The 60,948-nt window shown below is 45.1% G+C and overlaps 2 protein-coding genes across 3 annotated transcripts; both read left to right on the top strand.

Moving 5' to 3' along the window:
* Positions 1 to 354: 354 nt before the first annotated feature.
* Umod (uromodulin) lies at positions 355 to 13,865 on the top strand. Of its 2 annotated transcripts, none has more exons than XM_036168357.1 (11): positions 355 to 464; positions 2,016 to 2,142; positions 3,249 to 4,031; positions 4,116 to 4,223; positions 5,601 to 5,809; positions 6,662 to 6,810; positions 8,356 to 8,601; positions 9,854 to 10,016; positions 10,558 to 10,639; positions 11,343 to 11,384; positions 13,288 to 13,865. In XM_036168357.1, the coding sequence occupies exons 1-11, from the start codon at positions 432 to 434 to the stop codon at positions 13,347 to 13,349; spliced, it is 2,004 nt and encodes a 667-aa protein (XP_036024250.1). In that variant the 5' UTR covers positions 355 to 431; the 3' UTR covers positions 13,350 to 13,865. The 2 variants fall into 2 exon arrangements, with proteins under 2 accessions (XP_036024250.1, XP_036024259.1); XM_036168366.1 differs by having other exon boundaries at positions 1,966 to 2,142.
* A 4,730-nt stretch (positions 13,866 to 18,595) lies between these two features.
* Gp2 (glycoprotein 2) lies at positions 18,596 to 32,439 on the top strand. Its single transcript, XM_036175924.1, has 10 exons — positions 18,596 to 18,683; positions 20,560 to 21,009; positions 22,081 to 22,203; positions 22,729 to 22,940; positions 23,406 to 23,554; positions 24,835 to 25,080; positions 26,001 to 26,163; positions 27,665 to 27,749; positions 29,544 to 29,588; positions 32,381 to 32,439. Exons 1-10 carry the CDS (start codon positions 18,596 to 18,598, stop codon positions 32,437 to 32,439), a joined length of 1,620 nt encoding a protein of 539 aa, XP_036031817.1.
* The last annotated feature ends 28,509 nt before the right edge of the window (positions 32,440 to 60,948 follow it).

The raw sequence follows: 60,948 nt of genomic DNA, 5'->3' as shown, positions 1-60,948 counted from the left end.
ACAGAGGATGTCCAGATGGTCTTGTGGCCTGCTGTCATTCTCAGTGACTCTCTTGCTCCTATCTGGACTCTAGAGGACAGAGCTGATCTGAGGTGTGTCCTTGCCCAAGACCAAGAAAAAGCCCAGCACCTTGGCACCACTTTGCCAGTTAATGTCTAACTGAGGAATGTCTTCCTGCCAAAAGGTGAAAAACAGAGACCTTGTATTTCCAAGCAGAGGTGTGACCCCCAATGTCAATCATTTTGTGTCTCTAACTATTAGGGAAAAAATAACAACAGTCTCATGGCTTGGAAAAGGTGAACACTATGCTAAAAGGAAAGAAAAATTCTACCCCCACAGAAACAATCTCAAGGAGCAGAGGCAGAGAATAATTGGAGGAGAGAGTGCCAGCCAAGGGCAGATGTCTATATATTGATCAGAAGCACTTACTTATGAATGGAGCAGTCCTGTCCTCCTGGGTTCAGGTAAGGCTAACTGGAGTCGTGATCTCCTGTATCCACTAATCACTTCTCCTCTATCTATTCCCATTCTCCTTCAGGGAGGTGGGAGAGGAATTTAGCATCTGGACATTGGGGTCAGAGCAGCAAGATTCATTACTCCACTGATTTTGTGATCTGTGACATGTCAACTCCCTTCTCTGTGAGGCAAAGTTTTTGAAATAGCATGCTGGCCATTTTTCCTTCTTTCAGTGGTATTCCTGAAGCATACACTCTGTGCTAGATACTGGGGTTATGGCAGTGAACAAAAGCATCTGCTATGTGTGGGGTCTTTGCTTATGCCATTTTAGTTAGCCACAGGAATGCTACAGTGCTTTTCAAACTACACCAGTGGGTTGTGAGATCATGTATGTGATTTCTATTAGAATTTTCATCATAAAATAGCAACATACACTGTAAGAATAAGTGTTAGCTTATAAAACTTTACGTGTGTGTGTGTGTGTGTCTTATATCTCAGACTCAGAAGTCTAGAAAACATTTGTTTTTAAAAATATTTACTATTTTTATTTATATTATTGTGTGTAACTACATGAATTTATATGCAACATGTATGTGTGGGTACCCTCAGAGCTAGAGGGTGTTGGATCTCCTAAAACTGGAGTTACAGACAGGAGCTGCTTAATGTGGGTGCTGGGCACCTGACCCAGGACCTCTGCAAGAGCAGTGAGCACTCTTAACTACTGAGCCATATCCCAACCCCGAGAACATTTGTTATTGCACACAGCTTCTTTGAGCACAGAACAAGGCCTGACATTTCCAACATAGCAGCTGATGGTAGAGGTGGTCCTCACTGTACAGGCGATAGGTAACACCGGGACTGGGCTCTGTTTCAGCTCAGTTCCCAGGTGTTTACCTCTAATGCCATCCTAGTCTGTTGCTATAAAACTTAGGGTAACACTTACATCCACCTGGAATTATTTTACCTCTTGCAATCACAACCATTTTGAAAGTTGTAATATGTACTATTGTTAAGTTCTCTAAAGTTCCTTATCTTGTGTCATTTCTTCACATGACTTGTGTGAAGATGTAGACTGTATTCATGATTCTCCTTGGTATTTAGCTCCCTGTTTGGCACAGAGTAAGCTGATCAATAAATGTTTGTTGAATGAATAAGTAGGTGTGAGCAAACTGTAAGTTCAGATAATAAAGAACTGCCTATAAAAACCCAAAGCTGTCTCTAATAAGGTTGTGAGTACAGAGCATCACCTCATCTTGTGACTTTTTGCTCCAAACAAAAGATTCAGTTCTTCAGAATGTGCAGTGCATGGAGCTTGGGTAAATGGGTATGGGGCATGGGTAAGGTATATGGGTGTGTCCACAGAGGCTTCAGAAGCCCACCAAAGCTTGAGCTTAGCACTGAAGTTTCCTGAGCCACATAAATGGTGCACAACCAAACACTCTTTCTGTCTGTGGGGATGGGAGCTAGACTACACGTATACCTCACTCATCTCTGTTCCTAGGATTTCAGGCATCAGAAACACAGGGGAAAGCACCTAACCCAATATTGCCTTTGGGCAGGTGTTTCCAGGACCAGAGGGAAGAGCAGGAAAGATGAGGCCGATGTTCTTTTTGATCTGGATGTTAGTGGTGATGGTGGTAACCCCTTGGTTCACTGTAGCTGGAGCCAGTAACTCATCAGAAACAAGTAAGTGTGCATGGGTACACGCATACGTGTGTGTGTGTGTGTGTGTGTGTGTGTGTGTGTGTGTGTGTACATGTGTATGTAGCACTGTTTCCTGTGCTTATTTAAATCCTTAATTAAGTAAATCTTTAGTTAAGATTAAGCATTGTTAACCTTAACCCCTGTTTTAGCATACTTGACATGATCTTTACTCATGGGTTGTAATGTGTTCAGGACTCACTTAGAAGTTTTGCTAAGATGCAAGTTCTGCTTCAGTATTTCTAACAAGGGGCCCAAGACTCTCAATTAATAATGAAGTTTGGGTGATGCTGATGTTGGGGCAAAGGGCTAGAACTTCTCTGAACCTTTCCTGCACTTCACTGTAAAGTCACAAACATGTCCAGCTCCATAGTAGATTTGAACAGCTCTAGGTGGCTCACAGGCACCTTTCCTTTAAGTGGGAGGTCCTTCCATGGGGCTTCCATCCTGGAGTACTCTCTAAATATAATTGTGGTGTCATGGTTAAAAGCACATGTTCTGTAGTCATGCTGTGTGTGTATCATGTTTGCCAATTTGTGAGGGACTTACTCCTTCTGAATCTCAACGTTCATATCTGCAAATAAAAATAAATTAAAATGGGGCCACTGGGAAGAATTCAGAAAGCTCCAGAATACAAAAGTGCACATGCTTTTGACAGACATGCAGTAAGTGATGGTCAACAACAGCGTTTTTCTTCTCATGGTTGAAAGCACTGCATGAGTATCCTGTCAAACGGGCTGGGAGCAGGCTTCAGAGAGAAGGGACACTGGGCAGGGTCTTAGTGAAGGCTACACAGGCAAAGAAGAGGACCTGGGCAGAAGGGACAAAGTGTTGAAAAGGCAGGGAAGCGGTGGCAGCTTAACCACTTATTCTCCCTCCACAAATATCAGAAATACTGTGTATTAAGCTCTTGGATGTGAGATAATGTGGACATTTTAAAAGAAGGCAAAAACAGGAAGGCCATGCTTAGCTAGGTGAATAGAAGAATCTACTCAAGGGAAGTTGGATGGGTGTCGGTAAGACTACACGTCCTTTGAGAGGCAAGGAAGAATATGTGCTGGGCTTCTGAGGCTGGGTTCTTCTGTTCACAGGGAGGTGTTCTGAATGCCACAGCAATGCCACCTGTATGGTGGATGGAGTGGTCACAACATGCTCCTGCAAGACGGGCTTCATTGGTGATGGACTGGTGTGTGAGGACATGAATGAGTGTGCCACCCCGGGAGCTCACAATTGCTCTGACAACAGCATCTGCTTGAACACATTGGGTTCCTATGAGTGCACCTGCCAGAATGGCTTCCGTCTGACACCTGAGCTGGGCTGCACTGATGTGGATGAGTGCACAGAGCTGGGACTCAGTGACTGCCATGCCCTGGCCACCTGTGTCAACACGGAGGGCAACTACTCATGCGTGTGTCCCAAGGGCTATGAAGGGGATGGTTGGCACTGTGAGTGCTCCCCAGGCTCCTGTGGGCCGGGTCTGGCCTGCTTGCCCCAGGGTCCAGGTGAAGCACTGGTGTGTGAGGACCCTTGCAATGTGTATGAGACCCTGTCCGAATACTGGCGCAGTTCTGAGTACGGTGCTGGCTACTCCTGTGACTCAGATCTGCATGGCTGGTACCGGTTCACAGGCCAGGGGGGCGTGCGCATGGCTGAGACCTGTGTGCCGGTCCTGCGATGCAACACGGCTGCGCCCATGTGGCTCAATGGCTCGCATCCTTCGAGCAGTGAGGGCATCGTTAGCCGCATGGCCTGTGCGCACTGGAGCGGCCACTGCTGTCTGTGGTCCACAGAGGTCCAAGTGAAGGCCTGCAGAGGAGGCTACTATGTTTACAACCTGACTGCGCCCCCTGAATGCAATCTGGCTTACTGCACAGGTGAGCTGAGCAACGCCCTACATCCTTAGTCTGCAGGAGTCTTGCGGCACAAGCTGTTGATTGTATGTCTTGATAATGTTGCAGATCCTAGCTCCGTGGAGGGGACTTGTGAAGAGTGTAGGGTAGACGAAGATTGTGTATCGGATAACGGCAGATGGCGCTGCCGGTGTAAACAGGACTTTAACATCACAGGTAAGCCCAACAGTGAGATTTGTGGAGAAAACGATCCGTGGTTAGGGGCGAGGCTCGTGCTTGTGAGGGCCTGTGACCAGAGGACACACATCCACTCAGTGAGAAAGAAAGGTCACTCAGAGCCTGGGCTCTTCACGCTTCCTTCTCAATTGGCTCCCAAGGTCCCAGAGACCAAGGGGCTGGAGGACCTCTTCCCTACCCAGTTCCTTCTTTCTGAAGCCCCCACACCATGGCAGGCACACCGGGTAACCAGAAGTAACCAGAAGCTACCGAGCCACCTGCCACATGAGAAACTGACTGCAGTAGTCCTGTGGCCAGTGTGAGATGCTGAGTGTGGCATTGGTCCTCTCTCAGCCTGTTTCCTCAGGGTGTCCTTGAAGATGGCTAAGACTTTTCCAGACTTGAGTCACCTGCTGTGCTGACAGTCTGATTCTGCTTGTATCCGAGTACTATCTGTGTGGTGAATGTTATAACGAACGCATTCCTCTCCAGTCTGGGGAGATTGCTTCCTTGAGCTTGATTCAGGGTGTGGGTGGTCACACTGCATTTGCAAGTGACACCTCACAAAGTTAACTGTAAAACGGAACACAATGGAAAGGAAGTCACTACACTTCTACAGATGTGTGGTACTTCAGTAAAATACTTGAAAACACTAAAAATGAAAAATTTAGAAAAACTGCAAAATTTTTAAGTGTGTGTGTGTGTGTGTGTGTGTGTGTGTGTGTGTGTGTGTGATGTATATGTAAGGAGGGGCTCAAGAGCCATGGCACATCTGCAGAGACTGGGAGACAGTCTTGTGGGAGTTGGTTTTGTTTTTCTACCATATAGGTCCTAGGAACTGAACTCAGGTAGTAAGGCTTGTCTACAAACACCTTTACCCACTCAGCTATCACATCTGCTCCCAAATACTCGGAAAATATGGAAAAATTCTAGCTATTCATCATTGCCTACTCCAAACTCCAAGCCTTCTCTTTGCCTAAGAGGGAAACTAGCCAACGTATAGCGTCAGAGTCATGCCAGTCACCTGCATGTAGCCAGGGTACCAAAGAAAGGCATTTAATGTTTTCTTTTTTTTCTCTTTTTTCTTTCATCTGAGTTTGATGTTGTTTAATGCTGGGCCAGTGAAAGACCCTCACACTACCTTAAATTTTGTATACAATCCACTCTTAAGGGAACACAGAACTGGATGGTTGGTGGTTGGACCCACACACTGATGTTAATAATTTAGTTTTGTCTGAGAGGGGACTGTGATTGACCCAAGGCATCTCAAGCAGTGGTGCCATCTGGTGACCAGCCCAGCAAGCATGCTGGGTTCCTGGGAACATGCCTTGCCCTGGAGGAACAGGCTCCTAATCCTGTTGTCCTTGGCCTTTTCAGATGTCTCCCTCCTGGAGCACAGGCTGGAGTGTGGGGCCAATGACATCAAGATGTCCCTCAGCAAATGCCAGCTGCAGAGTCTGGGCTTTATGAAGGTCTTCATGTACCTGAGTGACAGCCAGTGCTCGGGCTTTAGTGAGAGTGGAGAACGAGACTGGGTGTCCGTGGTGACCCCTGCCCGGGATGGCCCCTGTGGGACAGTGTTGAGAGTAAGTTCTTGCCTGTGGTGACATCAGGGTTGGAGTGGTTGGTTCCTATTTAAGCCCCAAGTCCACACCTTGTATGATCTTTGCGTGAGCTGTTTGACTCTGGCTAAATAACTTCAATGTGGAGGGATTGTTACTTCTCTGTAGGGATGTTATGTGTGAGCTTGATCTATAAGGATGACTCTCATTCTACAGATAGGAAAGGAAGGACTAGGCTGCCAGTGATGGCTTCTAACCAGAAGGTTAACTCTGGAACCAAAAGCAAGCCTGTGTGTGTCCAGGGATCCCGAGAAGAGCCCCAGAGGCCTCTGCCGAGATCAGCCATTAACTGTTCGTGTGGCTGACACCTAGCGTCCTCCTGCTCCTTCATCCCTGGAAAGAAAATGAGGAGGAGCAAAAAGAAGGGAGGAAAGGAAGAAATTGCCACTGTCAAGGACAGCATGAAATGAAATTAGTGATAGCTTGCATATGATTTTCAGTTTTGAGGAGGAAACCTGCAGTTTTGAAACTAGCCCAGGTTTTATGGAGAATCTATAGCCCCATTCAGGTTTTGTAGATCCCATGCTCTGTATGGACATACTCAGTTCTTAGGGAACCATGAACCTCCATCCCTCCATCCATGAAGCAGGGATTCAGCAGCCATCCCACTGTAGGTCATTGGAAGCATTGGCAGAATGATTCAGGAGAAGAATGCAGCTCAGCATCTGGAACATGACATCTGATCCTGAAGTTACTGCTATTGGGGCACACAGACTGGGAGGGCAGCTTTCAGGAGTCCACAGACAAAACTCATTGGCTGTAAACCCTGCATAAGGTCTCATGTCCCTTTCTCCTACTCCTTTTCACCCAACACAGACGAATGAAACCCATGCCACCTACAGCAACACCCTCTACCTGGCAAATGAGATCATCATTCGTGACATCAACATCAGAATCAACTTTGAATGCTCCTACCCCCTGGACATGAAAGTCAGCCTGAAGACATCCCTACAGCCCATGGTCAGGTGTGGTCATCAGTACTCCTGGGAGGCTTCCAGTACTCCTGGGAGGCTTCAGTCCTCAGCCCCTCAGCCCCTCAGCCCCTCAGCTCCTCAGCCCCTCAGCCCTTTAATCTCTCAGCCATGAGATCCTCAGCTGTCTTGACAAGTGGGAGCTGGCTTTGGAGTCTGGGGGGCAGGACTACTTAGTACGGACACCTAGTGAGAAATCCCAGAACCTAGATTCCAAGCCAAGCTTTGCTGTATATTACCTGGATAGCTTTGGGAACCCATAGCAACCGTCTAACTATTGCTCTCATTTGCCAAGGGGCCTTAACAATACTTGCATTGCTTTTCTTAGGCAATGATGTTTGGCAAAGGGGATCAAATACCAGTCTCTGCCTTTTCAGAAGGATTGGGTGGCCCTGCCTCTGGAGGGGACTCTCTGGACAATCATGTCTCATATTTAGACCTCAGCTTCCATCCTTCTCTGAATTGAATATCTCTGATTAAAGAGGCTTTGTTTGGGTGGGAAGGTAGCTGGAGAGGTAAATCAGGGAAGCTCCATCCATTTTGGTGAAAAGTAGAATCCCATTACTAAATGAAATTGAAAGTCTTTGAGTGTGATGAGTCACAGGCCATTGATACTCATGATGGGAAGGATAACAGTTGCAATCACTAGTATTTATGGATCATTTGCTTGTATGCCAGACATCATGTTAAGTGCTTTATACGAGACATCTTGTAAGAGCCTTACAGTGGTCCCAGAAGATGCAGATTCAGGGAAGAGTGCTGGGCTGAGGTGTCGGTGGCTTGCTTATTTCAGGCAATTGGATGGAGTACTACTTGGCTAGGAAGTGCCCTGGAATAATGTGACCATGTCCTAGGCCTACCTTCTGGTGCCAGAGAGCAACAGGTACATGAGGAAACCTCTCTGGGGCTCAAGGAAGTCTCAGCCTGTTCTCTATTATGATGTGGACCCCTGTATTGCTGGGTATTTCTCATATGCCTTATTTTGTGTGAGACCACTCTCTCTGTATCCTGTGAGAGATCATACAGTGAAATTCACACCAGGGTGATTAGATTAAAAACAACCCATAAGACCCAATCTGATATAGGTATTGGAAGGAACACTTTTGCAGATCCTTAGAACTTAAGTCTGTAGGGCTCCTGACAGCTCATCTCTTTTTACCTGTTGAAGGTTGAGACTCAAGAAGTCTAGGTAGGTCCCTCAAGAGTTTATCCTATTTTGAAGGATGGTAGGAAGGGGGCACCAGCAGTGCCCTGGACCTGTGACTCAAGATATGGCCTATGGATCTGTAACATCAGTATCAACAGGAGCTTGTTAGAAATACAGATTCCTGAGTCCCACCACAGAACTATTCAATCAGAGAGGGCTTCTTCCCAACACCCCTCACCTCCAAGTACTCATGGAAATTTGCCAAGCAGTGGCACAGGGTCCAGTCCTGCTACTGAATGAACCAGACAGATACCTGCAAGGAACTGTCCAAGAATGCTGATTGGAAAGGGTGTTCTCAATCTGGTTCTCTAGCAGCTCTTCTTCCTCTGCAGTGCCCTGAACATCAGCTTGGGTGGAACAGGCATGTTCATCGTGCGGATGGCGCTGTTCCAGAGCCCTGCCTACACACAGCCCTACCAAGGTCCTTCTGTGATGCTGTCCACAGAGGCTTTTCTGTATGTGGGCACCATGCTGGATGGGGGTGACTTGTCCCGGTTTGTACTGCTAATGACCAACTGCTACGCCACACCCAGTAGCAACTCCACAGACCCTGTGAAATACTTCATTATCCAGGACAGGTAAAACAGTGGCTCCTATCTGGGGGCTCACAAATAGGGTTTGGGGATATGTCTTTAGAATTAATTGGGGAAAATACATCTTTATGTTCATGGTCCTTTAGCTTAAATTTAGCATTCTTGCCTACAGAGATCTATCTATGCTATCAAGTAGTTTTTAGGTACCACTTCATTAGGATTCTCCCTAGATCTTATTATGTAAATACATCATTAAATGCATTTTAGCAAGTATATAAAGCACATACCAAATGTTTTAACATTTTAAGAGGTGTACTTTGACTTAACTGATTCTCTTGAAATATCTTATTTTTATACAATAGCATTATATTTGAAGAGGGTTGCGTATGTTCACTGGAGGGCCAAGTGGGCAACCTGACTCAGAACATATAAGAAATCTGATGGAAAGGCAGGCTCAGATCAACAGGCAGCCAGGGCCTGGCTAAGAAGAGCAGGAGATGGGCACCATTAGCCAAGGAGCAGTAGAAATTGTGAGGGTGCAGACTCTTCCTTAAGAGATCGTAGAGAATTAAACAGATATTTTGAAAGTTTGCTCTTACCAGACTCTGTGGGTGCCATGGTGAATAGAAGAGATGAAACCCTTTGCCCTCATGCAACTTAAATTCTGAAGGCAAGACAGACAATTAAATGAGACTGAAATACGCAGTGAGGAAAAGCCTCTTGGACAAATGCAGCAGGGGAGGGAGAGGTCTTGCAGCTTGTGGTGCAGGAGCTGTCCAGAATGCCCAGTACTTGTGAGCTTCTTCTGCATGTCAGTTTGTTTTTCCTAGCAGATATGTTTGGATGCCACTGTGTGCAATGCAGATGGGTACACACACTGTGCTTGGCTCAGTGGCTGCCTGGGCTCCCTGGTTTCTGCTATTATAGGCACATATTTGATAGCATAAAATAGTTAATGACTCTTGAATATATTTTCTTGGCAATGAAATGGACTTCTGGATTGTTCCAATTCTGTGGCTGAAGAATTTTATCATTTTTCTTTAGCCCCAGACACAGTCGGCACCTACTGTGTGCCTCACTCTGCTCTAAGCACTTTGAAAAAATAAGTTAATCCTCACAATTACCATTTGACATTACTCCCATATGCTTATGGAGAAATTGAGGCACAGAGAGGTTTAATGAGCTGCCCAAAGTCACACAACTAACAGATGGTGATGTGCTATTTAAGCCCAGGAAATGGGGCTCCAGAGTCTTGGCTTAACCAACAGCATTGTATGTCTTAATGTTCTCCATTCAGATGTCCGCACACAGAGGATACAACCATCCAGGTGATGGAGAATGGCGAGTCCCCTCAGGGCCGATTTTCTGTTCAGATGTTTCGGTTTGCAGGAAATTACGACCTGGTCTACCTGCACTGCGAGGTGTACCTGTGTGACTCTGTGAATGAACAGTGCAAACCTGTGAGTCATGCCCTCACCACAACAGCCTGCTGGAATGCTCATCTCTATCACTAAGACATTTGGCCAAAGACATAGAGGAAGACATACATCTGTGACATTTTCCTATTTTAACACAAAGGCACAGAGCTGCAAGACAGAGCAGTAGGGCCAGTCAGGACACCGGGGCTACCTGGCAGTCAGGAAGCGGTGGTGATCTCAGGGGGCTTGGCTGATAAATTAACCTTATTTGCAAGTTGCAAGCTTATCTCCCAAAACAAGAACATAACCCTTCAGTGTTGTGTGCAACTCAGGGGTTTTAACATATTCAAGTTTCACAAAAACTCACTGGTGGAGGTACTAGCTTATTTTCTCAACTGGAAAAGCTCAGAGAGCTTACTTGTCCACAATCACAATAACAGGTAGGGCAGGGATGTGATCTCCTATCTCCTGTATAAGGCAGGAAGATGCTCTTCTGAGTTGGCTGCCTACTTCTCATGCCAGGATCACATTCCACCTTCCTCTCCATATGTGAGTGATTTTCTGTGTCACCCTTCCTCTGCAGACCTGCTCTGGTACTAAACTTAGAAGTGGGAACTCCCTAGATCAGACCCGTGTCTTGAACTTGGGTCCCATCACACGGCAAGGTGAGAGATCTGTTCTGTCGTGTCACTGAATGGGGAAGAGGCAAGGTGGCAGAGACTGGCTTCTTAGGTCTTACTGGGAACTGGAGAGTGAGGAACAATGGATTCTTTGGGCTATCTTCCTCTTTTACCAGTTCTAGTGCAATCATTCACTCACTCATTCATTCATTCACTCATTCATCCATTGCAGAGATATACCTTGGTGCTTACTATGGTTTAGTATATTGTGATAAGCAGAACATATCCCACTGCCTTGGATCTTATGGATAAGTAGGGGAAACACCATCCAAATAGCATCATTTAGATGTATAGAACTGCAGGTGCCTTAAGTGCGGAAGAAAATGTACACAGAGTTTGAAGATGTTCTGACAAAGGAAGCTGACCCAGTCTTGGTAATGGGGGAAGACTAAGGAGAAGCTAGGGTGTCAGGAGAACTGAGGGGAGCTGGGCCAGTGGTAGTGGATAAACTGGTACAGGTGAGGCTAGCCCTGTGGAGCTTTATAGATCCCGATAGGTTTTAAGACTTTCTTCTGAAAGCAATGTGGGTGAGGCTTTATAAAGATCAGATGCAGGGGAGTGGTATGCCCAGATCTGGGCTTCAGGAAGATGACCCTGACTGCAAGAGGAGAGGATTGAGAGAGTTTGTCTCAGCCTTCTTGCAAGCTGTGTGCCTCAGTACTCATGGATCTTTCTGTTTCTCCCAAAGGTGTCCAGGCCTCTGTGTCCAAGGCTGCTTCCAGCAACCTGAGTAAGTCTAGGTCCTTTCTGTATAGTTACCTGCTCCATGACACTCCCCTAGGGCTTCTATCTGGAGGTCTTAGTGGGCTGGAGGGCCTAGCCTTCAGAGCCTGAGCTGCCAAAAGGCTATTCATCTGGGAAATGCCTGGACCTTGGCTGTACTCATGCACTCACTTGTGCTGTCTCATAGTAGAGTGTGGGAACACAAGTGTGACCCAACAACCTGAGAGAATGCCGTATCCAGGTTATGTTTGCACAGTTCATATCTTTATACAGATACCACACACATTTATATCTGTATGTATACTTGTACATATCTGCCTACACACAGATCACACACATACCTAACTGCATACACACACATACACACTCATATATGCATGCACATACTACATATGCTCATAACTGTACATAGATCACACACATGCCTACACACAAACCATGGATACTCATATACACACATCACACACATTCACATCTGCACATACATTCATGGGCATACAGACCATACATACTCACATCTGCACATAGATCACCCACTTCAGTCTACACACAGATCATACACATTCATATCTGTGAACAAGCCATACATATTCATATCTGTGCACAGACTATACACACTCATAGCTGCATACAGATATGGATGGGTGAATCTCTTCTGCCCACCTGTTCCCAAATAATCAGTCAGAGGCTTAATATTAATTACAAACTGTTGGGCCTATGGCTCAGACTTATAATTAGCTAGCTCTTACATCTTAAATTAATCAATTTCTATTAATTAACCCATTTCCATTAATCTATGTATTTCTATATGGCCAGTGGCTTAACGGTACTTTCACATCTTGCTTCTTGGGCAGCTTACTGACTCTACTCTCTTTTCCTTGTATCTTTGCTTGGTTTTCCCATCTGGCTCTATTCTGCCTTGCCCTGGGCCAAAGCAGTTTTATTTATTAACCAGTGGGAGCAACACATATTCAGAGTACAGAAAGACAACCCATAGCATACAAACCATACACACTCATATTTGCATTCACACCACAACACTCATATATGTACATACAGATCATAAATGTTCATGTATGCACATGCCAATCACACATTTGGATCTGCACACACAGATCACACATGTTCATGTTATGTATATACACAGATGTACACACAGCTGCAGTTGCATGCTTGCGTGTTAGCTGCTCAGATATCCATATATATGTATTACAAAACTGTTCCCCAAGGACATGCACACCTGCCTCTCTTTGGCACTTCCAGAAGCTGAGGCTCATCTCTAGCACCTTCAGGAGCTGCTCCACAGGTTATAAATATTTGTTGAGGCCATTATTTGCCAAGAACAAAGCTTAGTAGTGCATTGAGCACATCAGACAAACAAGAAATTCCATTTTTTGCTTCTTCAAGCCTCAGACCACAAAAGCCAGGAACCGGTGACATTTTTGTGGCCCCTTTCTTATGCCTCCTGCCTTATTTGACACTCCAGATGAAAACTGAATCCACACAGCCATTGCTTTTCTTGGCTTGTGGGACCTGGGCCTGAGAGGACTGCTATGATGTTTGGCATGAATTCTGTACCCCTGAGCTCAGAGCTGGAAAGTCACAGTTCTCCCATGACATAGGTGTATCCTCTGTGACTAGCCTCCAGGTTGCTAGGATGTTTGGTTCTGTTAGGTATTGCATGACATTGCACTCCAAGCACTTCAGGAGACATTACTGTCTTTTTCAGACTAGTCCACATGGAATGGAGCCTTTATCCACTTCCCCACTCAGTGTAGACACCTTTTTTGAACTTCCTCATCCAGAGACGGTGCCCTCATTCTTGGTTAGTCTGTAGGAAAGCGTCTTACATTACTTTGCACAAAAGCACAGCAGCACTTGCCCTATCCCTATAATTGTTTATTTTTTAGGACTCCTGAGCATCTGGATGCCTCTGTTTCTCTCAGCCACTTTGACCCTGATGTTTCACTGATGGACAGAAGGAAACCTACTGTGGCTCCCAGCTCACTTCCTGCTGGCCAGGAGGGGAGATGCAGGCTGGTTTCCAGCCATGGCAGAGGGAGCTCACACTGCCTCCAGCTCACGCTTACTCTTCTTCCTTTAAGTCTCACTATCAAGACCAAGTTGTTTTCTTTCCATGCTGCTCTCTCTCCACACGGGACTTGTGATGCATCTGTATATGAAGCCCCTGTCTCCTTAAAGGCTACTAATAATCATAGGTTTCAAACATCAGCTTTTGGAGTCATTAATTCAAATCTTTACTGAGCACACAGTCACTGTGGGCACTGTCTGCCATACTGAGCATCACATGGTGGAAATGAAACAGACCCTTTCCCTATCTTTATGGACTTCATAGTCACTCCAAGAAACTGGGCTCTTAAAACAAATGCTCTGCTGTGCTACCTTAGATAAGACACACAATGTGTCTGAATGGCACCTGACTATCCATTCATAGAAACAGCCATCCTTTCATTCAGTAAATATTTGCTGAGCTGCTACTGTGCCAGTTACTAAGCCATGCTGGGGATATAACAGTGAGTACAGACAATGAGCAAGACAGGCACAAGCCATGCCTCAGAGCTTGAATATGCCATTCCAGGGGATGCCAGGGACTCCAGAAATGGAGAGTTTAACACTCAACAGGAGGTGGCTGATTCTTCACAAGGGGGGCAACCATGATGCCCTCATAGGGCACATTTGGTTTCCCACAAGTGGACTTTGAGGACTTCACATGTTCTAGGCCTACACTTGGATGCTAAGAAACATTGGCAGATGGGACAGAGCCAATCCCTGCATTCAGGGATCTCAGATCTTAGAGAAGAGCTGTAGAAGCAATGGCCGGTGTCTTGTCTCCTCAGGTCTCCTGTTCACTGGGCTTTTACTTGCCAATCCCTAAAGCTGTAGATCTTTTCTCAGGCCTCAGCAGTAGAAGAAAGCACACCCACCCTCTTTCCATTGGTGGAGAGTTTTTGTGGGGCTTCATACATGGACAGGAACCAGATCCATTCTATGTTCAGACACCCAGAGACTCCAAAGGTCACTAGAAAAAATGTCACCAGTGCTGATGAGAACTCTTTTCTCTGATGCACCTGGTTCCCTGGCCTCCCACTTGGACTTTCCAGGGGAGGCCAAGGCCTCACATCAGGGAAAGCCACATGTGTGGCTTCGAAGCAAGGGCTGCTGGGACAGTGTGTCTTATGTTAAGAACTCTTATCACACATAAGCACATACAGAACGTGCAGGCCTCTTGCTGTTACATAGGAACTGTCTGTGGTCAGCTTAGGCTGAGTGACTCCGTACAGAATGGTCTGTGTTGTGACTCAGGAGCCGCAGAACCTGAAGAGAAGGAACCAGGGAACCCAGGGAACCAAGAGCAGAACCTGACAAAGGCTGGGTGAGGGGCAGAGGAGAGATGCCGCAGTGACAGCTTTGCCCCTCTTACATCCTTCCCTTTCTTGCTTTCTGTCTGCTTAATGGACCCCCTAGCTATTAATTAATGAATATTAATTAGATATCAGATTAAACGCCAGACACTTTTATGGTAATGAGGAAACAGCAAATTACCAAACAGAGCCATTTTGGTAAGGGCGATACCTTGAAATAATAACCATGAGATGTGACAAGCGGTGACAACCCCTGGGGTGGGGGAAAGGCAAGAACAGCCCGATTGTGTGACAGGGGTGTTGGTTCACAGAGAATGAGAGGGTGTGCGCTCTCTGACAGGCAGAGGCTGAGAGAGTAAAGGAGTGAAACCGCCTGCTGGGGACAGCTGGAGAATGTCATAGGTGGCTGGAACAGTAAGTGCAAAGGTCCTGAGGCAGAAACTTGTATCTTTCTATCCAGGCTGACTGACACCTGGGCATTGAACACATTACTCATTAGAGAGGGCCTAGAATATACGTACGTTTATTTATTAAAGATCAAAATCCATGTCCTCAAAGCGCCTACAGACTTGACAGACTAGTTACCAGGCAAGTGAATGGGATTAGAGTTGTTCTGGAGGGACCTGGGGACAGAGCAGAGGACCAGACAGGATGTGCAGAGACAGTAAACAGGAAGAGGCTGAACATGGAGTAATCTAGGCGGGGAAGGATTGTGCAATCATCTGGGGATGAGAAAGAGTTCAGAGAATCTGGCATTGGCTGTAGCAGAGCTGGTACAGTGAAGTCTGAGCAGAAGTAGGAAGCATAAACAGAGTCGGATCCCTGGGGCCTGGAGTGCTGGGAGCAGAGGGTAACACAGGCTACAGAAACAAAAACAAAAACAAAAACAAAAACAAACAAAAACCCAGCCGAAACAAAGGAGGCAAGACTGAAAGCACAGAGAACAATCTGTAACCAGTGCTAAAATCACCATCTCACATGATGGCAACCCAAGTTTGGATTGGTGAAGTGAGAACGAAGAAGAGTGGGTAGAGTCAAGAGGCGTTTGAAATGCAGAAAGATGAGATGTGGAGCTTCCTGGAATTGAGGCCCAAGGAGGAAAAGTGAGAGCCGCATCTCATCTCCAGCTTGGAAGACTGGTGAGCAGGGCTGCCATTGATCAAGATAGAAGGTAGACATAGGGAGAGGAGAGGAGTCAGGGGAGGTGATGAGCTCAGCCTGGAAGCTACTGTTTGAATTCTACCAAGAGGAGAAGCTCAGAAGCATCTGAGGACCAGAAATGAGGCTCAGGAGAGTCATCTAAGCTGGGACTCAGCCTTCGAGTGAGTTTGAAATTGTGCTATAGTTTGAATCTGAGATGGTTTTCATGGTCTCTTCTTTCCAGCATTAGCCCCCCAGCTGAGGGTGCTATCTGGGATGCTGTGGATCCTCAAAGAAGTGGGGTACAGTTGGCAGAAGTCCAGCACTGGGGGCAGACCATTCAAGGTTAGACCTGAGCTCACTTCCTGTCTTGCTGTCCACTTCCTGGTCTTTCAAGATGTGAACAGCCTCTGCCACACATTCCCACTGCCATGGACTGAAGTATACTGTGGTCTCAGCTATCATGGACTGAAGCCCTCCATTCTGGCTGGTTTTCTGGCAACTTGATACAGGCTACTGTTAAAGAAGAACCTCAAATGAAAAAATGTCTGGGAGAGGGAGAGTCCATCATGTTTAAGAGCATAGGCCCTGGCAAGTCAATTACACCTCAGGGGCATCCACACATCCAAGTACAAATTGGTCTCAGGGGAAAAAGAAGACATTGGGTAAGAGACAATGGGGTTAGATCTTGGAAAACTTGGGGAAGGGGCTAGATATGACCTAACTTTTAAAGCCCTTTCACAGGTCTGTGCTTTCCAATACCTAGGTTAGCCCACTTATTTTAAGGCCTTGGAGGCGAGGCTGTACCAATGCTGACGTTGTCCAAAAGCCTTTGGACATCTCTTTCCATTCAACAATTCACCATTTCTAAATAATTGGAAATTGGGTAAACTCCGTGGGTTAGGAATGGTAAGTTCTCAAACACCATTCCTTCGTTCTCTCACGCTCCCTGGCACCAAGTGAACCAAGAGGAAGTGCTCTAATGCAATTAGCTAGGAACAGGCATTATACTGGACACCTACTAAGCAAACAAGACTATTTGGTTTCTGTCTACTTTCCTTGGGGCATTTTTGCTTCCTTCTCGTTAGTGTTTGCTCTGTGGGAATGAACATGGCATTGACTTTGTGAGTTTATTAGAGGATTAGATGGGAGGAATAATGATTGCAAGATATTGGCAATGTCTGGGGTAGCCAACCTTAAGTACATATTGCGATTGCTTGCAGAGAAACATTTGTGTGGAATAGCACCTTCTGGAAGAGTTTCCGTGCAGGTGGCACAAAAGCTCTTCTTTCCCTACCCTTTACGGTAAATGGCTTATCTTACCTTCATCCAACAGGCACCAGTGCCTGGGAACATAGTGCCTGTCCTACCTCAGCACCAATCACGAAAAGCCACATGAGTGGGGAGTGTCAGTATAAATGGAGCAGACAGCAGGTTATGTTCCCACGCTGGGCGGAGGAGGAAGGAGGCTCTGGATTCTTCCCTTAAGGTAAGTCCTGTTCCAAGGCCCAGCGAGCTTTATCCTCACCTGCAGGTGAGTTTCACCCTCTTTACCTAATGGACTTGCCTCAGGCATCTGTAAACTCCCTGAACCCAGAAGTGACTCTGGACCATTGTCAAAGGTTCCCCAAATCACTCAGCTCATGGTCCCAGTCACCTGCTGGCTCTGGCCAGCTTATATATGATATCCTTTTCCTTCCCACAAAGAAGACACAGGTGCCCACTTGGGTTGGCATCTCTCAAAATCACAGTCTTGGGTGCTCCTCTGTCTCTGCTCTCTCTTAGTGGACTCATGATACCCTATCAGAAACAGGGTTCTAGCTCTGACTTATATCTTTCATAAGCTGCAAGAAATCATCTAGAGGTCCCCTTTCAGGGCACAGGAGGGTAAATGTCACCTGAAGTTGACAGACACTTGCCTATCTATTATTTACTTGCTTCTTTGCTTTGCTTATTCATTTATTAATTATTCCATCATGTAATTGTTTTACTGGGAGCCAGTGTGAGAACATGGCACTATGCTTGTGAAATTCCAGAGGGTCTTTGCAGGACCCAGTGCATGTAATCAAGACAGACAGCATGTTGTCCATAGGTACCAACAGGCACTAGAATCTTTGCCTTCAATTTCTAGAGAGTGTCTACTTCCACCTGTGCAGGGACTTTCCAAACACCACTCTAGGACATTCTGCAGCACTCACCCCCTGTTGACTTGCTTGTTACGGACTTCATCTTGGAAAGCCCCTAATCCTATCCCTCTCCATTTCTGTGCATCATACCAGCGGTTTGGGTTCTGAAAACCTGGAGCTACTGTCAGGTCCATGTAATGTCCACAATTGCACAGAGAAACAGCTATAGAGACATGATTTGGATTAACATACTCTTGAAACTAAACTTTGCCCACAAAATGGGAACCATAACAGTACCTTCCTGTGGAGTTAGTACTCTTGAAACTAAACTTCTTCACCTCAAAATGGGAACCATGGCAGCACCTTTCTGTGGAGTGGTTCAGAGACTTAAGTGAGGCAAACCATGCAAAGGACTTCAAGCAACCTTAGTCACATGATAGGTGTTGAACTGACTTTCAACTTTACTCACAGCCACAGAGATCTGCTGGCCTGACCTGATGTGAGCCTTTCCTTTTCCATAGCTGCATGGAGACTCTGTAGGTGGCAGTGTGACCTGCAAGGCTCACTTTATGGAAAGGATGGTGGGCTGCGACTTGCTGTGGGTGGCTGTGGCTTCCTGCATTCTGACACTGGCATTTCCATCTACAATACAGCAAGGTGAGTGTCTGCTTACCAGGGATCACAGATGCTCAGCAACACCTAGGGAGTGAGCAGAGGGAGGGAGCAGAAAAGGCCACTCAGGTTTGTTCCAGGAACAGGGGGTTGGAAGGAAAAACTCAGAGCTAGAGAGAGCAAGGGAAGCATCAATCTCTCAGAGCCTGAAAGGGCAGGGGAGCCAGTAACCTTAGCTTCTGCAACCCCTTTCTGGGGGTGATCAGAGAGCACAGCCTGGAAGATAAGAAAGATCATCCTATTTCCTCCTTTCTCCTCCTCTATCAAGTTGTTCCTCCTCTACCTGTAAAAATGAAGGTACTAGATTTAATGATATTTCTGTCTTCCAAAGATCTAAGTGTGTGTGTGTGTGTGTGTGTGTCCGCGCGCGCGTGTGTGCGTGAGCATAAGCATGCGCATGCACATGTGGAATCCAGAGAATAACCTTAGATGCCACTCCTCCCATGCCATCCACTTTATTTTTTAAGACAGGGTTTCTCATTTCCACCATAGCTTAGGTCGTCTGGTTGGTGAGCCCCAAGGATCAGCCTATTCCCACTCCCCCAGCCCTGGGATTAAAAGCTCATGCCACTGTGCCCAGCTTCTTAAAGTGGGTTCTCTGTGATGGAACTCACATCTTCATGCTTACAAGTTGCTGTACTAACTGAGCTATCTCTTCAGTCCCCATGGAATTCATGTTTAACGAGAATCACTGAAAAAGATCTCTGTAAGTCAAGTACAGGAATTGTAATTGTCACAGGTGAACAAATGACAGGACCTGGGACGTGGGACGAGAGTTTGGGACCCTTGAAATCTTGGGGTGGTTTTGCATGAGTCTCAGGAGAGCTTAATTGATTTTCAAGGTCACCAGCCAGCAGGTCAGAGCTGCATTTAAGTCCCCCTCTTCCAGCCTCTGCTCATCCCCCCCTTCATCACTTCTCTGCCTCCTCACACATCATAGCTCACCCTCACCCCGAACCCCTAAAAGAAGAATCAGCAACAGAAATGGTCCTGTTAGATGCTTGGTTTTCAGTGGAGGTGGTTTCTGCTTTCTGGGACCACTGGAGATGCAGCTCCAGGCATTGGGCAGGTAGAGGCCAAGGACTCTCTGATTCTGTTTTGAAGGCAGTTGCACAATAATGAATAATGCAGTCAATAATATACCAATAACACTAAGCTTGGGTATGATTGACATGATTGATCTGTGGATGCTGGCCTGTGCTATTACCTACTGATAGGAAACAGTGTTGATTTTATAATAAGTTAAAGGTTGCAACCAATGTTTTAAATCTCTCTCTCTCTCTCTCTCTCTCTCTCTCTTTCTCTCTCTCTCTCTCTCTGTGTGTGTGTGTGTGTGTGTGTGTGTGTGTGTGTGTGTGTTTTCACACATACATGGGAGAATTCATGTATGGGCTATATACAACAAATTTGTGCTTACTTCTAGAGATGGGTACGACTTAGGACAAGCTTCATTTTAAGACATATTTTGCCAAATCAAGCAATGTGACAATATTTATTTCTGCTTAATTCACTTTACTACTGTCTGAGGATTTTCTCAGGAGCCTGTATTACACTTATGAGAAAAACAAACATTGATTGAGTGGGACACACACAGTGTCCTGCTGTTGGCCCACAGAGAGACTCTTTGAAACCCTGGGTGGGGCAGTGGGGGGGGATTAGACAAGGTGGTGGTCCTGATGTCCTTGTTGCATGTAAAATACCATGGAAAGTCTTCACTGACCATTCTGGTGTTAACAACTGTCACGTGTACCTGTCGGCCTCATTGAGATCCTTAGGACATTCAAAGCAGAATGAGAGAGGATAAAAACCCTGAAGGCTGTGGAGTTGCTCAATAAACCCACATGCTCTCTGTTCTTCCCAGGTTATGGAAGCCCTAGAAACAGCAGCTCTGAAGGGCTGGACCTAGACTGTGGATCCCCTGGCACTCCAGAGGCTGGTGTCTGTTTGGACCCCTGCCAGAATTACACTGTCCTGGACGACCCCTCCAGAAGCACAGAGAACACTGAGCAAGCAGAGGGGTGTGACGATAATTTGCAAGGCTGGTACCGCTTTGAGGGTGAAGGAGGGGTGAAGATGCCAGAGGCCTGTGTGCCGATCTACCGGTGCCATGCCTCTGCTCCCATGTGGTTGGATGGGCCTCACCCCGTCCTGGGAGATGGAATTGTCAGCCGTACAGCCTGTGCTAACTGGAATGAAAATTGCTGCTTCTGGAATACCGAGGTCCAGGTGAAGGCCTGCTTGGAAGAATCAGAAAGTTATTATGTGTACAGGTTACAGGGTACCCCTGAATGCAGCCTGAGATACTGCACAGGTAAGCAGCAGGACAGGGTTACCTTTAGTGCCCAGGACTCAGTGGAGCCAGCAGAGGTGGTCAAGAGGAGACTGAGCAAAGCAGCCACCACTGGGTCCTTTGAGAAATACACATGGAAACATAATTTGGGAGCTACCAGGCACAAGCCAGAAATTCATATTTGAATGTGAGATAGCCTGAATTATAAATGCATGTGCATAGTATCAGGCTAGTCAGAAGAGTCAGTGAATAAAAAGTGTTTGCTGTGTGAGTGTGACGACTGTGGGGACAATCACCAGCACCCATGTAAAAATCTGAATGCAACCAAGCATGCTTGTTACCCCAAGACCATGGGAATCAGACACAGAAGGCTGGGGCTTACTATCTGCCAGTCTAGACCCAGGTTCAGGAAAGACCCTGTCTTAAGGGAATAAGGTGAAGAGTGGCTGAGCAGAGATACCTGATGTCCTCTTCAAGCCTCTATGTATACATGAGTGCTTATACCCACACATGCATGTATAGCACACACACACACACACACACACACACACACACACACACACACACACAAAACAAACAATATCAAGAACCCTGGCTCATTTGAATTTTACTTTTGTCAAATTTTACTCCTCTGAGAACCTATTTTCTGATCTGAAACAAAAGGGCAGAATAACGGCTCGCACTGCTCACATTGTACCTGTTCCCAGTCTGCTTTAAACATATTGATGCGCTGGATCTCCCTATTTAGTCCATGAAATGGGGTCTATGTCATCGTTCATATTAAGATCTGGAGCATAGAAAGGTCCAATAGCTCTTCCTGCATCACAGAGCTGCAACGCAGAAGAGCCAGGATTTAAATCCAGGCCCTGTAACCCTGGCAACTGTGGACTTAAAATCACTGGCCTGGCAGCTTCAGGGATGTTACTCACTCTGCTGGATTTGGGAATCAGGAAATATGAATTGGAGGGATGGCTTTTCTGGCAAGCATCTCATATGCTTAGAAAGACTGAAGGAATGAGACAGTTGGCTTGGGAGGACTCAGACCCACCCTGCTCTGCATCCTGATCCTCTTCCTCTGTCCCTTCTCTCTAGAACCCTCCCCTCCAACCCCCCCTCCACAAATGCCATGTGAGACCACTTGTCGTTCTGTGGAGGAGTGTGTGCTGGAAGATGGCAACTGGACCTGTGTCTGCAATCAGGGCCTCAATGTTTCTGGTGAGCAGCTCCTAGGTCTGAGTAGTCAGGGCAAAACGAATGAAACTTAAGAGGGTCATGATAAGGCAGGGACGAGAGTCAGGGGCCATGGAAGTGACACTGGGGAAATCTTGAGGTTTATTTGGGCCCCTTGTTATGAAGTCAGTAGGTTTGCAAGGGTGAGAGAGGGTAGGCCCAGACCAAACTTCCAGGTGGAGCCAGACCAAACTTCCAGGTCAGCTGCTGGAACACTGTATCAACAGGTGGCTCTGGCACCGGCATCTGGCTTTGGTTTAGTGTAGAATACAGGATCACTTTGGTTCCCAGGAGTAAATAAGCCAAGCCTGTACTAGAGACACTTGGAAGTCTTCAATCAGAGACCTCTTCATCAGTCTGAATGTGACTTCTGTTGGGGTCTCAGACCCCGTCTAGTCTATTCTGCAACTTGATGGGCATGGTGGATTTGCTGCAAGGCAGAGAATGTAGCTGTTCCTCATTACTTCCAGTACCCTGTCCACTCCACTGACCTCACTTTTGGCCTCCTAGATACTCAGAGTTTGCAGCCCCAGCTGGACTGTGGACCTGATGAGATCAAGGTGAAGCTGGACAAGTGTTTATTGGGAGGTCTGGGTTTTGAGGAGAACATTGTTGCCTACCTGAATGACCGGAATTGCAGCAGAATCATGCAAAACGAGCCCAACAACTGGGTGTCCACAACCAGCCCTGTTGTTGCTAGTGACTGTGGGAACATTCTGGAGGTAAGTGGTATTCACACCACTGCTAGTCTTGGGTGGGATTTGAGCTAATGGGAGCATCTTCAGAGCTGTGAGATTGCAGGCAAATTTCTTATTCTCTTTGGGCCTCCAGAGTTATGTGAATTTACACATTGGTCCATGTTAAAGAGCTTAGGCTGGGCTTAACACATGAGCTACATAAGATCAGCTCTGATCATGATGATCTTAATTAGAGGTGATATGGGAAGAGCAAGCATGTCAGCCCCTGACTCTTCTCCTGGGTCAATCACTCATTTTTCTAGTGGTTTTTCTTGGCTTCCCATAAGTGCTAGCACTGCAGGAAAAAAGAGGACCCCTTATTCCCTGGGGGTCATAATTCAGGGGGGCTGCATAGCTGGAAATGCTGGCTATGGAATCAGACAGATCTGAGTTTGAGATGCACCTACACATATCTGTATGAACACATGTGTTTTCATTTTTATGACAAAGAACAATGGGACCCATGCCATCTACAGAAACACCCTCTCCTTGGCCACTGATTTCATTATCAGGGACTTCATCGTCAATGTCAACTTCCAGTGCACCTACCCACTGGACATGAAGATCAGCCTCCAAACTGCACTCCAGCCTATTGTAAGGTATGATCACACACACAATCTATGATGTCCACACAGTGCTACCACCCCGCTTCAGGATCTTCCACTCACTACATTTCTATGTTGTAGCTAGGAACATTCAGCATGATCAAAGCACTTGTAAAGAGTAAAATCTTTTACTATGAAGCAATGCTGTACCATGGGTCAGTGCTTAAAACTCAGGAAACAAAAACTTCAGACACGTTCATTCACCTTGAGGAGAAAGGCAGCAAACAACTAATCATCTCAGTAGTCATAATTGGTAATCATTTACCAACCAGACAATGCAATGTAGGAGATATGTGGGGTGCTTCGGGTCAGTGGACATGGGTCCCAGACCTAATCTTTGTGGGATAGAGATTGGAAGGGATCAGGGAGGTTTTCCTGCAGGCTGGAGATTTAAGCCAAGTCTACCTTTGAATAAACAGCAACTATACTCAGAGGAATAGAATGAAACAACAGTTTGGGTGTGATTGGATCTACGCAAGGTTTTTGTTTACATTTTGTTTATCATGGCACCTTTGTGCCCGGAATGAGGCTCATTAAACTAGGTTTTATACAACTCTAGAATTGCCAAGGGATTTTTCTAAACTGTCAGCTAGAAATCCAGGGTGCCTGTCCCATGCCCTGATTGCCTCCTGGGTTTAAGAATTACAGATGAGAAGAATTAAGAATGTCAAAGTTCAAAGGTTTTCAGGCTGTATCATGGAGCCCATGTTCATAAATAAAAAAATGAAAGTTATTTATCTTGTTCAAACTGGATTCAGTTGAAGATTGTAGAGGTGGAGGGAGAGTATATATAAGGCTAAAAATTGCGAGCCTGTAAGAGCTGATCCCAAGCTCTGTTGCCCATGTGACAAGATGGTGTTGTGTACTAACCCGTGTTCCTTGAGTAAGAGCTTGATATAGCTACCACACAGGGGGAATGGGTGCAAATCTCAGAGACAGGCTTGCAAGCCTGTCATGTTCAGAGCTTAAATGCCAATAAGTGCTCTGTTTCAATGGATTATCAGCTAGTTTATTTAAAGTTCAGAGATGATTCTTTTTCTCCATAACATTATAATAGTGTAGGGCTTTATTTTTTTTTATTTATTTATTTATTTATTTATTTATTTATTTATTTATTTATTCATCCATCCATTCATTTATTATTTATTTATTCATCCATCCATTCATTTATTATTTATTTATTCATTCATTCATTCATTTATTATTTATTTATTTATTTATTTATTTCTGATCAAAGCCTGATGTTTCCACTCTTGTGTTTTTTCTTGTCTCAGTTCCTTGAACATTGATGTGGGTGGGGCAGGAGAGTTCACTGTCAGAATGGCCCTCTTCCAAGACCAGAGCTACACACACCCTTATGAAGGGGCCAAAGTGGTGCTTCCAGTAGAGTCTATGCTCTATGTGGGTGCCATCTTGGAGACAGGAGATACCTCCAAGTTTAAGCTGTTGCTGAGGAACTGCTATGCCACACCCACAGAAGACAAGGATGACCCCTTAAAGTACTTCATCATCAGAGACAGGTATCAGGAGACCTGTTTTTGTTTATTGTTTTTATAGCTAAGTTTTGGTTAAAATCTCCTTGATAGCTGGCAGAGGTGTAAATTGATTCATTTCATTTAGAAATAATTTGCCATTACACATTATAAGCATCTTGTTTGATCTTGGAATGTTACTCCTGATATTTTAGGCTAAAGTATTAAACAAACTGGATGAGTCAGGTAAAGAAATGTAAATCATTTTCCATTTCAGTATTCTTGATAACTTTTCCATTAAGTTTACTGTTAAAATATAGCTCAACTGAGTAACAATGGGCCATTATATAGATGTTTACATTGATTAAAGTGAACATGATATTACAAATATTATAGGACAAGCTATTATTGTATGTCATTTAATGATAAAACAAATGCCTACCTAGGGGTCACAATGCAAATATTAATGGTACTTGGTAATATTCATCTTTGAGCTCAGCTGTGTGCCAAACTCTATAATGAGAAAATGTACACAGTGACCTCACTAAGTGCTTGTATCAATTATATGAAATGGACATGACTATCCCTTCTTTATAGCCAAGGGATACATGGGGGGATTGGAGGAAAATGGAGGGCATGATCACATTTCATTGTATACATGTATATAATTCTCAAGAATACAGAAAAATAAAATATGTGTGTGTGGGGGGGAACAAATAAACTGGTATGTGGAGGCACAATAAGAATGATTAACCAGGCCTGAAACACTTACCTAGAAATTGGGACTGGAATCTTCTGGCTCACCCCAGAAACTGTGCACCTCAAAACTTAAATCATACAAGCTTATTGAGGAAAGACTGACCAGAAAATGTCATGAAAGTATGATGGGCAAAGCCTGGAGCAGAGAGCTCTTTAAAGTTCTGCAGTGTTGGTTAGAAGTTACATCTTTGACCTTTTCATTCTCCCAGCTGCCCAAATCAACGTGACTCCACCATCCATGTGGAGGAGAATGGGGTGTCCTTGCAAAGCCGATTCTCAGTACAGATGTTCATGTTTGCTGGAAATTATGACCTAGTGTTCCTGCATTGTGAGGTTCACCTGTGTGACCCCACTAAAGAACAGTGCGAAAAAGTGAGTGTCTCTTTGGACTGGTACCCTGTTGGCTCTCCACATACATTTATTGGGTTCATAGATGGAGGCATGGATGGAAAGAAGGATGGATGGATGGATAGACATAAGGAAGGAAGGGAGGAAGAGGGGCAGAAGTAGGCATGGCAGAGGGGAGGGGAGGAAGGAAGAAAGTTGATTGAATGGATGGATCGTTGCTTAAAGAGGTGGAGAGACAGATGGGTGAGTGGCTAGATACAAGGAAGATAAGAAGATAAAGAAGAAACATGGACAGAGAGACTCTGAGCATCCCCAAAGCCTATTTATGAGCAATTATTGTCTCTTCACAAGGCAAGTCAGCTTTCCTTCACATAACATCTATTATGAATGATTATGATATTACAGGTTGAGCATCATTGATTCAAAAATTTCAAACCCAAAGTGTTCCAAAGTCTTAAAGTTTTTAAGGGACAAGATAAAGCTCAAAAAGTTTCAGATTTTGGGAAATGTTGGGTTACAGATTCTCAGATTATAAATGACTAATATGTAAAGACTGTGAATGTTCCAAAATCTGAGAAACTACAAAATGCTGAATACTTCTGGACGCCAGGCTTTCAATGAGGCACGAATGTGATCCTGTGGTAAGGCTGTTTCCATTCCTTCTCTGTTTCAGGCTCTGCACTAAAGCTCCCACATCTTTATCTACTTGAGCTCTCACAATGACTATTTAATCAAGCCTCACTGTGCAGATAAAGAAATTGAGGCTCAGAGAACCAGACACACAGCCCCATTCAGGGCTAGAGTATCAAAACTGGGATGTTCTGAGATATGACTCAGATGACCATACTTTTACCCCTGATGGGCACTGTCTGAGCGGCTGGTATTCCTCGGGTGCTTACAATGTGTCTATATGTTGCTGTTATACTTCATTTTAATGTTTAAAACCAGGGTGCAGGGCTGGGGAGATCTGGATGGTAAAATGCTTGCTAGAAAAGCCTAGGTACCTGAGTTTGGATCCCCAGAACCCATGTGAAAACCCGTGTGTCTGTAACTCAAGTCCTGGGGGGTAGAGAGAGGAGGATTCTGGGGTCTTACTAGATCACCAACCTAACCAAAGGACAAGTTCTAGGTTCACTGAGAGACCTTGTATCAAAAAGTAAGGTGACAGCAACCTACAATGACACTTGCCAATCCTTGGCCTCCTCACATGCTTGCCTGCATAAATGAATGAATGAATCAATGTATGAATAACCAGCTAAATAAAACCAGATACAAACTATTTGATCATAGACAGATAAAGACGTTTGTCTCAATTATACGGGAGGATAGAGATGAGAGTCAAACCCAGGTATGTTATGGCTGTATTCTCATGTTTGAAAGAAACCACAGCATCAAAAAGAAGGCTATTTGGTGAGATATCCAAGTACTTAGGCCACAGGTCCACAGATGTCCATACCCATGGTAATCTACACATAGGAGCCAGGTATTTAAATTTTGTTATAACAAGAGTTCTATGTCTTCACAGTCTTGTTCTACAAGCCAACTCCGCAGCAATGGGCCAGGCATCAACCTAGCTCAGGTTCTAGATTTAGGACCCATCACTAAGAGAGGTAAGTGGGTGAGTCCTGGTGCAAGGACAGTTGGCCAAGTGCCAATAATTAACTATTGATGCTTGGGGACACCAGTGCCAGCTACATGAGTTTTTCTGCCCTCTCACTCCACCTATCACTGATGAATGTGTCTATGAGGTGGAACTGTCTTGGCATTTATGGTGATGCCTATATATTAGAAACCAAGTGTAACTCTCACATTCATCAGTATACTTAATCCTCCCATGACTGTGTCCATCTAGTTGGTTAGAATCCAAGGCTCAGAGACATTAATAGATTCACCCATGATCACTTGCTTATGAATGGCACAAGTTAGAATGGACACAGATGAGTCTGATTTCACTGCTTTTCCCCAAAGCTTACACAGGGTCCTGTAATTCAGCCCCATTAGGGTGAATGTGCTTTCTAAAATTTAGCCATGGTCCTCTGGAGACAGGACACATGGGAAGCTATACAACCACTCTGTAACTCTTCATTCATCCTACACAAGTGTGTAACAGTACTGTTGTGGTTTTTATTTATACCACAAGAACTCTTCCTACCAAAAAAGAAAAAGCTTTCTGCCTTGCAAAGATTAAGATGCAATGATGTTAATTCTCCTCAAATAACAATGTTTTTTTTACCTACACTATGCGCTGAACCGCTTTACATGTATCGTCAGCTTGGCTGCTCAGGGAAGCCTCAGGAGGGCAGCCCTGCTCCCTCTTCTGTCTCTGAGATGACCAAGCTAAGCTGTCTCATGAAGAAGGTCTGCCTTGAGTGGTCCTGTCCCCTTACTGAACTGTTAACTTAAAGCCTGTGCAGTGTCACAGAACAACCTGAGAAGGGGAGATTATGGGCATCCACAGTGGAGACATACACACAGGTTTTGTTAGCTATTCATTGCCATGACTAGATTGCTAAGGAAATGACTTAAAGAGGGAAGATCTATTTGGGCTCATAATTTCAGAGGTTTTGGTCCATGGTGGCTTGCCTCCATGTTACTGGGCCTCTAGCCAGGTAGAATGTTACAGAGGAAGAATGAGAGGTAGAATAAAGCTGTTCAATTAATTGCAACCAGGAAGGGGAAAGGGGGGGCAGGGAGAAGGGAGGGGGAGGGGGAAGTCCATGGAGCTTTCCCCTTCCTTCTTTAACCCACCAAAGCTCCCAGGTTATAGAACAGTATACACACATTTAGGGAAGTCTTTTGCTCATTTAGTTGATCTCCGGAAAAATCCCTCCCAGACACGCCCAGAACTGAGAACTGTACTTTGCCATCTCCTACACACCTCTCAACTCTTTTTTTTTTTTTTTTTTTTTCGAGACAGGGTTTCTCTGTGTAACTTTGTGCCTTTTGCTGGAACTCACTTGGTAGTCCAGGCTGGCCTTGAACTCACAGAGATCCACCTGGCTCTGCCTCCTGAGTGCTGGGATTAAAGGCGTGTGCCACCACCGCCCGGCTCAACTCTTTCTAGTTGACAATGGAAAGCAACCATCACACTGCAGATAGAATCCCAGCTCTCATAGGGTCTGAAATATCAACTTAGCAAGTTCCTTGACATCGCTGAGCCTCTGTCTTCCCACCAGCCAAATGGGAGATGAAGATACTTTCTTCACAAATCCACTAGGAAAATTAGGTGGAAGCTGCATGGGATGTACTTAGATACATGCCTGGCAGACAGTAGAGCCCCCCCATGGTGAGGATTGCCGGTGGGAGTGGTGATCAGGTCCAGGAGGACTTGGAGCAATTATGGCTCCAGGACCGCAGTCATCAGAGCATGACCAAGCAGCCTCACCTTCTGCTCTTGCCCACAGGTGCTCAGACTCTTGATACCTCCAGTGGGACTCCCAGCACTGCAGGTACATGGCTTCCTTATGCTTCTCACAGCACTGCAAGTCTCTTTGCTTCCATCCTCCAACCCTGTGAACATCTACACACCCCCTTTGCTGTGCTGGGCCCTCTTCTGGGGAGCATGACTAGTGAGATGATGCTAACCAAGAGGGGTTCTATCATCTAGCAGAGGAGACAGTGGCTTAACAGCAAGTGCTTACCAAGTGCTACTCTGTGCTGGGAACTCATAATATGTTGCTGATTAAAGACAGGCCAGGTACGTGCCCTTCCTAGAGCTTATGTTCCAGGGTGAGAAATAGACAATAAAAAGCAAAAAATCATTCAATTAGAAATAAAAGGTGGGTGGCATGATAGGAAGCTACAGGCATAAGTAATACAGTCTTAAATCAGAGAGAAGTTTATTTCTTTAACATATAAGTGAAATCCTTGTGTAAGAAAATCTATGATAGGTGAGCAATCAAAGATTCAAGCTTCTTCCAGCTTGCTTTTTCATGGGTAGCCATCATTTTTATGGTCCAAGAAAACAGCAAGACTTCAAGATGGAAGAACGTGAAGGAATTCAAAGAGTGTTATGGAACATTCTGGCAGCTGGCATCTCCCACCTCCATTTATATCTCATTGTTTATTTTCTAGCTATGTGGCTATACCTGGCTGCAAAAGAACCTGGGAAATGGTATCTTTGTTTTGGATGGCCATGTGCCTAAACAATGTTTGATTGTTTAATGATCAAAATAGGAAGAAAGAGTGGGTCAGAACTGTTAGAGAAAATGATATTTGACCAAGAGCTAAAATGTCTCTAGATCAGGAAGTATTAGGTGAATGAAACTCTACAGCAGTCAATAATAGCTGACTAAATAAATGAGACAGGGCATAAGCTGTTCAGTGACAAGCAGGTGGACAGAGCAGGGGTGCATAAAGACCTAATTAACCATACCAGAGACAGTCAAAAGAGTTTCACAAGGCACAGAGTGGGGTTTTGATGAATGACCTAGAATTTAAGACCAGAGACATTGAAGAATATGTTTTGGACAAGATGGAAAATTTACTTTTCTATCCTCTGAAAGACAAATATTAGTGAACACAGACAGGAAAATGTTCTTTTCCATTCAAACCCTCAACTTTGTGGCAATCTAAATATTTCCCAAATAAGTACAGTTCAGCAGTAACCTCAGACGGTATTCAGACAAGACAGTCTCATTGTGTGAAATGCAGGAAGCACAGAGTAAAAGTGTCTTGAAGTCAGGGACCTCAAGTCTCCTTCATTTCCATCTTTAGGTTACCACAGTGGTCAGAACTTCCCAGTGTTGTCTGCAGACTTTGGGGCCTTCTAAGGCTAGGGTGGGGTGGGGTATGGAGCTGATGAGAGGGAACAAGCTACCATAGAGGGCCCTGTGGCTCTCATAGTTTTCAGTCACTTGGGATCACTTTTGATGCTTCAGGATTAACTGATCAACCGTTGAAGTCTCACTGTCAAAACTCTGCCATACATTTGTGTTTCTGAAAATCACACTTTCCCTTCCCCACTCTCTAGGGCATCATCAAGTGACTTTGAATTGTTGGGGATGAGGAGATGCTGTAATTTGGTAGTGGTCTCAAAGGGAATGACATGCTTATACAAGATGACTGTCATCCAATATTTTTCCCCTCAACACTGAACATTAAATAGTGTGCAGAAAAGACACACACACACACATGCACGCACGCACGTGCACACACACACACACACACACACACACAAATCCCAGCTATCAAAGTCTAATTTTTTATTTTTTTTTATTTTATTTTATTTTATTTTATTTTATTTTATTTTATTTTATTTTATTTTATTTTATTTTATTTTATAGACGGGGTTTCTCTGTGTAGTTTTGGAACCTGTCCTGGAACTCGCTCGGTAAACCAGGTTGGCCTTGAACCCATAGAGATCCGCCTGGCTCTGCCTCCTGAGTGTTGGGATCAAAAGCATGTGCCACCACCACCCAGCCAAAGTCTAATTTTCAAAAGTAACACTCAAAAAAGACTTACCACATTCTAGGCCCACATATTTTATATTTTATCTTATTGCAGCATTAGAGATTGAACCTCAAACCACACATTTGCCATACAACCATGTTGCCACTATGCTACACTTAATGATTGATATGAATTGATTCATTTAAATCTTATGAAACCTGATAAATAAGTGCCATTAATAGTTACATTTTATACACAAGGAAATTTGGACCCATGGCAGTGTAATGTCTTGTTCAGGTCTACCTAGGTAGTTGCAGAGCTACAATTTCTAGCTAGCTAAACAGTCAAGCCTCAGAGATAGTACATTCTAATCCTTCCTGCCTCTTCATTATTAGTCACTCTAAGTAATGCTAGAAGCTATAAGCAATAACCCAAAATTCTCTATGCCATTGTGCTAGGGGATACAGCTCTGATCTAGGAAGCCTTTGGAAAGATAGGTTCCTCCTACCCTCTGGTTATTCCTGGTAACACCACTATGTTATGTGAGTCTGATCTTGGACACTTGGCAAAATGAAAGATCGTGCTGGAGGCTTTCATGACTAGTCCTACAAATGGAATTCATAATTGCCATCCTTATTTCATTGACAAGATCTAGTCATACAATACCAAGAAAGGCTGAGAAAACTGCCTCTGTGTGCCCAGAAGAAAATGGAAAAAGCAGTTGTTGTCCCAACCAAATCTAGGGCTATGTTGCCTTCCCCTTCTTCTACAGCAAGTGACAAGGAGGCCAGCTGGCATTGGCCGCTAAGCTCCAAAGCTCAACATTTGACTCATGTCTCTTGTGTTTCAGGGTTCTTGATGGTCTGGCTCACGCTCTTCCTGCCTGTCTTCCTGACTTGGCTGTTCTGAGAGGCCAGCTGGGCATCTGGCCTAGAAGCTCACGTTCTTCCCTCTGGTCATGGCTTTTATCCACCCTTCAGTAGAGCTGGATTCCTATGTGTATCATGTGAATAGCCCTGGTTCAAGGCTAGACGGGGTTTGGAGAAAGGGAAGAACATTCTCCTTTATGTTCCTCTTTTCCTCATGCTGAGGCCCTACCAGCTTGTCCTGTGCCAACTTCCTCACTCACTAGTGAGGCTTAGAAAGAGAACCTAAACCCACTTGGTGCCTCTTTGGTACTACTCATGAGTGGAAGTGCAATGCATATTGATAACTCCTGGATAGAGGTGTTCTGTTAGTAAGTGGGAAATCCATGATTCTTCCTAAATGTCTCCTGTCCTGACAGCTGGTGAATTGAAGCACATTGACTTTTGCATCCATTCTCTCTGCTGTGTTTCTCTTCTTGTCTAAACAGGGAACATGTAATTGTGGGGTGAGGGTTGAGGACTCTCAAAGGGGAGACTGGTACCCCTGCTCCTTTATGCCCTCCACCACTACAATGGTACCTAGAACTACACACATCTCTGCACTTGGGGCCTGGATGCTGGAGGAACTGCTTTATTTTGATGTAGCACTGCCATCACTTTGGGGAACATCACCTGCTGTCATCATTGTGTGTGCTTGCTCTGGAGGACTAAGTGGGAGAAGCCAGGCTGAAAATGATGCATCAACCCTGGTGTGGGACTCTAGTGAGAAAACCTGCAAGATAGGTAATGTCCCTTCCTGAAGATTCTTAATCACAAAGCACTTAACAAAGACTTGACTAATGAGGAATGCTTCCTTTCCTCACAGCTACATAGGAGACCTCTCCATGATGGCCTCTGGGAGAACAATAGTAACCAGAGTGAGAGCCTAGGTGCTAAACACTCCTGTCTGCTGAGAGTTTCCAGTGCATGGCCTTGTTCAGACAGGATGTGGTTCCAAAACATAGAGACTCACTCCAACTAACTCAGGCAAAAGGGGAATAATTATAGGTATATCAGATTCTAGCCTTACTAATTTATGATTTCTGAAGATTATATTAAATAATGTGATGACATTGGAACAAGACAACCAGGGACAGAGAGTAGATCCTAGTTGCATACACACCAGGAGTCAGATTGGAGAAGCCAGGAGATGGGACAGTTTGTCCATCTTACCATCTGTCAGTCTTCCTGCAGCTACATCACTGGTACACCTGCTTATCTTTGTGTGTCTCCTGCATCTCTATTACATGTAACTTCCTAGTTCAGAGAGCAGCAGCAATGGTCTAGCATCTTGCTGTCCCAACTCACACTGCCTTAGGACAATCCAACTTGCTGTTTGAGTCAAGATGTTTCCTAGATCCTCCTTCCCCCCCACACCCCCACTGAGACTCGGTAAGTGAGATCACCCAACACTAAGCAGCCTATGAGACTAACTTCGTGGGTGGGTCTCAACATCCCACAGGCCACAATGAGATCATCTTCTAATTCTCTGTAACCTTTAAGAACCATGTCTACTGCATTCCAAGGGAGGTGGTATGGTAGGAACTGGCCTACAGCAGAGGTCTGGACATTGTAAACATCTCCCCCTCTCTATGGCTCAGTTTCTGTATTCAGTAGAATGAAAGGTTTGGGCCCAGAACTGTATAGTTTTGGTGCATGTCCTGGATCTTATTCTGTAGAACTCACAAAGATCTACCTGGCTCTGCCTCCCAAATGCTGGGATTAAAGATGTGTACCACCACTGCCTGGCCTAGAACAAGGTTCTTAAATCTTTAAATGGTATAATTCTTCTTTTAAATATAATTTTACATGAACCCCAATAGAGGCAAAAACAAACAGACTCTTGTTGCTGTGAGGTAGGAGAGTTACCTTCTCTATCTGTGACCCCCTTTGCATCAGGCCCTCACAGTAAGTCCAAGATAACACATAAAGCTACCAGGAACAAAACACCAGGGCTTTCTGGGAAATGTGGACTCGAGTGGTCTCCTCCAGAATAAGTCGACAGAATTTTACCCAACTAGGGCCAAACTTGGATGTACAAATACTGCTGTCTATATGTCTGTTGGTATTTATATATATCATCTATCTTGCCCTCCCTCTCACTTACTTATCAACTTATTTATCCACCTATATGTCATATAGCTAGCTAGGTAACTACTTGTACCTGCTTTTTACTTTTCCAACAAATGAGCATGCTATTTGAGCAGCAGTCTCTGATTAGTTCATCCACTTTGTTCATTTGGTCAATATAAATGTATCAAATATCTGCTAAAACTCAAGCCTGGGTTCTAGCTGAGATAATACATGAGGCACAGTTCTTTCCCTCAGTTGGGTTCTGCTAGAACATCCTTAAGTGTACCACACTCAAGTACATATATACCTGTCCTGTGCACCTCAGTGCTTCTGTCTGTACTAACACACAACGTCTAATGGAGAGTCATACTAAGATTGTTAAAGTCATGTGCCCAAGAAAGACCGTATCTTCACATATGGAAAGTTGCACTTCAGTCCTCCAGATCAGCCACTTACATATTTAGTACTAGCATGAATAATTTTATAATGGTATATATATATTGGTTTTTCGAGACAGGGTTTCTTTGTGTAGTTTTAGTGCCTGTCCTGGATCTCTTTCTGTAGACCAGGCTGGCCTCGAACTCACAGAGATCCACCTAGCTCTACCTCCCGAGTACTGGGATTAAAGGTGTGTGCCACCATCACTGGGCTAATGATCAATATTTTTAACATACACCATGGGCATCCTGCCTTCACATTAAATACCAAAGGTAGGTGCAACTATTCTGTCTAATTTAAAGATGAGTAAACCATTTTTGTGGTGGGGATATTATAGATTTTAAATGCTGAGGTCAGGGCTTATGCCCAGATAGGCAAACTTTGGAGCACAGGCTCTTAGTTAAACTCTATGTTCTACTTCCATTAACACAGTACACACAGAATAGCACAGCTTCATATGGCATATATATATATATGTGTATTATATATATATATATATATATATATATATATATATATATATATATATATATTCTATCATAGATGTATGTACTGATAGAAAATGTGTGTATGTGTTGACTGACATGTGTGAACAGATATATTAATTAGCAAACAGAAGCAAGCATACAGGTGTTGGTATTCAATGCTAACATGTATATTGTCATAATACTTAAATCATGCATTGCTCTTTAAGTACAAACACATACACAGACATATACTATACAGAGAGACTCACAGCTGATCCTCATGCATGAATGTGTATTTACAGACACACACATACACATACATACACGCACACACACACACACACACACACACACACACCTCACACACCACACACACCACACACACCACACACCTACAAGACACAGGACCAAATTCTTGATTCAGATTCATGAGACAGACAGACTGTAGTCACATGCTCTTTGCCATCAACTTTCTTCTTTCTCCTGAACTCCAAGTGCTTCCTAGTGAGGCACTGAGTAAGAAAATGTCCAGTCCAGGATGGCACAGTTGATAATGTACTCTGTGTCCAGCATCTGGCAGCTCTGTAGGAGAAGGATGATGGGGATAACAAGAGAAAAACTGACTCACATTCATGAATACTGACAGTCCAGAAGGAACCTCTACTGCTGGTGGAAGATACCAGGATACAGGCACCAGGCACAGGGCACTGGGCACAGGGCACTGGACACAGGGCACCGGACACAGGGCAGTTTTACTCTCTGAGGGTTCAGAGTCCTTAGCAAAACAAGGCATGCAGATTATAGACAGCCAAAACTAAGCAAAACTGAGGAGAATTTGTTTATCTTGGGGAGGGGAAAGGTCCCAGTGAGCCTAGTCCTTTCATTCTGTAGATGGAAATGGAGGTTCAGAAGAGAAGTGGTGTGTTCATTCTTTATCCCTTAGAAAATGTGCACGACACAGTGGCCATAAAAGAAGCATGGACAGAGATACAGTTAGTGCCCTGGAGGAGATGTGCAATGAGGGCCTCAGAGCATCAGCTGCACTCAACCTACCCCATGTTGTAGTCTCCCTCATTCTTCTCTCTCCCCAGCCTCTTCTACCTTCTACGGAATGAGTGGGAAGACTTTCACTTACTTCAAGCGAAAGCCTGCCGCCCGCTGAGCCCTTGCCCAACCCTCCTGACTCACCTCTTACGCTCATCCCTTCATAAACCACATTCTAACTACAGGCATTTTCCAGAGCTATCCTGTCTCGGTTCATCTTACTTTGCTAATGTTGTTCTTACTCCCTTCCCCATGCTAGAAGAGCCAACTTCATGATTTGACTTTGGGGTCCTTTGCCCTGTGTGATTTAGAGCTGGCACCTTGCTGTGTTTGTGACTCTATTTTCACATGTGTCATCTGCCCCACACACTCCACTCTCTATCCTAGATTACTAGTTTCTTGAGGGCAGGGACTTTACCTATTCAAACACACTGAACAAATGAAGAAGCGGGCAGCCTTCTTCCCTTCTTCATGGACCTTGGAAATGATCATGCTGTCCTCTTCCGTAAGGAGGAGAAACAGCTGCACAGCTTAATTTTAGAAATAAAGGAGACCTGCTCAATTAGAGAATTATTGCCAAGAGCCAATTCAGAATTCTGGACTCTTTCAAAGACATTCATTCCATGTCTGCCTTATAGAAGGTGAATTTCTTTTCCCTTTATCTCCCATCCACTGTGGCTTTGGGATGGCAGTTTGAGAGCGCTCTTAAAAAACATTTTACTTCTTCTTTGACAATTTCCTACATGTATATAACACATTCCGGCCATACTTAGTTCCATCCTCTTTTAGTCTCTTCTCACCCCCTGTCCCTCCTTCCTCTCATCAAGTCCCTGCTCTACTTTCATGCCTCCTTTTCTGTTTCTGTTTTGTGACCCACTGGGTTTAAACTGGGCATGGGTATGAAGCTACCCATTGGCGCACAAGTAACTCACTAGTAGCTACATCACTAAAGATAATGACTTCCTCTCCCCCAGTAGCTCTCCACTCACCATTACCTCCCCCAGGCAGGGCAAGCCTCAGGAGTCCTCCTCATCAGGGACTGAATCAGAGAAGAGTGGGTGGATAAGGAGGAAGGCTGTGCTGCTTTCTTATAATTGAATTGAAGGGCACTTGAGGTTCAGACCAAATAATAGTTACCGGTAGAGGGCCAGTCAAGAGAAACACAAGGGTGGTTATTATTTATTTGCAAAGTGGGGGACGGGGTGGGGGAAGACTTAGTAAGAGTCTGGAAAACTTAATTTTGGTCCAGAACTTAATGCATACAGCAGACAAGCAGCAATCAAATCTGGGAAGTATATAGTGATGCTTATAGGTACACAAGTATTAGAAAAACATGTGGAAGCTTGTAGCTCAGTGGTGGAGCACTTGTCTAGAATGCACAAGGCCATATATTCAATTAAAAAAATTTGTTGTGGACCAAGTGACATACCAGATTCATGGAGGTTCTGTCTAAAAGCAAAACTAGCCTTGTTTCCATAAAATGTCTTATGAGTTGGCCATGTTTTGAATATATTTTATTCCAATTTTTAAATTGGCTCTTAGGTTGATTGAGAAAAGCTGATTTTAAGGGACTGAACCCTTGTCCTCTGGTCTCCAGGCTATCCATGCAAGTACTCCCTTTCTTATATGTGAGAGGGAACTAGCTACAGCTAGAAGGTTGCCAGAGACAAAGGAGACAAGCTGTGGTCACTTGGCAATGAATCATGTGGAGAATAATGGCAGCATAACCACCATCAATCATCATGACCGTTGTAATTCTCATCAGAATGACTGATAGTAGCTTCTCACAACTCATTATTTACCCTCTTACCCTCTATATATGGCCAAAAGGCCATCCTTGAAAATCAGGTTTTCTAGGTCAGAAAGGAATCAAAGTTAACACATCACAGAGCAGCACTGTCTGCATGCCTGTGTTTGAGGCTGCACTATACACACTAGCCAAGCTGTAGAGAATCAGCCTATGCGTCTATCAGCAGTTGACTAGATGGAGGCTATGTGGTGTGTGTATACACAAGGGAGTTGTTTTGAGCCATAAAGATAAAGTTGTGCTGTTTTCATGAAAATGGATGGCACTGGATACCATCATGTAAACAAAATAATTCAGGGCCAGCAAGACAAATACCAATTATTTTCTCTCACATGTGGACCTGTGAATCATTTATACATGTAATATAAAATGGAAGTGAAGCTTGTGGGTAAAGACGAGGGGCTATCAAGAGGGGAACTCAAGTGAAGAAGCCGTGATGAACCCATCATCATGTACATTGAATACCCTTTATGAAACCATCATTATGTTCATTGTGGTTTTATTTCTGTTGCTGTGATAACATACTCTGACAGAAGCATCTTTAAGAGAGTATTTATTTGGCTGCAGTTCCAGGTCACACCCCATCACTGTGAAGAAGTCAAGGCAGGAACTTCAAGCTGCTGGTCACATCACGTTTGTAGTCAAGCACAGAAAGAAGTGAATATGTACACACTTGCTAGTGCTCAGCTCACTCTCTCCCACTCTTGACATTCACACAGTTCAGGACTCCTTGCCTAGGGACTAGTAACATCCAAAGTGGGCTGGGTTTTCTCACAATGACTACTATAATTGAGACAACCCACCACCCTGCAGACATGACCACAGGCCAACCTGATGCAGACAATCCTTCATAGCAACTCACTTCCCATTTGATTCCAGATTTTTTTGGCATCATATATGTCTATTAAACTCCCTCTTCCTCCCAAATTTGGTTTAGAACCAGAAAGCTGCAGGTTCTACATTGGACCTGTTTATAGAGGACAAAAGGTGAGCTAATCACTGGCTCAGACATGCTCTTCAAGTGGCGCTTCACTTCCTAGGGTGGGCACCTCTTACCTCTTATAAGATGTGGTGTTATACAACAAAGAAAGTTCTGGGTGTGAGGGGGCAGAGCTTACAGTCCACACTGACACCCTGCTCAGGGTGATTTTCCTCTTAATGAAAGTCATTACTGTTTCCTCCCTCCCCCAAAAGAATTTTAGTCTTTTCATCAGTAGATGGATGCGTCTTAGACAAGCATTGCATTTGACGATTATATTTTGAATTTTAAAAATCACATTTGTCACCATTTAACACATGCAACATAGTTTGTGAATGCTTAGTATGTAAAAACAAGCCTGTGAAACATCATATATTGTTTGATCGAGGCTTTGACTCAATCCTCACAACAGTCCTTTGACATGGGCTATTATTCCATTTTATACAGGAAGAAATTGGGCAACAGAGAAAGTTAAGGGATAACGGCAATGTCATACAAATATCGCATGCCTGCCACTTATTTGGTGCCTCTATGTGGGACAGTACAGCAAAGGTCACACTCTGCAGCTGAGACACGGGTTCAAGAGCATTGTGTCACTTGCCCAAGGCAGGATAGTTCATAGGAGACCAACTATAAAGATGTAACTCGGTTGATCTTCCATGATACATTACCTCCCTGCATAACCCTTGATGGTCTATGATAGAAAAACCTTGCCTCAGAATTTTGCCAAGTTGTCTGTGTACATACACACGTGCAGATACATGCACATACATCTTTGCATATGTATACACGTGTGCCCATGTGCATGTGTGTGGTGACAATCACCAGTTCTGTCAAGGCTGAAGAATATTAAAACCACTCTTCCTAAGGCAGCACTAAAAATCCCTTCACTCTCAGCAGGAACTCAGAAGAGGCATTGGACCTCAGAGACCCAGAAGAACATCACTGATGATCTAATCCAACCTCCTCTCTGTCCCCAAGGACACTGACACCCTGAGTGCAATGGGACTGGGATATAGCAACTCATGCTCAGTTTGACTTCCAGTAATGTAAAAGTTCAAACACACCCCTTGCCTTCCCTGGAGTTGACTGTAAAATGAAGCTGCTTGATAATCTGACTCTGCCATCGACAAGCTGTGCATTTGAAACCTTCCTCCTCCAGCACAACTCTCTTTAACCAGGTTCAGGGCTATCCCAAGGCCAAGTACACTCCCCATAACCTTGACCTCAGAACCCTCCAGTTAGATCAGAGCCTGAAAGGACACTTCTATAATCTTGAAAAGCCCAGGCAGAAAGAAGGTCAGAGAAGAACAGAAAGAGGACTTGATTCTTCCTTGATTCTTCCAGGCCTTAATCGAGGAACCCAGTGAGGCAGCTCATTGGTGAGCGGTCTCTCACTCTGCAGGTGTACAGGTCAATTGACGTGCCCTGTCATGCTCTCCCATCCAGCTGAGGCTCATGAGGCAGGAGATAAGCACTTAGGATCTCATCTTTAAACCTGCCATGTCTGTGTTATTCCTGCTGGTGGAGAAGCAGGCATGGCTGTGACGAACAAAGCAAGGTCAGTCTACAGCCATGGGATACCTTTTCTATGTTTTACTGGCATAAAATACACTTCTCATGCCCATGCCTCTCTGTGCAGCGAAGACTCCTGTCACTGATACCTGCTTTCTGAAATAAACCAGATGCAGTGATCCACGTTTGCAACCCTAGCCCAGCTGAACAGGAGGATCTCAAATTCAAAGCCAGTCTGGGTGACATAGCAAAGCCCCATCTCACAGAAAGGAAACTAGAACAGTAGATGCTCCCTCAGAGTCACCCTTTACTCCTCTTTACACCTCCCCAGGCTAACCATTTTATCCTACTATAGTTTGGCCTATTTTTTAAAATTTCCACAAAAGGAATCACACAATAGAGATCTTTAAGCCAGCTTTTTATGTTCAAAGTTACCTCTCTGTAAGTTTTGTACTCTTTGTTGTGTTTAATTACACTTTGATCACTCTAACTGCTGACATCTTTGTATTGGAAGAATAGAGCTCATTTTAGTGATGTTTATTGATCTGTTCTATTGTTGATGGGAATGTATGTTGTTTCCGGTTTTCAGCTAGAAGGACTTATCAGACTCATTTATGTTGTGGTGTGTATATTCAACTTGAAATCTGTTGCCAAGCCATTCCCAAAAATGTTTGCTAGACATGATGACCTAGCACCCAGTCATAACAGCAGATGCTACGCCCTTTGTTTCTTTGGGTCCTCACAAGAACAAGTCTTCATTCTGTAGCCTCACAGAGACACAACTTCTCTCAAGCAGTCCCTGGGATCTTTATACACACCACTTTATAGACAATAGCTAGTCTGGGAGTTCTTTGTCCCTAAGCAAATGTTAGCTTACACTGCTTTGATGCAATGGTCCTAAGTCTCTTTTCCTAAACTCCTGTGATTCTGGGAAGCCATTTTTCCCAACTCTGATCTGGGGTTCTAAACTTCCCCACAGGATGGGGGGCAGCTGACAAGCTGATTTTCCACAGACCCCCAACAGACAACTTCTGAGATCTGTGTTGTCCCTGCTCTCTACTGAACGGTCGATAGAGGGCACTGTGAGAACACATCCACAGGAGGAGCACAGCCTTGGTACCAGTTCCATAATCACTATCGCCAGAAGGTATTTGCAAAATCTATCTAGTTTCAAACTGTCATTTTACAGATGAGCAAACAGATACCCAGACAGGAGATATGACTTGCCCAAGGTCATATGACTACTGTGTGAGGAGGCAATGACTCTTAGCTCCAGGGCATTCCCCACTCTGAGGAGGAGTTGCCAAGCACCTAGTGAGACAGCTGCCCTGGAGCTGCAGCCTTGTGCCTGCCACAGCCTCTGTTTCCAAGCCCCCAATGCCAAAGTGTTCACCTTCTTCCTAGTCCCTTCCTAGCAGGGAGAGGCACTAGATGCTGCAGGCAGGACAGAGCAGACACTGCCTCTTTGATTGCATGATTTTTGAGAAAGGGTTTTATTTTATTGATTATGGGGACATTTGAGGTCCCAGTACTGTGCTGTGTAGAATGATTTTTGAGACTTGATTACTTTTTCCAGATTCACATACTTCTGTCATTTCTTGTCCACCACCCCACCCATTTTACAGTCTCCTCAGCTCTGAACTTAGTTTTATAATCACTGTGTTTATTCACTTGTTTACCTTTAGGTGACCTGCTCCCAATGCTTGTCTTTCAAGTCAGTTCCAAATTCTATAGAATAAGGATCTGAATTAGACATGCCTGAGTTCAAACTCCAGCTCACCATGTGCTTACCAGCAACATGGCTTCCAATCATTCCCAGAAGCCATTCTCCTGCCCTTTGTAAAGTGAGGATCTCCACTTAGCCTTAGGTATCTCTTGATTGCTTTGGTCTCTGGCTAATAAACCCCAAAGAGAAGGATACATTTCATCTGTTGGAAGAAGAGTCAAGATGCTCTGAGGAGAGCTTCAGATGTGACACTGTGATGTAGTCTATACTTAGCATGAGTAAGGCTAAGTATAGGTTTAATTCCCAGCATCCCTTGGCCAAATGATCTGAAATATTGAGAGGGGGCAAGGAGAATATATTGACATCACCTCTACTGTGAAGTTGTGGTTTTCTAGACATAAATGGAATCAAGAAAAAGAGAAAAATGGAAGACTCGATTCTAGGAGATGAGTTCCAGCATCCACGTTGTTAACCATTACATTACCTCTTTTTTACTTTAATTGCATATGCTCCCCCAAGATCTCTGGTCTGGTGCATAGACGAGTCATTGAACTTGGACTTTAGCTGTCTTAATTTTAGGATACCTCAAGCTCAGCATTACTCATTGTGTTAGAGTTGAAGCAGCCAAGCCTCAAAGAGGGTGCACAATTTTCTCACAGCTAGATACAGTTTGAAGAAAGCCTGGCTCTAAATCTCTAGCTGTTTTACTATGGTTTGTTTTCACACCTGGAACAGCCAACGCTGCTCTCATGACAGTCCCTGGAATCTGGATGAAAAATTACCAATGTGCTGCCAAGGGGTCTTCAAACTCATGCAGAGGGACCCTGGAGGACAGACTCCGGAGAGCTCCATCTACTTTGAATGTGTCTATGTGTCTACTTCCTGGTATCTTCTGGGGAGATAAATCCCAAGGCTGTCACTTCCCCTTGTCTTGCTTTTCCTTGCAAACATGATCCCTGTGGCCCAGAAGTCCTTGGCCTCGGCAGCCAGGGCCATAAATGGCTCATTGGCTTTTCACTTCCTATCAGCACTCAGCAAACAGATCACCATGGGTGAGTCCTTCTTCTCCATACCTCTTAAAATTCACGGCTATGTTCTGCACTGAACCGAAATTATGTCCATGTGTCTTGCTAACTTTGTAAGTTGTAAACTCTTAAAACTATCTGATTCCCTTCAAGCATCGAGTATAGAATCTGACACTTAGAGATACTATATAAATCTTTCCTGAGAGGATAGGAAGACCAATGGGTGGGTGGATGTGTGGGAAGGTAGATGGTTAAACAGATAGATGAACATACGTGGGTAGGCAGATAAGGGATGTGTGGCATTCTAGTTACTTTTCTGTTGATATGGTAAACACCATGACCAAATCAACTTGAGTAGGAAAGGGTCTCATCTTACATCCAAGGCAGGAACTAAAGGTGGGCGCTTAAAGCACAAACTATGAGGGAATGTTGCTTATTGGCTTGTTACTTCTGGGTTTCTTAGCTTGCTTTCTTATGCAGCCCAGACCCACCTGCTTAGAACAGAGCCCTCCCACATCAATCATCAATCAAGATAATTTCCCACAGACGTGTCTACAGGTTAATAATGGATACACTTCAATTGAGGTTCCCTTCTTGGGTGATTCTATTTTGTGTTAAGATAATAAAAATATAACAAGTGTACTTTGATAGATAGATTGGTGGATAATTAAATGAATATATGGATGAGATGGGTAAATGCTATATATATATATAGCTGGATAAAGAACAAATAGGTAGGTGGGAGGGTAGGTGGTTATATAGATGGATGGGCAAATGGGTAGATCTATGAATAAATGGGTGGGGAATGGATGGACAGAGAGGTAGATATATGGATAGGTGAATTAGGGGTGCATTGACAAATAGGTGAATGCACGGATAAGTGGATGATTGGATAATAGGGTAAGTGGATAAGGAATGTGTGGGTGGATAGCTGAAAGGATATGTGGTTGGATGAATAAGTGGATAGATGGTAGATAGGTATATGGATGGATTCATGAGAAGATGAATGGATAGGTAAGTGATTATGCCAGATAACTATCCAAAGATTCATATCTCACCATGTCAGCTATGCCCCATCTCTGCTAATAGCTTCCCATCACTTTTAGAACAAAATTCAAGTCCCTTCCCAAAACTTCTATGGCCCAGCAAGGTGTGGTATCTTTTGAGTATTTCAGCCTTAGTCCATGCCAGCTTCCTCTTCAGGCACGCTAGCCATCTTTCATTTTCTGGAATGAGTTCAGCTCTCCCGTGCCTCAGTACCTGTCTCAATGTCCTGTTTTCTGTCTAGGGTGCAATTCCTCTGACTTCAAGTAGTGGACTCCTTTCTCCTTTGAGAAATGAGTGTTATGATAAAGCTCTGAGCAGATACAACTTCCAGACCATTTCTTTCAGAGATACTCTGATTTCGGAAGCAGACACTTTGCACCCCTTCCCTTCATGCTTCTGGAATACAATCCTGGGAATGAAAGCCATGGAGGCTATTCTGTGACCCTGAAGCAATGGTGATGGCAGAAGCCAATGAAGGATGCTAGAGAGAGTGAGGAGCCAAACTTTGAGTCTAGAATAACACTGGTGACATCTGAAACCTACAGTAAGCTCTGCCCTACCAGCTCTTAACACCCAGCTCTGCACCACCCAGCCCTGTATCAACCAGCTCTGCACCACCTAGCTCTGCACCACCCAGCTCTGCACCCCCAGCTCTTACCACCCAGCCCTGCACCACCCAGCACTGTATCACCCAGCTTTGCACCCCCAGCTCTTACCAACCAGCCCTGCACCACCCAACTCTGTATCACCCAGTTCTGCACCTCCCAGCTCTGCACTACTCAACTCCGTACATCCCAGCTCTCACCACCCAGCTCTGCACCACTCACCTCTGCACCACCCAGCTTTGCACCATCCAGCTCTCACCCCTCACCTCTGCACCTCCCAGCTCTCACTACTCAGCTCTGCACCACTCACCTCTGTACCACCCATCTCTGTACCACTCAGCTCTGTACCACCCAGCTTTGCACCACTCACCTCTGCACCACCCAGCTCTGCACCATGCAGCTCTCACCAGCCTATTCTCATGACTCACCTCTGCATTTTATACCACCCTATTTTAAACAAGTCAAAGCCATTTGGATTTTCTATTATGTGCAGCCAACTTGATCAACATCTGCTGTAGTCACTAACAATTTGATTGGAACAGCTGGGGTTGGAAAACAAGTCCCCCATTTTCAGTGCTCCTTTCATGAGATGGTACATATCACCTGTAACCAGCCTGTCCATCCACAACCTGCTCTTCCTGCTTTCCCCCTTAATGACTTCTTCTCTACCTTGGTAGAAGAGACATACATACATACATACATACATGTATTCATACATACATCTAAACATACACACACAGAGAGACAGAGAGAGAGAGAGAGAGAGAGAGAGAGAGAGAGAGAGAGAGAGAGAGAGCGCTCTACCTTGCTTCAACCTTACAACTTCTTGCCATGTGCTCAGTAAGTCTGAGCCTCGGTGCTGACTTCATGGAGTTGTCATGGAGATTAAGTGAGTTAGTGTTTCTAAAACACCTAACCCAGAGCACCATTCTGGATCCATATCAGCATCCCTCAGGGACTTTATAAAACGTACCAATGGCCGGGCCACCCCAGACCAATTGCGTAGGAATCAGCAGGAACCAGCACTCACATCAAAATAGACCAAAGAGAAATCTCTGCAGATCTTTCTAATGTGCAGCCAGGAAAGATGGCCTCTGACTTAGAGCCACAGTACACACACACACACACACACACACACACACACACACCACATATACATACCACACACACACACACACCCCACACATACACACACCACACACACACACACCACACACACATACACTATAAACACACATCATATACACACATACACACCACACACAGGCATACACATAGACATACACACATACACACACCATACATACACATACACTATAAACACACATCATATACACTCATACACACACCACACACATACATACACATACACACACCACACACACACATACAGACACCACACACACATATACCACACATATACATACATACAAACACCACACACATATACATACACACACCACACACACACTCATACATACACATACACACATCACACACAAATACACATACACCCCCCCACACACATACACACCACACACAAACACATATCACATACACCACATACACATACACACACATACATATACACACATCACATACACCACATACACATACACACACATACATATACACACACCACACACACACCACACACATACACACACACACACACACACACACACATACGCGTGCGTGCACACACGCATGCACATCTCTCTTCCAGATCTATCCTTTGCCTTAAATGGCACACTTCTCCTGACAGCTGTCCCTCTAAGCCTCTGCAAGGGGCTTGGAACTTTCGAGTTCTTTCTCAGTCCTTTCTAACAGACCACTTCTTCCTCAGGGTCCAAGAGTCACTGAGCAGATATTACATATGTCACCTGTGACCTGTCCATCCACCACCTTCTCTGATGATGCTACTGATTTCCTCTACACCTTTAAGGGAAAGAGGGAAGAGAGAGAGAGAGAGAGAGAGAGAGAGAGAGAGAGAGAGAGAGAACTTTTCAACTTTATGGTTTTCAAGAGCACAGAATGGTGTACAATTTATCATTATGATTCTAATCCTTGGGGAAAATTAGACTCATGATAATAAACTAATTGACCAAAATGAGAGGGTATGTATCTATTGATCCACATACTACCATTGTCCTAAGACAAGAAACTATAGAGCTCAAGTCCAAATACCCTGTAGTTCTCCCCTTGTGATGAAAAAATGCACAGGGAACATCACATGGTTACCTCCAGCAAGCTATTGCCCTCTCTGAGCACTCTTTCCTTGTCTGTAATTGGAGATAACCCTCTGATGACATCATAGACCTGAATTATGCACAGGAGACACCAGTCCCTAGCTCATGCGAGCTGCTATTAGCATCTTATTTTGCCCTCACCATAACCTAGTGAAGTGTTCACTATTTCTGTGTTTCCCATTTTAACAGAGGAATCAGTTCCCAAAAATCTTTACTTACAAGGAAATACTTAAGCCAGTGAGTGGCAGCTCAGAGAGCAGGATCCAGGCCTGTCTGACTTTAGGATCTGTGCTCCGCCCTCTCCAGGTTTTTCACAGGCAAAGTGGCTCAGTGACATTGTGCTCTCTCCCCAAGGAGACTTGGGCCTGGGGAACACGGAATAAATGGACTTGCTGTGAGGTAGGGAAAAGGCCTGATGTGTGTAGCCAGGATCTGGAGAAGATCCCATCCTCCCCATCCCTTGATTCTCTGTGGGTGTCCAGGAGACAGCCAGTAGGCTGCTACCACATGGGCCTGAGACCTCATGACCTGGGAGAGTGGTACAGGAAGAAGTGAGCAGTGGGGGCTTGTCAGGCAGCAGGAAAGGAATAAAGACCAGGGGTGAGGGAGAAGGGGGCAGTGACAGCACAGGACAATGGTCAGGAGCAGAAGGAAAGGCATCTGGGATTGTAGGGGGCAGGGAGCTAGGGGGGAAGGAGGGCCCAGTGGTGCCCAGCTGATTTCTCCCCATGTGGAAGAGCTGTTGCTATGACAACATCAAGAGGCAGATCGATGCTTGGCTTTGGATGGAGCTCTCAGTCATTGCCAACTCCCTCCCTCTTCTCTCCCTGAAGTGGGGAGTGTGAGAGTGATCATGGAGGAGGGGAAGCCATGATTCCCAGAGCCCTCTGGGGTCACAACGTGGGTCTCTGTAGCCCTGGCTAAGCCATACACACCCTCTCTCCAGAGTTAGGACATCTGAGACAGGATTCTTCTGCCTCCTGGCCCTTTGGCTTGAAAGAGATGGGATGGAGAACAGTTCTCTAGACCCTGAGAGCTGGGGACGTTCCCGGCTGCTCTCTCTATGGTTGGAGGGCACAGGAGCCAAGTATCACCTTTCTTCCCTTAGTCACGAAAAGATAGCTGCTAAGGGCTGCAAGGCAGGTCCTGAATCCTTTCCAGGACTCCTTCATGTGGAAAACTGCAGCAAGGATACTTTCTCTGGCAGGAGGGGAACATTCTGGAACATAGCAAGGATGTCTTCTTCTGTCAGCCTCAGGAGACAGGGTCACAGGGAGGATCCCATGGAGTCCCTCCCTGCCTCAACAACCAAACCTCCATTCAATGGCCATTTCTTTGAGCTTATAAAAATATAAATACTGCAAGGCAGGACCACATGCTGCCATCTTACCCAGGTGACAGGCAGGCAGGCTGGAGCTTCAGGGAAGGGAATCTGAGGCCTTCATTCTTTAGTCCTGGCATGTTACTGAATTCCTGGTTTGTTTGCACTTTGTTTTGATTTAGTTCGGTTTTGACTTTCTAAGATAGGGTCTTTGTAGCCCAGGTTGTCTTGGAACTCACTATGGACTGGAATTCATGGTGATCCTTCTGCCTTAGCCTCCTGAGTGTTGGGATTACAGGCATGAATTGCCATGCCAAGCTTAAGTTCCGGGACTTTTAAATTTATTCCCCTGCAAAGTAGGTCTTGGAAGGGTATTAATACCTGGGTTACTATTGACATTACATGAGTTAAAAATAAGGATATATTTAAAGGCAGCTCTCATGTAAGTAATGAAAGTTGTCATCAGTCACATCTGAATGAATTAGCCTCGCCCGTGCAAGGGTTTTTGAAAGCATGGAGAGGTAGGAGAAAGGCTTGAGTCCCATCGGGTACCAGACACTGTGCTAGCATCATCCAGTTTGTGTTCCTCAGTAGTCCTGGAAATCAAGTCACCCTCATTTTTCAGATGAGGAAACTGAGTTTTGGAGAGACCAAGTGTGTTTATCGCCAAGGTCGCACTGAAGGTTAGGAATGGGCCTGAGATTTGAATGAGCTCAGCTCTCTCTGGCTCCAGCTTGTTTATTGAAAATACATTTGCAGAGGCTTAGGGACCATCTTGGCATAAAGATATAAGTTTCAGCAAGGAAGGCGGTGGAGAGCAGGCTGGGGAGGCACTGAGACTGATTCTACACATCTCCCCCACAGGGGCACTATTAAGACGTTTGCTCACTGAGTGCAAGTTCAAGAGGACAGACACATGGACTCTGGTAAATACCCTTGAGCAGTTTGCTACTGATTTCAGCTCAAGAAAGAAGGGAAAGGTGGATGAGAAAGACATCCTGCTCCAGACCAACAAGCCTCTCCATTCTCTACTCCAAGGCCAACAGACTTTCTCCAAAAGTCCCACATGAGCAATCAGGACAGATCACCTCCTACCAGTCACTTCCAACTTCTGAGAGTCTGTCTCCATGGAGCGTCAGGTAAGGACAGCATTTCCCAGCAAAGCGGTAAAGCTGACAGAGACTGGGGCTTTCCTGGGTGTACAGAGAGAACAATCTTCAGCCAGAATGAACACACAGGTGCCAGAGGACCTAGGGAATTCCAGGAAGGGCGAAGCTGCCAGCCAGAAGCAGTGTGCAGGAAGCTGTGGGTGGGCAACTGGCCCTGAGGCAAAGGAGAACTTGGGGACAGGGCTGCTACCAAGAAGACAGTAAGTTCTGCTAAAAGTAGCGGAAATGCAGCCTCTGCTGTCTGCTTTGGCTTGAAAATGGATAGAGTTTGAATTAACTAATTAATTGAGTGTGTGTGCTGCAGGTGTCCCTGTGGGATGTGTATGTATGTGTGTGTTTGTGCGTGTTCATGAGTATGTATGTATGTGATTATGTGGAGGCCAGGAGAGGATGTCTGGTTTCTTCCTCTGTGATGATTTCTCAGGACAAGAACTCTCACTAAACCAGAAGAAAGCTTGTCATTGGGCTAGGCTGGCAGGCCAGTAAGCTCCCTGTCTCTGCTTTTCCCTCAATGCACACAAACCAAGCCGTATTTTTCCACAGGTGCTGGGGATTTGAACTCATGCCCTCATGCTTGAACAGAAAGTGCTCCTACCCAGTGAGTCATCTCCTCAGCTTTTTAAAAGTAATGAGGTTTGTTTTTACTTTGAAACTGAATTAGAAGAGCTGAGATTGGTTCCAGATCCAGTCTATTGTTTGCTGTTTAAACCCCAGATATTGGCACCATCCTCAAAACATAAAATAAAGAAGTGTGCAGCAGGGGCTTCCTCCTTGGATGACTACAGGAAAAATGACATGATGTGTGAACAGGAAACAACCAATGACAACCCTGGCATTTGACAGGCTTCGTGAGGTTTCTAGGAACCTGTTTCCCAGGAATAGGCTCTGAAGCACTCAAAGACACACCATTAAGGCTGGGAAGAAAAGACTTCAAGGAGATGGTGGTAGTCGTGGTGTCCTGCAAGAGTGGAGTGTTCCCTTTCCATGGCTGAGATGACATTAGCCTCATTTTACAGATGAGGACACTGAGGTAGAAACCAACAGAGCTATCCAAGTTCACCTGCTCCCTAAGTTACACCAAGTAATGGAACCAGAATGCAAGGATGGGTATTTCATGTTCTAGTCCTACAGGTTTGTTTTTTTCTTAAATGTTTCTATTTGTGTTTTTTTGTTGTTGAGGATTTTACACATTGTATTTTGAACATTTTCATCCCCTCCCCATCCTCTACCAGATCCACCCCCATTCTGTCCTCACCCAACTTTGTGTCATTTTCCTTAATCCATAAAGTCCCGTTAGTGCTGCCAGATGTATTCTTAGGTGTGTGGCCATCTGCTGGAGCAGGTTAGATCTCCTGTGAGCTGTACTCTTCGAGAAAACTATCTCACCCTCTTCCAGAAACCATTTGTTACCACAGACCTTCAGCTAGGAGAGAACCTCATGTCAGCCCCAGCCCTGCCTCACTCCATGCTGAGAGTTTTCTCTGGCTTGAGCTTACTCAGACTTCGATGTCAAAACCACTGTGCATTCATCTGTACCAGTCCCCTGTGGTGTCTGCTTGCCTGCGGTCTCTGGCTCTTCCCGTCTTTCCACCCTCCTCTTCTGAAATGATCTCAGAGCCTTGAGAGGAGGGCGTGTGGTAGATTCTGTCCCCAGGGAAGGCAGCAGCTCATGACAGGCATGGCTGGAGACTGGATCTACCTTTGCACCCTCGGGCAAGAGGCTTCACCTCACTGGGTCTGTCTCTTCTCCGGTAAACTGTGGACTAGATATGATAATGTGTAGAAGAGACCCTCCCAATGTCAGGTATGGGAAACACACGTTTTGGAGACCTTGAATTCTAGTCTTATCCCTGATTGGGCTTGCTATGTGGCTGTTATGACTAGTTATAATTGTTAACTTGACACACTCTAGAACCACCTAGGAGTTCTGAGAAATATCTATGAGAGATTATCTTAATTATGCTAACTGATATGGGAAGATCTGTTCGCTGTGGGTGGCATCATTCCCTAAGCAGGGGACATCCTGAACTGTATAAGAATGAGAGCTGAGCAGCAGCATGTGTGCATTTACTGGCCCCTTCTTCTGACAATGGACAGGTAACCAATTGCTTCACGTCCCTGCTCCTTTGACTGTCTTGCTATGATGGACTGTGATCTGGAGTTGTGAGCCAAAATAAATCCTCTCCCCACTAAAGTTACACTTGTCAGAACACTGTCATAGTAACAGGGAACAACACTAAGACATTAACCCTGGATAAGCCGCAGCCTCTCTGGGCTTTAGAGCATCAGAATTACTAGAGAAACACATGAGCCTCCCATCTGGAGATTTGGTTGGCCAGGAGGAAGCCTGAACATCTGTTTTCTTTTCAACCCATTAGATATCCTGGATAGACATTCAGAGTCAAAATACCACAAGTGGTCCTCAGAGAAGGGTCCCTGAACCAGTGGTACCAGCATCACCTGGGAATTTTCTAGAAATGACACATCTTGGGGCAGTCAGCAACTTAAAAATTTCAGAATGAAAAAAGCAAACATTTTTTGACAAGCCCTGCGTATATGGAATGTATTCAAATGTGAGAATCTTGGACCACAGAATTCAACCCTAAGTTCAATTGCTTTTTAGGTAGTAGGCATTGGAGAAGCAGATGAAGGAACTATGCAAGCACAGGAGAAGGTGCGCATGGAACAGAAAAACAAATGAGGTGGAGAAGATCCAAAGAATCAGCCAAGACCATGGTTTTGCCGAGTATGTTGACTTGGCACACTATGAAACCTGCTTTATAAAAAAATCAAAATCCTAGGGCTGGGAAGAAAACCCAGTCTGTAAACTGCTTTTTACATAAGCACAAGGAACTCAGTTTGATCCCCAAAGCCCACATAAAAAGTCAGGTGTGATGTATGTGATGTACATACTTGTAATCTCTGCACCGGGGAAGTAGAGAGGCAGAACCTGGAGCTTACTGGCCAGCTACCCCAGCCCACTGAGAAAGCTCCAGACCAATGAAGAGCAATATCTCTGATGTGGATACATATGTGCTCCCCTCCCCCCAACACATGCACACAAACAATTTGAAGTCTTCCGAGGATCAAATCAGGGCGTGCAGCAGGAAGGGGCGATGGCACAGAAAAAGAATGGCGTGTCTTCCTGGAAAGTTAATTTACCAGAAGATGGTTTAGGAAGAAAAAAAGTGAAATGACTATGCCAATGAGCACTAGGAAACATGACAGTTAGATTAAAACCAACAGATGTATTAGGACACAGAATGCCACCTGCTTATACATGGCTGAGGCAGAAGAAAGGCCTCAGAGGCACTTTCTACTTGAATTTGGGAGTTCTGGATTGCAGCCTTGGTCCCAAGTCCCTTCTCCTCACCCTGTGGACTCCTCAGTGGGAAACATGGCCCTTAATGAGTGAATTAATGGACTGACTAATTCATCAGTTGCTTGACAGATCAAACAAATGTTTGAGCTCATAACTCATGCCAAATCTGTTATTCAGTCAAAAGAAATTTCTGAAACAAAAACATATAAAAGTTTCTGCCATGTCAAAGCTTACAGCTTAATGTGTGTGTGGGGGGGAACGGGGGTGGGGGAGGGATGTCTAAGAGCAGGTGATGGGACAAAGCCTAGGGTCATGTCAGAAAGGACCTTTGTGGGGAAATGTCATCTGGACTCTGCCTGGAGATACATGAGAAGCTTTGTGCCTGGGGTATCAGGAGGTTGGCCTGATATTGTTCACTCTGGCTTCTCAGCCTCGGAGTTTTTGGTCTACTCAGTCTGTTAATACTGACCCTTGTTAGGGGTTCACACCTGGCCCAGCCTGACCCCTTTGACCTCTTCACCCTCTGAACTTCCACGATGTACTCTTTCAGCACCTATTGTAACGATCTGCTCCTGAATTCTGTCACTTGGGTCCCATCTACTAGCCTTCTATACCCAGGGAATAGCAACATCAGCCACGGCCTGATCATATTTTTCTGATTGTATTTATAGACATTTATTTTATTTTGAGACAATCTCACGTGGTCCATATTGGCCTCCCACTTACTCTATACCTGAAGCTGGCCTTGTATTTCTCATCTTCCTGCCTCTGCCTCTTGAGTGCCAAGATTGCAAGTGTGGGCCATCACACCTGCCAAGAACTGGATTTTAAAGGGAATCTTGATTCAACTTATTCTAAGAAAACCATATACAAACAATGTTGTAAGTGTGTCTATGTAAGAGGTAGCTGATAAAGCAAGTGCTTCTGCTGGGCAGTGGTGGCACATGCCTTTGATCCCAGCACTTGGGAGGCAGAGGCAGGTGGATCTCTGTGAGTTTAAGGCCAGCCATGGCTACATGGTGAGAACCTGTCTCAATAAAAGAAGGCAAGTGAGTGACACAGGGTATGGAAGGCATGTCGGAACTGAGACATCCTCCAGGACACATGAGATGAGCAAATATGAAACATGTTGTCTCATTGGCTTCTCTTGCTGTCTCTGTAGCATCTTAAATAACATCATGGTCCACTATGGTGCACGACATCACTGTCTGCCATAGTGCACTACATTTTTGTGTGGCTGTGGCTTGTGAAGGTTGCATTTTATTGTTGTTGTTGCCTTGGGGAGGATGCCAGGGCTAACAAACCTGCAGAGTCTCTTGGGAGAGAGCTCTGCCATCCCTGCAGCACTCACAGCAGCTGTTCTCATGGCTCCTAAAAGGAAGGTTCATTAACTCACCATACTTATGTCCCATGAGTGCTGGGATCTGTTGAGTACTTAATCTCTTCTTTGCTCTCTGTTAAGTGCTCTACATGTTTTGCTTCCTTGAATTCTCACTACGGCACCTCTGGGGGCAGAGGTAGTCTTGTCCTTTCGATTCTACAGAAGTGACTGAGGGTTGAGACAGGGAAGAAAAAACTTGAAGAGGTTTGTACAGAAAGGAATTGGTAGGGATGAGCCTTGAACTCACGTCTAGACACTGCTGTTTCTCACTGTGGTCTTAGTCCATGCTCAAATGCTCATGGTCACTGCAGACAACTCAGCATCCAGACACTGCAAGTCTTGTCCAGGCCTGAGCCACAGACCTCTATTTTGAAGGATAATGCTCGCTTTCTCAGAGGGAACTCATGCCAAAGGACTTTTATGGAAAGAAAATAAGGACACAGAAAGACAATGGAAAGAGATGATGACACGTACCGTCAACTTAGTGGAGTTTATCACCAATTCTTCTCACTCCTTCAGCTCTTCAGTGACACCTTTGCCTTCAGCATGGGACCAAACACTCACTTTTCACATGTTGCCATGATACGCTTTGTTGTCTGTTACTCATATGATGGTTAATATTAAAGAATTAGACTTTATTTTGAAGTCATGTACACACAAGAAAATGCAAGAACCATGAAGGAGGAAGGTGACACAGTGCAGTTCAACTCACAAGTTATTTTTGTTTGTTTGTTTGTTTCAAGACAGGGTTTCTCTGTGTAGTTTTGGTGCCTGTCCTGGATCTCACTCTGTAGACCAGGCTGGCCTCGAACTCACAGAGATCTGTTTGACTTTGCCTCCTGAGTGATGGGATTAAAGGCATGCACCACCACCTGGCTCAACTCACAAGTTCTTGTAATGGTGTCAAAACAGTTTGTATTCGGCAGAAAGCAGACTTCATTTAAAAATTTCTTTCTTTCTTTCTTTCTTTCTTTCTTTCTTTCTTTCTTTCTTTCTTTTTCTTTTTTCTTTCTTCCTTCCTTTCCTTCCTTCCTTCCTTCCTTCCTTCCTTCCTTCCTTCCTTCCTTCCTTCCTTCCTTCCTTCCTTTCTTTCTTGTGTGTATATGCACAGGTGCCTGTGTGTGTGCACATGCCTGTGTATATGTCTGCACATGTGTGTGCCTGCATTCATGTGTGTGTGTGTGTGTGTGTGTGTGTGTGTGTGTGTGTGTGTGTGCCTGAATGTGCCACAGTGTGCTTGTGTAGATTAGAGGACAACTTGAAGAAGGCAGTTCTTTCCTTTCTCTATGTGGGTTCTGGGAATCAAATTCATGTAATCAAGCATGGTGGAAAGTTTCTTTACCCACTAACACATTTTTCTGGCCCCTATGCTTTTCCCCAGGCTGGTGTTCTGTAGCCTCGCACTCTCTGGAGACGTTGGGCAGTGGTCCCAGCTGCAGCGCCCAGTGAATCACCTGACCTCCGGCGCTCTACTGTGTACTATGTTGCTATGATACTGCTCTCCATAGGTTAGGTGTGTTATATACATTTTAACTTAACATTTTCAACTTGTGGTAGATTTAGAGAAACATCTGGAGAGCCAAATCGCTCCCACCTGCTATCAATCAGGTCTCATTCCTGGGAAGAACCATCCTTGTCAGTGACTTGGCTGTCTTTCCACACAGTTCACAAGCAAATCACCCATGGTGGGAACCCCAGCCCCAAGTTCTGTCCCATCTGTCCTCCCAAACCCACAGGCCTCGGGCAGTCATTTGTCTGCACTGTGCCTCTATGTTGACCTACAGATAGGTTTTGTTCTCATCTATCTAACTATAATTGCACATCATTGAGCCAACGTCTCCACATCTCTCTATCCCCTAATCTCTCAAAATTCATCCCCTCATTTTTTATTAAAAAGATCAACTAATAAATTTTTATGTGAATATGGGGTATGTGTGTGTGTGTGTGTGTGTGTGTGTGTGTGTGTGTGTGTGTGTGTTGTGCATCCCTGTGTACATGGAAGAAGGATGTCAGGTCCTGCAGCCACTCTCCACCCTGTTCCCTTGAGACAGGCTCTCTCACTGAACATGGAGCTAGACTGGCAGCCAGCATGCCCAGAAATCCTCCAATGCTCCTGTCTCCATGTTCTCACAGCACTGGAGTTGTACCTGTATGTGTGACCATTCCAGCTTCTAACATGGGTCTGGGGATTTGAACTCAGGTCTTCATGCTTGCACAGCAAGCACTTACATTCTTAGCCCTCTCTCCATTCCTACCTAGAACACAAAATCCGTGTGTGGTGCAGGAGGCCCTAGGGACACCCCTCTGCCTCTGGCTCTCTGTTACTGCTCCTCCACCCACACCATCCTTCTTGCCACTCCTCAGGAACATAAACATGGCTTCATCACAGAGCTCTGCACCACCCACACCCCCATCTCTTCTTCTACCAGGTCATCAATGGTTCCCCACTTAAGGACTGTGCTGCTGCCGTAGCTTCTGGTTTTCTCCAACTCCATCCTATGGGACCATTGCCTTCCTGCCCCTCTCTCTTCAAAGAACATGTGCCATCCCAATTCAATGTTGACTTTTGTCCCTCTCCTCTCCCAAAGTACATGTCCCACAGGAGAGAGACATTATTTACAGTGTACCCCCAGTCCCAGAAGTAGGTCTAGTATATAATTGGTACTCAAAACATATTTTCTGAGTGATTGGCCGACAAGATGGCTTGGCAGGTAGGGGCACTTGCTGTCAAGCTTGCTGACTCCAGTTGATCCCTGGAACCTGTTTGGTGGGAAGAGAGGTCTCACTCCTGCAAATCTTTCTCTGACCTCCACATGCATGCTCTGGGATGCATGCCTCACCCAGGATAAACAAATAGATAAACATAAACAGACAAACAGAAACATTTTCTGAGTGGTAAATGAAGAGCTAAAACCCCAAAGTAGGGTTAGGGTTAGCTACTCGGTTCAACAACAAACATTTGGAGGGTATTTGAAAGAGGGAGGCAAGAGGACAGAGGGGAAGGGAGGGGAAGGGAAGGGAGGGGAGGGGGAAAGGAAGGGAGGGGAGGGGGAGAGGGGAGGGGAGGCGTGGTCTTGAGCATCATTTAAGAAAAGCATCCCACTTGCTCTGATACTCTACTTTGTTCTGGTTGTAAAACCTTCACATACTGGGGGCTGACCTTCAGGTGGGAACCCAAAGGGCGGACTCTCTCAGCCACACTTCCTCATCTACATGAGAAAATAAGGTGCGCACTGAGGAAATCTTTTGCAGCGTGAAATCGATATCAGTCCCAGGGTATAATTTTGGCTTCAACATTCAATCCCTGATGTTCTGGACTTAACAATGCCCGATTTGAAGGGAAACAAAAAACAAACAAATAAAAAAACCTCAGGCTGCATGCAGAGCTTCTCAGCAATTGGAGTAAAGAAATAATTCCGCCTCTCTGCAAAGAAAAAGAACACTGGAAATGGTCAGCCAGGTGGGCAGACATTTTAGAATATGCTTGGTGTAAGAGGTTCTAGCTGAGAAGATGGTAATTGAGGTGTGATGGGTTGGGAGGCTTGCAACTTCTTGATGACCCATTGTGGGGATTGACTGATGGGAGTTGGGAACAGAGGGGAGAGAGGGGGGCCTCGTGGCTGGGGAAGGGATCATCAAGGGGAAGGTGTCCTGGCAACACTGCTCTGATGCCTCAAGGACTGCCTCTACACTGTGTGCTGCATTAAAAGAATTCCTGATGCTGACTAACACATAAGGGAAAGAGATTCTACTAGCTCAGTTCTAGAGGCTGAAAGCTCTTGATCAGGAGCCCTCTAATGACAAGTCATCTTGACTGTCAACTTGATGAGAGTTAGGGTCACCTGGAAACACACCTGTAGCCATGACTGTGAGGTTGTCTCCAGAAAAGGTTAACCAAGCCAGGAATTCCCATTCTGAATGCAGGCAGACTCATCCCATGGGCTGAGGTCCCAAGATGAATAAAAAGGAGAAGTGGACTGGGAACAAGGAAGTCCCCTACCACATCCATATTGGGCTTTCTGGTCCCAAACTCAGTCCTGCAGCTGTTGAGAATGAGTTCATTACTGTAAGATTGGATATAATGGAAAAGGTTCTGATGTTTATGCTGTCAATAAAGTATTATTGGAACATGGTCATACCCATTTGTCTATACCTCATCTCTAGCAGCATTCCCATTACAATGACAGCATTACGTAGTCACTACCAAAATGTAATGGCTTCAAGACTGCAGGGAAAGCCATCTGGTCCTTTGCAGAGGAGTTTGCCTACTCTTCTTCTAAAGAATGAAACCCCAAGGAAGTCTGCACACACAGCTTTCAGAAGGTGGGTACATGGGAGACTTCTCAGGAAATGGGTGTAGGAGCTTGTTGGTGTGGGGCTTTCTGCATACTGTGACTCGGCCTTCTTGTAGGGAATCTGAACTGCTTAGTGACTATGATCAAATGGAGATTGGCTTGGAGGCTCTTGACAGCAAATGGCAGCTTTGTCCTGCATGTTGCTCATTCTCTACCCCTGCAATTTGTACATTTGCTGAGACATGCCTGCACAAACACATAAGCACATATGGACACACTCAGACAGAAGACCCTTGCTATTTCTGGCCTTTTCATCTATTCCTACCCATTCCTCACAGGCCAACTCCTTATGCAGTGAGCAAGCACAACTTTTATGGATCTTCAGTAAGGAGTCAAGGACAGGAGTCAGGCAGCTGCCGTTCTTTGCAGTAAGGGGTGAACTAAGAGTATGCTCGGATTTGGGGGCACCCAAAACAGACCCTAATCTGGCTCTGGGACATCAGAGAAGTCTTTATGGTGACAGAGATATTAGGACTAAGTTCCAAACAGACCAGGAATGAACCATTATGTCAGATAAGGAGGCAGAAGGTCCTGTATGAAGAAGTGGCCTGTGCAGAGGCTGGGGGTGAGTAGAGGACAGAGCCCCAGGAACCAGCAGGGAGACATGGGGTCAAGCTGTAGTACGAAGAAACGTAGAGCTTCTGGGCAACTAAAGGGTCCCTTCAGAGATGGAATAATGATGAGCAAGAGGGACATGTGGGGCATCTGTAAGTGACCCTGTTTGTGTTGTCTCATGGAGTCACTGGTACACTCTGAGAGTGGGGACCTAGTCTTTCTATCTCTGTACTCACAGCACACTCTGCCATTCCCTGCATGGTGGAGCACTCAGCTGGTGCTTATAGAATGTTGGAAAAAGTGGAAACTCTTCCAGATCAAGAGTCTGGTCCTCTTAGGCTTCTGCTGATCTGCTCAGGGACCCTGGCCAGGTTGTGCCATCAATGCCCAGCATCCGCTGGGCCAGCAGAAGAAGGAAAAAGACACTGTCAACATCAAATATTAAGTTAGCAATAGAATCAGGCTGGAAACCATTTTCTTTGCTAAATCCAGTACCCCCTTTCCAACAGGGCTCTCAGAGGGCAGATCAATGAAGAATTTTGCTGTATGGCTGACTGCACATCCTCTATCAAGCATGCATATTCATCTTTAAGGAGCTGATCAATTCATTTCAAGACATCATTCTTCCAAAGCAAAGCCGGGGCTGATAAACAACACTCCAATGGTGGCTTGGAGATGATATGAATCCTACATACAAGTGAGGAAAATCCTATATATAAGTGAAGAAACTGACCCTCCAACAGCTAAACTTACTTGTGTTCACAGACCTGGCAAGAAAAGCATAAAATGCAGATGGACACACAGGTCTTCCTGAATCCCAAACCCATGCACTCACCCACCAACAAGGGATTCTGGGTGTGAGGAAGGCTCTGCTTAGGAGGCAGTAGCCAACTGGAGGTATTGTGTTCTGCCTCATACATGGCCTCTTAGACTGAAAGCTGCAGTTTGGCGTGAGTGACAGCTCAGTAGTTCTCAAGGCTCTCCACTGAGTTGCTATGAGAATAAAAACTAGAATATAACTTTCACAATTTTATTGGTGACTTGGGCTGGTTTAAGATGACTGGACAGGACTCATGCATCCTAACTGCTTAGCTTCAGGTCTCTCTCAACCTGCTTCTCCATGGCCAGGCCTGAGTCCCATCCCTCCCTCACCAGGAGTAGTTCTAGCAATGCTGCACTGTGAGTCTGGGCCAAACCAGTTACTAGCTAGACAGTGGAGACAGCTTCCCATGGTCATGTTTATGGTTGAGTTTTAGAATCTTTATCTCCTACCCTGAACTGACTACTTACTGTCCAGGAGGTTCTGGGGGGAGATACTCTTTTGCTTCAGAAGAAACCTCATCTGGGATTAAGGCACAATACCTTTCTCATCCTTAGGTTAAGGTAGGCATGCCACCCAGCTTTCCTTCAGTTCTTCAGACACCTACATTCCCAA

This window comes from Onychomys torridus, chromosome 1 (assembly GCF_903995425.1).
Source record: "Onychomys torridus chromosome 1, mOncTor1.1, whole genome shotgun sequence".
Taxonomy (NCBI): domain Eukaryota; kingdom Metazoa; phylum Chordata; class Mammalia; order Rodentia; family Cricetidae; genus Onychomys; species Onychomys torridus.
The sequence above is the reverse complement of the archived record's forward strand: the minus strand, read 5'-3'. Positions and strand labels throughout refer to the sequence as shown.

Bases quoted from the DNA above. Each gene is read 5' to 3' on its own strand.
- Umod (XM_036168357.1), top strand. From the start codon at position 432: ATGAATGGAGCAGTCCTGTCCTCCTGGGTTCAG. The intron at 10,017-10,557 runs GTGAGTCATGCC...CTTCCTCTGCAG, and splicing joins TGAATGAACAGTGCAAACCT to ACCTGCTCTGGTACTAAACT. The intron at 10,640-11,342 runs GTGAGAGATCTG...TTTCTCCCAAAG, and splicing joins GGGTCCCATCACACGGCAAG to GTGTCCAGGCCTCTGTGTCC.
- Gp2 (XM_036175924.1), top strand. From the start codon at position 18,596: ATGGAAAGGATGGTGGGCTGCGACTTGCTGTGGGTGGCTGTGGCTTCC. The intron at 21,010-22,080 runs GTAAGCAGCAGG...CCTTCTCTCTAG, and splicing joins CAGCCTGAGATACTGCACAG to AACCCTCCCCTCCAACCCCC. The intron at 22,204-22,728 runs GTGAGCAGCTCC...TTGGCCTCCTAG, and splicing joins TCAGGGCCTCAATGTTTCTG to ATACTCAGAGTTTGCAGCCC.